Source organism: Thalia democratica, chromosome 3 (genome assembly GCF_965202585.1).
Source record: "Thalia democratica chromosome 3, ktThaDemo2.hap1.1, whole genome shotgun sequence".
Taxonomy (NCBI): Eukaryota; Metazoa; Chordata; class Thaliacea; order Salpida; family Salpidae; genus Thalia; species Thalia democratica.
The window spans coordinates 49,310,180-49,367,451 of record NC_139167.1 but is presented as its reverse complement, the minus strand read 5'-3'; the positions used below and the strand labels follow the sequence as shown (position 1 = coordinate 49,367,451).

General features: G+C 25.8%; 2 protein-coding genes across 3 annotated transcripts; one reads left to right on the top strand and one right to left on the bottom strand.

Moving 5' to 3' along the window:
* The first annotated feature begins 18,495 nt into the window (after positions 1-18,495).
* LOC145831368 (uncharacterized) lies at positions 18,496-31,280 on the top strand. Its single transcript, XM_082938609.1, has 12 exons — positions 18,496-18,759; positions 21,689-21,824; positions 21,998-22,171; positions 23,043-23,207; positions 23,686-24,780; positions 25,245-25,379; positions 26,283-26,419; positions 27,794-27,890; positions 28,473-28,569; positions 28,656-28,720; positions 29,166-29,283; positions 30,441-31,280. The coding sequence occupies exons 1-12, from the start codon at positions 18,535-18,537 to the stop codon at positions 30,571-30,573; spliced, it is 2,577 nt and encodes an 858-aa protein (XP_082794735.1). The 5' UTR covers positions 18,496-18,534; the 3' UTR covers positions 30,574-31,280.
* Positions 31,281-44,853: 13,573 nt separating this feature from the next.
* LOC145831228 (uncharacterized) lies at positions 44,854-52,654 on the bottom strand. Of its 2 annotated transcripts, XM_082938375.1 has the most exons (14): positions 52,610-52,654; positions 50,463-51,546; positions 49,579-49,626; positions 49,072-49,150; positions 48,838-48,932; positions 48,672-48,771; positions 47,923-48,206; positions 47,645-47,815; positions 47,373-47,501; positions 47,246-47,283; positions 47,079-47,181; positions 46,728-46,878; positions 45,900-46,606; positions 44,854-45,174 (listed from the first exon to the last, which is right to left on the bottom strand). In XM_082938375.1, the coding sequence occupies exons 2-14, from the start codon at positions 51,540-51,542 to the stop codon at positions 45,148-45,150; spliced, it is 3,012 nt and encodes a 1,003-aa protein (XP_082794501.1). In that variant the 5' UTR covers positions 51,543-51,546; positions 52,610-52,654; the 3' UTR covers positions 44,854-45,147. The 2 variants fall into 2 exon arrangements, with proteins under 2 accessions (XP_082794501.1, XP_082794502.1); XM_082938376.1 differs by lacking the exon at positions 52,610-52,654 and having other exon boundaries at positions 50,463-52,488.
* Positions 52,655-57,272: the final 4,618 nt, after the last annotated feature.

Sequence of the window (57,272 nt, the reverse complement as noted above, 5' to 3'; positions counted from 1 at the left end):
AAAAAAAATCTATTAACATATTAAACAACTACCCTACTTGAACAAGCAGTTTTTTATGCTCTTTAGTATTGATGATCTGTGACAAGGAAACTTTTTCATCTATAGTGAAACTGTGATATATACACAAAAATTTTCTTGCTTTTCTTTAGTTATGTGATATCTCTTATGCAGCCTTTTTTGACATTGTACCAGAGTACCCAGCCTGTTATGCATGAGGACATTTCGTGCTTGGTAATTAAATTGCTGTTCATCATTATGATAGACGTAATACATACGAACCTCAGCCTTAAACAGTTATTCAAGGTTGAATTAAATGATCAAGCTTCCCTAAAATTAAAACCTGCCCTTGATCTTGGTTGTGCTGCAACCAATTTGCTTGCAAACTTGAAGAAAAAAGACCTAATTGAGGAACAAAAGGTCTTAAATTTCAACAAAGAATTTAGAGTATTTGTTTTAAAAGCGGTTGAAAATCTCCGGAGCAGAATGGCTATTGGAAGTACATTCGTAAAAAAATATGTTATGCCTTAATCTGCATAGCCTTGAAAATTAGGAGTCGCAATTGTTGTTAATCGTTTTGCCAACATTGTGCACTCCTTAACAAAGTAAAAAATGTGCTCCAACTCTGAAAGTGTTATTAGCATTGAACAATTTAGAACTTTTGTTAATTGTCCAATGCATGCATTAAAGTTCAAGAGCTTCAAGCAAAAGGAAGATTGTTTGGACTAATTCTATTTTAAAACATTAAAATTTCCTACCAAATCTTCTCTTTGAAAGTTGTTGCAACCATTATTTGTGTTGCACAATGACCATGCTGAGGCCAACTAGGGTTTAGTATTAATAAAGCTCTACTTGAAAACAGTATAAAATGAGAAACTACTACACCCAGAAAAAGAGTTAAAGATTATATGTATGCATACAAACTAGAACTGTATCATTTTAAAAAATACAAGTATTTTGCTGATAGAGTTGTTTATTGCAAGTACATCAATCATACACAGATGGTTTAAGTGATGTAATGAAAGTTAGATGATTGATCAAAAAAACTGTTGTTTTAACCTGTATAAAAATAAGATTGAAAGATTTATATAGTTTGAAGGGTTTGTTTATGTATTTTAGAACAAGTTAAACTTAGAGTTTAAATTTAGAAAAGTCAGGAAAAAGTCAGAAAAAGTTAGGAATTTTTTCTCAGCTTGATCTGTGGCAACCATGAGTTGAGTAAGTTAAAGTTTTTCACACTGTTTTGAACTCAACATGATTATATGAAACAAAATTTTGAAAAATCTCCTTGACAAGACATTAAACTTTATCTGCGGCGTATGACCTATTAACCGACTCATCCATTTCACAATATATTTAACTAAGTACGTTGAAAATATTTTACACTTGCACGGAAAATTTCAAAACTAAAATATTTAATCACTTCAACAATATAATCCTCTGCTGTTACAGTTGGTTCTGATAACACATCGTGTTGGTCAGGAATTGCATCAAGCTCAGGATTACCTTTATGAGTTTGCCTACTAGTTCATGATGTCTTCTCGGCCGGTTGGACACGCGGAGCGTGCTTAGCAGCTAGCTTTGCAAGGCTACTGGCCGAGAGCGCCTTGGGCTTTTTACTGGTAGTACTCATAGCTTACTATAAATAGAATATCTTATTTGTGACCAACTAGAACGTATCTACGTTTAACTAGTTGTCTTGTGATATTCTTAATGAAACGTTTTATACAACTTTTAATATTAGCTATCGTAATTATTTAACTTAGTCTACGAAATTCTAATATTTACTTAATATATAATCTTAAAATAGACTAGAAAGTAAATTCTTAATTTAATCTTAGTGATTTTAACGTATACTTCACTATATAGTTTTAATATAGAACAAAATACGATACACTAATTAGATTAATATTACACTTACTTAATTTCCTTTTATTGTTAATACTAAAAGTACAGATTCAGCACTCTAAATTTATTTTACAATGTTTAACAACAAGCGATAAAAAATAACACTCACACGCATGCAAGTCAGAACTCAATGGTTTGTTTACAAGGCAACTTTTATTAAATGTATTAGCGTTTGTTTAGTCCTCAGCTATTCTTACTGAAGTCTGAGCCAAGCTAGGACTTGAGGCGTATAAAACGTCTAAAATTCCTCTTTGGTTGAACTACAATAGAAGTTTCTACTAGAAAAACGGTTGTTAACAAACAACGAGCTGGAAATCAATACAGGTCGAAATATACACTTGCTTCCGTTTTTCGGCGATTCTTACAGGAGTAAAATCACTGTAGAAGTTTAAAAAAACGGTTGTAGCGAACTACGTAAGCTGGAAAGTGTAATGAACAACGTTTGCTTTAGTTTTTCGGCGATTCTTACAGGAAAATAATTCGCTGTAGAAGTGTAAAGCTCGAAAAACGGCTGTAGCGATCAACGAAAGCTGGGAAGTGAAATGAATTACACTTGCTTTCGTTTGTCAGCGGTGTTTATTGAAGTCAGTGGACTACAAAATAAAGTGAATGCTGAGCAATAATCGCTAGAAAACAACGAAAGCTGAACGTATATATTCGCTAAATACAATTTAAGTGATATAAAATGTGATTCTAACAAAAAATAGTGAAAGCTGGTTCACTAAGAATCTAAAAAGTGCCTGCTAAAACAAAAGAGCGTTTGCTCTTTGTAGCGTATTACAACTATGCTTGCCAACAATGTAAGCTAGCCGAAACAAAAGCGATAACGAATGACCCTGCAAATGCAAAGCGCACTCGCTTTAAACAAATAGCTGCGACGCTTAACTACGACAGAAGTTTTAACATTCTACTCAAGAATATTTTAAAATTCTAAAAAAGACTCCCATTTTGAGCCGCGCTCGACTTATATAGTGTTAAACTACAGTAAAAAACTATTTTCTTTTTTTCAATTCTCTCGGAACAAGCAGGTAATGCTTACAACAACCACACTATCTTAATATTAAAAAGCAGGGAAAAACCTGTTGTTGCAGAAACGAACACAGCTGCTTGTTGGTTTATGATATCGGTACCTATCTTTAAATTAACTTTCTGACGATTCTAAAGTTATGTCGTGCTTTTACTTTTGACGAGTGTAAATTATACAAACTTGAAATAGAAAAAGTCAAAGACTCTAAAGCCCTAAATAAACGACTATACTGATTTTATATTATATAGTTTTAAAATCAGGATCCAGTTAATTTAAAACTTTCAATGTTTTAGTCTAAACTTGAAAATCACTTTTACGTATACTTTTTATATTTTTCTTTATCGTAAAGATGGGAATCCGTTCAAATCGATGTCCAAAATTGATAAGAAAATTTTTTTTCTTGTATTGCAATTTTGATTAATTGAATTTTATTTATAATATTTTTATTACCTTAAAGTCATAAATATAAACCTAAATACGAGTTTTTTTTTTCAAATAAATGTTACTTATTGAGGAGTGGTCTTTAAAAATTTTTTAAAGAATTTAAATCTACCGAACTTGATTAGTCTTGTAACCGTTAAGCTGTATGACCAAAAGGTTTTTCTATACTTCATATCTTTTAACCATATTGTTAAATACTATTTTTTTCAATTACGTTCAAAAACTATGTTGTCAAAAACACATGGAATCCAGGAAAAACCTGGATTTTGTGAAGCTTTTAAATAAACCTAGAATTTCAAATGAAAATCAATAAAAAACCTTAAATTTTAAACTAATTTTACATCGAAAGTAACAAAAAATCAATAAAACACAACACATATATTATAATAATAAGAAAATTTGTAAATTTAAATCTTATTTTGGCAAAAAACACATTTAAAGTAGCTTAACAGTATCTTTTAATTGTTGTTATACTATTTAAGACAGTTTTTATTTTTTACCTTAAGTTTAATTTTATTCTGAAAAAGATCCAAAAAACTAGTTTTTTTTAGTTTTAGAAAACCTATAAAAAAAATTCAAAAAACATTTGCAGGGCTGCCACAAGGTCAGGAAAGTCAGAAAAACCAAAAAATAAAAAGACAAAAGTTAGGAAAAAATGGAGGCTTTTGAAAAAAAGTCAGAAAATTTGACAAAGTTTAAATTTACAAAATTCCTTATTTTCCAAAGCCTTCAAACTAATAAATGGTGAAAATTTAATTAGAAAATTCTTTAAAGTCAGACTAAAATTGCATAATTTTACTAGAAATTTACAAAATTACTTAGTTTTCAATGCCTTCATCTGGTAAAATTAAATAAGATATCCTTTATAAGACTGCAAAATTTCTCTATTAACATATTGAACAACTACCCTACTTGAACGAGCAGTTTTTGTATGCTTTTTAGTATTGATGATCTGTGGCAAGGACACTTCCATAGTGAAACTGTGATTTATACACAAAAGTTTATCCTGCAGAATTTTAGAATTAAAATGTTTATTGTTAAAGTAAATCATTAATTTCTTTAGAATTAAAAACTAAATTATTATTTTATGTAAAAATTTAATGTGTATACTTTAACTCTTTATATTTTTCAAAGTTATTTAAACTTGTCAAATAAGTAAAAGCTTATTATGTTATTAACTTGTAATTAATCTACTGCATTTTGCTTGTTGTTTCATTTGTTTTGAACTCTGAATATGTAGAGCAAGACAAAGATGACCATATATGGAAGTGAACTCTTAAAGCATCACACTAGCCAATGAGAAACGATGTTTAGTCCGGCGTAAAAAGTCAAGCGTAAATAATTAGTCAGGCGTTATATGATTCAATTCAGCAAAATTACTATTGTCCTGTATAAAAATAATATTGAAAGCTTTATATAGTTTTAAGTGTCTGATTATCTATTTTAGAATAAGTTTAAATTATGAGTTTGATTTAGAAAAGTCAGGAGTATCTTAGTAAAAAGTCAGTAAATTTTTCTCAGCTTAATCTGTGGCAACATTGCATTTCGCAACCCTGTATATATTAACATAAGTTTATAAAAACAAAATTATTTTCTTTCCTTAGACAACCATTTCAGCGCTCTAAACGCTCCCTCAGCCAGGTATTTTATTCAATGAAAAATAAACTTGTAAGTACATCCATAAAAATTTATAAAACCATATATTACGTTATAATAGCATAATAATTACTAAACTTTTAACAACATTCAACAACAATATCAACACAGTTTTGAAACAGATAGTTTTCGGTAATGTAAACAATCACTTTGTAATTCGTTCCTTTTGTTTAAAGATTCCGGTTTTTTAACGCTAAAATTTCTTTTTTTTCCGCGTTGCATAACTTAGACCCATTTTTCAAACTATATTTTTTTCGTTCTTTTTAATATTTTCCAACAAAAAATTAAAGTTAATTTTTAGAACTTTAAGTTTCCATATTTACTACGACAAAGTGGTAGCAAAAAAAAAGTGATGATAAAATATATTAAATAGAATATGGGCTATTTAAGTGAATAAGTTTTAACTTAGTCCGCTTGGAAGGGCTCTTAAATACTTTATTACATATTTAAATAGCTGATGATTGTTGAAATAATCTACTTGAAACATCGGTTCTATTATTTTTAACTATTCATTTTAAAATAAAGTATAAATATACATAGCAATGTTTTTTTTAGTTATGCTAATAAAAATTAAGACATATATTGTCCTGGACATGACTTTAAACTGTATCCCGGTGTTTGACTCGACAACCGAAAGGTTTTTTCGTATACCAGGTCCTAGGACCAAATATTTGAGCGCTTTTTTTCGTTCATGTTATAGTTTAAAATAGATAGGCATGCAACAATTTATCGGAATACTTTTGTACAATATCAAATAATTTAAGTAATTTATAAACAACAACAAAAAATTAAGTTATAATAAATCATTTAAATACTTTGTAAACTAGTTATACATTTATCTTTTTAAGAAAAAAAAAGTATTTATGATACAAAAATATGTACGGATATAACTCTTTAGTAATAAAAAACTGATACACAAACTATTTTAAGAACAAACCAAACAAAAACTTTGATTTATTAAAGTAAGAAAATGTTAAATTAAAACTTAAAAGTAAAGAAAAAAAATCAATAAAAATAATTTAAGTACAAAAAAATAGAGAGCTAGTAAATTTATAATAGTAAGTCAAAGAGGAAAATTTATTAGAAACCATGGAACTACGTAAAAGTATTACCGACATAATTTAATTACAATCAAATATTAAAAATCCACAAGTTTATTTTTGGCATTTTACACAGATTTTAAAATTTTTAAACTTACACGAGATATTCTTGAGTTGCGGATGAAGAGCAAAAAAAGGTCTTAAAAGTTTTAAATAATAGTCTTGTTAGAGGGGGCAACTTTTGAATTTCTCCAAAGGGGACAACTTGAAAAAAAATTTTGGGAAACCCTATTCTAAAGCATCTTATAAAGTTCACTAAGACTGATATCTTTTTAGGCAAATTAAAGGGCTTTAAATTTAGAATACATATTTATTCGACATATCTCTACAAGTATTTTTATAGTACATGCTGTGTTAGTTGGAAATCTAAATCTAAGAAGAACTTTTTTTATAACTATTTGAAATAAAACTTAACAATTTATTACAAAAACATTCTCTTTTTTTTTATTACTTTGAACAACTTTTTCAAAACACAATACTTTACTCAAGCTAGCATACACCAGCATAAAAGTATTTAAAAACTTTAGTAAAAAAAGTAAATGCTCGAAAACACTTTATGTAGCTTCATTTATAAATATACAAATCTCGGCAGATTAGAGCATCTCCTAAGTAGGAGAGACATCAAGAAAAATTTTCTGAAAGATTTCTAAACCACTATGAACAAACAAAAACAGCGCAAAATTTGTTCACCTACTTAATTGCGCGCATTACCAAAACTTAAATGTTGTAGAAAACTAAGGATCTAAAACGATGTAAGGAGAGTAAATTTTACAACCAATAATCGATGATATTGAAAAAAAGAGGTCTAACATGAATTATCAAATTATTTCAAATGGTAAACAATATTACCATCTATTTACTAATTAGCATAATTTTCTTTTTTTAAATTTTTTACTCTTTTCTTTTGTATAAAAAACCTTAAACACGTTTTTTTAAGTTCTTACCATAGTATGTAATTTGAAATTCGTTGTATTGTACAGAAGCTATACGACAAAAAAGAACCATCCTCGTACTTTCTAACTGTAATTTACAATCTTAAAACTAAAGTTTAACCAGAATTGTAGACATATTTTTCTAGATTGAAAAAAATATATATTGTACACACTGAACTGCTTCAAAATACTCAAAGTTTTCGAACTATAGAAATAGACATGATATTACTTTTTTATATATCGCTTACTTTTCAACAAGATGAACTACCACAAACAATTATAGATTTTTTAGCAGCTATTTTTTATTCTTCAAAAACTATATCAACTAGTGTCGCTTGAAAAAGAATAAGTTTAAAGAAATTACGTACTTTTTAATAATTAAGTTTTAACAAACCTAAAAACTAAATTATATTTTATGCTTTTTGTTTATTACAACAATTTTTTTTCTTTTTTTTTGCTTTCGATAGCGTATTTATATGTTCTTACCAAGTGTCTCTCTTAGATTTAACAACCTCAGCATGTAATAAAATTATAATAAAAAAATGTTTTTATAAATTTTGTAGTGCTTTCTAACATTTAAGACTGTGTTATAGACAATTAAAGTGTTTCTTTGAAGCTATTTTTTTAAATACTATAGTTTATTGAACGATAAAAAAACGTTTAAAATGTTTAATCATAGATCATAGTGCACGAAGAACCTTTCGGTTATTAGATCATATGCGTTATAAGATAAAACTTGATTAGGAAAATAAAATGTTTAAGCTTATTTAAAAAAATTATCTATTTAATTTACTTGTTTGTAATTTATCAAAATAAATTTTTAATCTTCTTTGTTATTATATTACTTATACTAATAATTAAAGACAGCAAATTTTCAAGTTTTAGTGAATAAAGTTAAAAGCTTACTAACTTCTTATCAGAATAACTAGCATTGTACTCAATCTTTGTGAGAGAGTAGACAGACACCTTGTTAAATATTTATGGTTTTTTATGCACGTGTTGCAGTTTTTCTTTGATAAGTTTTAAAAATACCGTTTAATTTACAGTAAACCAACAGTTTAGCTAAATCAGACTCTACTGAATAAATAGCTTATCTTTTAGTTTCAAACACTTTTCTATTAAAGTACAAGTACAACTTTTGATAGTCTTTATTTTAGAAACTACTATATGAAAAAGTCAGCAACAATAAACTTTAATTCTTTTAACATGAGTGAAAGTGATACTGGTTATAAACTTTATTTAAAAAAAGTTTTTTTACTATAGTTATTGAAACGTTTTTATGTTAATCAGCTTAACCATAGTTTTCTACACTAAGAGCATTTCTAGGTTTTTTTTGAGTTATATACTTTTTCGCTTAAAGTTTTTTTTAGCTCAATAGCAAAATATATAGTTTAGGCTGCAGCTTGTATTAGTTGTTTGTATGCAACTCAACACCTTATTTTTACAATGTAGAAAAAAAAGTATATTTAAACTTTATTGAAAAAAAGTTATAAATTTTTACCTCTGCTTGCAAATATTACTTTTAAGTTAGTAATGAAAATAAAGCTGCAAAAACTTAACGAATTCAATATATTTCAAAGAGTAATAAAAGATTGGAAATAAGGATTACAGTTATAAAAATCTATGTGTTTAATTACCATGTAGTTTACAAACAAAAATAAATTTAATAACTGTTTACGGCGTAAAAACTTTATAAAAGTTTGAAACAAAGACAAATGTGGTATCCTGTTATAAAGAAACAGTTTAGCTTTTTAAATTGTTACAAGATACTATTTTCAGTGACATAATGAGCTTATTAAGGTCATACTTGTTAGATCAATTGAATTTATTAGTAAAATGTTTCTTCAAAAGCTACTACAAAGTTATTTATTTGTTTATTTTATCATTATTTTGCTCCCAAAAATGCTTTTATAAAACTTCAGTAAAGTTTTTGTTGATCCTATTTCAATCTATTTGCTCTACTTCATTTAAAATATGTTTAATTTAAGAGTGAATAAACCAACCGACTTTATTATATTTAAAATTATTTGTAATTTTTTAAATTATAGTTTTCAATTGTTACTTTTGATGGCTATTTTCTTTATCCAGTTTTCAGTAGCTAAATTTAGGCTGGTTGTATCGTGCGTAGTGTAATTAGCTTTAAGGGTTTTATGTCAAACAAGTCAACTAGGTACTAGTTTTTAGGTTATCATTTATTCTCTATTTTTAGAACTAGAACATAAAAAAATTATAACGGCTATTTTGTTAAGTATGTTGAAAAAACTTTTGTTTTTATTTTACACTGTTGATCAAAAACTTTATTTCTAATAAAGCTTAAGAGCTTTCTTAATTACTAGAAACTCATTAAAAAACACCGTACTTATATTTAAAAATCTCAACACCAATTTTAAAATTAAAGATTAAAAGTTTTTATTCATTTTTTTTGTTTTATTTAGTAAGCAGTATACATTAATTTCGAAAATATTAAGCTAATTAAAAATTTTTTTTTTTAGTATTTTAAAAATTAACTCACTTTTTAAATACCATCATAAATTTTCTTTTTTATAAGAACTTTGTCCATAAGTACAGTAAATAAATGTTCTAACTTAAAATGTTTTCTTTTAGTTTTATTTTCAGAAGAATGAGAAAAAGTTTGATAAAATATATACTATCTTCTTTTGTATATTTTTCCATGACCGTTCATACAAATTCTAAAAACTGTGATGTTAGTTTACGTATTTTGAGTTTCACTATTCACTAGTTTAAAATCAATAATAGTAAAATTGTACATAGTTGGTCTATTCCACCTATATTAATTTATTGATTTTTAGTAGATAAAGAAAAAATTTTGTGTAAATGGTTCAAAGATTACGTACAAACTAAAAAGAAAAAAAAACCTTAATTGATGAAAGCGTGTTTATTGAATATTTTCAAATTTTTTAGGCCAGGTTTATTTGTTGAACACCTTATAACATTTTTTTTGAGAGCACCTCATGCTTCTATTCATAGTTTACCAGGGTAAATTTATTCAGAACATTAAAATCGTTTAATATGTTTTATTTTAATTATTATTGCTCAACTTGCAAACAGTTATATCGTTACTTAACTTTCAAAACTTAATACGACTCTTGTTTGTAATTTTACGTAATAATCTGTGTATAACTTTAAATTTAAAACATTCTAGAAAAAAGTAACATTCTTTTTAGGGTTTTTGAACCATAAATTAGCTAAATATAATAAAACAATGAGGGTTAACTTAAACTTATTAATCGTTCATATGAAAAATATTTAAAAAGTTCTTAATAATAGAAAGCCGTATTTTTTGCATTGAAAATGTCTAATAAAGGACGAAAGCTTTGCAACTAAAGTGTTCTGGTTATTGTTTCATTAGTAGACAGCTATTTAAGGGCTATTAGTTTAGCTTTTTTGTATTTGAAAATTTAAGTATAGCTTTGTCTGAAACAATAGTTAATTGGAGTTGTTTTTTGACCCCGGATTACGGCTTACCTGTTTTCTTTATTTAAAAAGTTCTGACAAATTTATATAACAATTGTTTATGAAAACGTTCATGAAACAATATAAAAATTGTCTATTCTAATATTTCATTTTTTAATATTAAAATTATGTCTATCTTGTTTGGCTTACTATTTATTTAATTAAAATTTTTTGAAACAACAGTTGACCGAAGATACAATTTGTTGCAAACTGATTAAGTAAATTAAACTAAAAATATTGAGCAAAGAGTTTATGTACTTAGTACTAGTAAGATTTTTTTACATATTTTATACTTATAACTAATTAGTTTGTATAGAAGCTTTAGTACTATATTTCTTTTAATTTTAAACTTAATGTTTTTTCACACTCATGTTAAGTTACTCAACTACTATTTTAAAACAATTATGTTTTACCAATTTAAACAGACGTGGGAGCCATTTGATAGAAAAACATATTTTACTGGCTTTGTTGATTTCAAAGATCTTAATGCAAATAAAAAACGACCTTTTGGTTACAAAATTATGAAGTTCGAAAACAATAAAGGTATAAATTTTATTCAGATTTGGTTATCACAATCCAATATCATAAATAAGTTTATTGAACACAATCAAAAAATTGAAGCTCAAAGACATGGTCAAAGGACCTTGTGTATAGAAAGAACTTTCGGTAACCGAGCTACACACCACTTTTTACGATAACTATTTTGAGCTATAAAATAAAGAAGGAAGAAATATAACTTATGAGTTTTTTTTTTACTTTAACAGTAATGAAGATTCATAAAACATACAAAAATGGATGCTAAAAATAAATTATAGAACAAGTTTTGGCTTAAAACAAAAATCTTTATTACTACTAGTTTATTTTTACAAAATTAAGATATATTTATACAAATAGATTTAAATATAACAGTAAGATTTAAAGTTATGTCAAATAGAAGACTTGTCTATTACTTTTTTTTTAATAAAAAAAGACTAAAACTTACAAAAAAGCCGATTAGTTTGTATAAGATGAAACAACTTTCAAAATGCTAAATACTTAAGTTAATATATTTCTAGTAAAAAAACATTCTGTACTTGTCATTCAAGCTTATTGATTTTGTGCTAATTATTCTATCAATAATTTACTTAAAACAATGTTCTACTTCTCAACAACTTATGAATGTGTCTTATAGATGTATGTATAATGTATATAAATAGTTAAAGTTTTTTTTTTTTATTTTAGTTAGGCATGTAGTTAAACTTTATTAAATTTTATAAACTAAAAAAATATACAATAAAAACCGTATAATATCTTAAATATTTACAAGTGTTGAGTTATATAGTTTTCGTTTTTTACAGAAAACCCTTGTGTTGTTGTGAACCTATCAAAGTCTGACAATAGATATTTAGAACTAAAGTTCAAGATAATAGAAGGAAATTACTTATATGTAATTAATAATATAACTAATAATCCTAATGGTAAGTAATTGTTTTACAAACTTCAAATAAGTTTACTTAAGTAGTTTTAAAGCTTAACACTAAAAAAAATATAGAAACGTCTTATTAAATTTTACTTAACTATATAACTTTTAATATTAGAATGGATGTTTATTTTATATGCCAAAAAGACTTGTTATGTGCTTAAAACACTTTTGCCTAACTTTTTGTTTAAACTTTTTCAATAATTTAATATTTTTTAAGTTTTACTTTAAATATTTAGCTGCCAAACTTTTAAAAAGCTAAACTTGAACTTAAGTAAATATTCAGACAAGTAAAACTAACTCATTACTTTTTCTTGTTAAAGTAAACGTAAACACAAAATGAATACAGGTGTAAAATATGTTTAATTTAGGTAACTTTTTTGAACCATTTTACACTGAATGTACTTCACTTACAAAAAACTCAACCAAAGTAAAGTATACTTTTAGTTGTTATGAACCTTTGTGCACAAATGAAACGACTTGGTTTTGGTTTCGGTTAATTTTGTTTTAATTTTCTAGTTAACTTTTTTTCGTATTTATTTGTATGACTTTGTTTTAGAAACTGAGCATCATTTTATAAAAACATATTCTTCATACTGTAGTTTGATTCTTTACTGATAATTTATTTTGAATAATTGACTGATATATTTTACATTTTTATAATTTAAAATTTTCTGCTTACAGACATGATTATTGTTTGTAATCTCATATATACAAGATTTATAGAGTTTTTATTTATTTTTATAATTTTTATTGTAATAAGCAACATTTCTTGTAACAAAGTGTGTTGTTTTTGAATTAAACAAATGTTTAACAATTTAATTTATATTATGTATTATATACAACGTCTAAGCTTTTTAAACGCATCATACTTTACACAAATACATTATTTTAAACATAATTCCTCTTTAACAAGTTTATTGACCACAAAAAATTGAGGACCAAAAATATGGTCAATAGGACTCTGGTGTGTAAAAGGCCTTAGTTATTCGTTGAGCACAACGTTAAGTTAGTTAAAAAGTGAAACTTTAAAGACTTTTATTCTATATGTATTTTTGATCAATGCATAAACTTAGGCGAAATGATCTACTACAATAACTGAAAAATTAAAGTTTTCTAACTTTTCAAATTTTTCTTTTTTAAAAGATGATATTAAGCTGAGACCTAAAAAACACTTTTTATAAACTTAATTCCTAATTTATACTTTTATTATTCAAACTAGTTTAAAAACTTACTGTTAAACGTCTAGAAAGTATAGTCTGTATAAAATACTATACAACCAATAATCAATGGAAGTTTAAACTAAAAACGTGTACTTTTGATCTATTTTAATTTATATAATAAGTTTGAATATAATTTCAACAGTTTACTTAAGTATAAAGCAGGGTTTCCCAAATTTGGCCAAGTTGCCCCCTTGGGGGCCACAGGGGGCTATGAGGTCATAATTTGAAACTTACACTAGATTTTCTGGAGTTGATGATGAAGAGCAAAAAAAAGGTCTTGGGTATTTTAATGGTAGTTTTTTGAGATATCTTGTTAGAGGGGGCCATAACTTTTTCCTTAAAGGGGGCTTTTTGAAATAAAGTTTGGGAAGCCTTGGTATAAAGGTTTGTGCAAGTAAGCCAATTTAAAAGTTAAATAGCTAAATAAGTTTAAAAAGTAGCTATGAAATTATATAAAAAAATATTTTATTTTTTAATATAAATTAAAGAAACACTTAAATTGATAAAAGCAGTTTGGTGTTTCCGATAAGGTCTACTTTATCTAGAGATCGGCAAAGTAGGGACCGTGGGCCAAATTTGACCTTAAATGCAAAACTTTACGGCCGTGTAGTTTTCATCTTAAGGCATACTTTTTGTTTCAGACTTAGAAAATCGTGGGTAACTAGGCTTTCAAATTTAAATCGTGTGATTTAAATTTGATCGTTGTGACTAAATATTAGTGATATGTTGTTGCTAAAAAATAGTATTTTTCAAGTTGAATATAGTATACTTATATTCTATTTTATTGCGACCAACGGAAGCCTTTTTCAATACAGTGTAGCCCACAAATAACTTTTTCTAAGAAAATTTGTCGTTACTTATAAAATGCTTCCTACCCTTTAACGGTATACTTACAATTCCCACCCGCACAATTCTGACCCTTTTTTTACTATCACTGTTACCTTATCCTTGGCTGGTAAGGGGCTCTCAGATTTGGTCGGGTGGGGATTGTTCGGGTGGAATTGTGCGCAGGTGGGAATTGATTGCGGGTTGGAACTCTGCGTATCCCTTCTTTAACCTATCACAATCATATAGGTCACATAACACTATAATACTTTTATAGAACATGCTAATTTTGTTTAGTTAGGTCTGTTTTTTTCCTAAGTTTGTTAATAGATTACTTATATACAAATGTATTTTTAAGACAACTCACTTTTTCTTAACAACTTTTAAAAGTATAAAAACTTTAAATGTAACCAGTCAAATTAATGGTCTTATATAAACTATTCCATTGTTAACTGATACACTTTTTTGCATTAAAACATTATTTTATAGTCAATTAAGTTTTGTTTGCTTTCAAGTTTCAAAAAAAATTCTTAAACATTGTACTTTTCAATTGTTTGTGACAGGATTTATTTTTTTTTTTGAAACTGTAGAAAAAAAAAGACCGGTGTAAAATATAAATGAAATAAAATTAAGTTTTTTGGTTTATAATTCTGCTCATCACTTTAAAAATTAAGTAAAACTATTTAAATACTATAACAAATTTTCTAAAATATAGCTTATTATTTTCTATATTAAAAGCCTCAAGTTTTCAATTTTTCCTTAATTTTTCAACTAATTTTACTTCATTAATATTTTCTATACTAGGATCGAAGAATTCATTGATATTTCTCCAGACAAATGCACAACGAACACAGAAGAATTTCCAAGGGATTTTGCATACGTAAGTTTTTCATTTTATTTTCTAAATACTTTATTTTGTAACTATTATAAAACACAGTATTGGGAAACTCAAGAATATGTCGACCAAGTTGTTGTTGAAAGCAATCAAGCTGACGTAAAAAATAGTTGTTATAACAACAGGGGGTCTATTGCTAAAACATCAAAACTTAAGACTTTAAACTTTTTTACAAACTTATTTTTTTCTACTTTTCTTATACCACGTAACATTTCTTGATAAACTTTCCGCTTTTATAACTATGATTTAAAAGCTGAATTTATTTGTCAATTTAGTATGCAAGCTAACTTTGTCTATCATATTTAAATAATTTTTCGTAAAAACTACATAAAAATTATATACCTACATATAGTATTTTCTTATTAGCAAAATTATCTTGAAGAATGCAAAGTTAAAGTATTTGAAATTTTTTTGCATGCAAATAGCTGCTGATACTTTTTATAACTAAAATGGCATTTAATAAACGATAACTTATACATTGTTTTTTTTTTTAAATAACTTTAATCTCAGCGATATACTGTGCTAAAAACATACTTTAAGTAACTAATTGTCAACATTTTTCTAATTTTCAAAATTTGCTAGTTAATTAGAGTGCAGAACTTTTGTTGTTAGCTCAATTTAGTTTTAACTTAACTTTATATAGGTGCACAGTTTTAACTTTTTTCTTAGAAAAACTAAATATTTATTTCAGTGATATCTTTTGTAATCAATTTTTCGTATTCAAAAATAAACAGTTCTATTCTATTTTTTAGTTTCTTTAAAGCTTGTAAAACAAAATTAATTTTAGTTACTTAATCAATTAATTGCTTATTTACATTGATTTTAAACATTTAGACAACTTCACTACATTATATTGCTAATATTACGTTTAGGAATAAAAAAATGCAATTAATTGCTTTTCCAGGCATATTTAAACAGAAGATCTTTATCAATCAAGCAATACGTCAAAACTAACTTTTCTTACAATATAACCCTTTATGTTATATACAGTTTGTTTTCAATTAAGAATCAAATTTTTTATACGTGTATTTTGTGCTTATATTAAATTTAGTACAAAAGTTTTCATTTTGTGTTTAAGGTAATTTTTTAGTATAAAAATTCTAGTTTACTCTATCAGTATTAATTACTTTGTTTTTTAATTGCTTGAAATTAATATTTAACGATAACCTACCTTTTAACTTACTAACTTTTATCTTTAATGGTAAGTTTATATATAAAACAAAAATAAATTCTAATTTGTTTTTAAGTCAATCTTAACATACATAGCATTTATGAGTATTAGTTTACTTTGACTCACAATAACTACATTCATCGATTAAAAAGTTTTCATTGAAATAAAAGTTTTCAGATAGCAAACTTCGTCTAACATGATAACAAACTCATAACTCTATTTTAGCATTTTTTACAATTCAAGTTTTTCAAATTTAATTTTTATTTTTTAATATTTAATTTTTAATTAAATCTGTTAGTTATTCAAACCAAAATTATGAGAACGTCATCTATTTTTTTGTAAGGTTGCATTTTTTCGACCTACATATTTGAGCTTAACATACACGAGAACTTCTTTCCAACAACCATAAACAGGATAGTGATATATCTTCGGTAGCTGATTGTACTTTTAAAAATAAACCTATAGCTACTTAAAATTTGGAGAGAGCATAAAGCAACATGGTTGATTTTAAACTACAAAATGATTAAAAACAAAGTTTCAATAATATAAAATAAAGTTATAAAATACTATTTCTACTCTATCGGTAATTTGTATCAAAGTTATATTTTAAATTACGTTTGAATTATAAATTACAGTGTACTTCAACTAAAAGAGTCATTTTTAAAGCTAATTTTAAAAATACATAACATGTTTATTGAACGATAAAGATAAGCGCTCAAAAAGTTTGGTCTAAGGACCTGGTGTACAAAGAAACCTTTTGGTTATCGAGTCGTACAGAACATGCTTATAAAGTTTCTTACGAGCTATTAAACATAGTTTTTTTATCATTAAAATATTTAAATCTTTACTAATAAAACAATCAGTTAAACAAAATAAAAAATGATAGAAAATAAAAATGAACGAAAATTAACTGAATTTGTATTACATTTTTTGAACACAAAACATCTCTAACATTCTTTTTTACATAATTTTTTTTTTAGTAATGCAATACTAGTAAAACTTAAACTATAATGTAACAACGAAGTAATATTCTAAAATAAAACGTCAATTAACTAAAAACATTATAAATTTTTCAAAAACAAAGCCTTTTTTACTAAATCGAAACCATAAAACAGTTCTACATGTCCAAAATTTTTTTTTTTTTCTACACCAGACTTATTTAATCTAAAGACTTTCTTTTTAAACTAAAAGTTTTAAAGATGCAGATATATTTTTTATTTCTTTAGCAGCTATTCCAAACACTAAACATTACATTAAATTTTGTTACGTATTGAGTTTTTTAAAGATACCTAACTAGTCTTAGTAAACAAGGAAATAGATAAAATCAAACTTTAAAAAAATCTTAAGTTATTAATGTATGATTTCTTAAAGGTTTCTTACTACTACAAAGCTATTCACTTTAGTAATAGTTATAGATTAAATAACGGTAAATTACATATACTTTATTTAAGGGTTGTTTTATAGGAAAAGATGTATTTTTAAGATACATTAACATGTTTAAGAACTTTAACACTTTTGAGCCTATACTTAAAATAACTTTAGAAGGATTTAAATTTCCAAAAAAGCTTTTAAATCAACATAGCATTTTACCATGCTAAACATCTTGAATTTAAATAAGTTAAATAATATAGTTTTAAATATTTGTTAAGGTGCTAAAAACCAAATACATAACTTATACTCTTATTGAAGTATGTATAATATATGGTAAATAATTAAAATTAAAATTTTTACGTAAAACAATCGAAAATATCAAAAAAATAAATCTAAGAAATATAAATTATATGAAACTTTTTTTCTTGTTTTTTAATTCTTTTGTGCTCAACTATTAAGAGCTCTAAAATCAAAACAAGCTAAAAAACATCTTGTAGTAACAATGATTTTGCTTGGCTGCACTTTTAGCATCAAAAGTTAAGTCTTGTCTTTATTTTGTTGTTGTTGTACACTTTAATTAAGGGTTTGTTGTTAGAAGAATTTTACTTGATAAGCTTTAAATAGTTAGGAAAAACTATACATTTAACATAAACCTTTGTTTAAAATGTACTTATTAGTTTTGGTATACTTTCAAATCTTTTTTTTTTTTCACTAAATTTATTTCAGAATTAACTATAAACTTACTGAATACTAAACTTGAAAACAATAATGTATCACCTTATAATGCATATCATCAATTCATTATCATTTTGTTAAAACGCAAATTTTTGTTTTTAAGTAGTTTAAACTATGTTTTAAGTTTCTTTACTACAAAATAAAAGAAAATGTGTTTGTTTTTTGAACTCTGATTAAAAAAGTAAATTAAAATTTTCTATGGTATAACCATGAGCTTTTATACAATTAAAAATTGTAGTAGCCTACTAACCTGTAAAACAAAAATAAATAATTGCAGTTTTCTAAAAGACATTAAGAAGTTTATTTTTTAAACATCTAAAATGGTGGTCAGAACTTGTTTTCACCACATTTTGCAAGTTGCTATTTTGCTTTTGCTGTGTGATCATTTTGCGGTAGGAAGCTCTCCAATAGCAGATTACTACTACGATTCACCTCCAACTGGGCAAGAGCAGCCTCCAATACCCGAAAGTTCCCCAGTCTACCAAGTTGAGATGCTGAACGCAGAAACAATTTCCCAGCCACACCTTAGCAAGTTCCGAAAAAGAGTTAGTAGTTTGAGTAAACTTGATAAGTCACACTTCTGAATACGTTAGAGTAAAAGTGTTTTTACAAATTACATTTTCTTTTTGTAAGCGTAATTATCAAATTTAAGTAGATAATAGTACTGATTTCTTAAATATTTCTCTTTTTTTTTAATATATTTAAAGTTCCTAAAAAACTAAACTCTAAAAAGTATTACTTTATCCAGACCGTATTATCTTTCAAAATTACACGTTGTAAACTTTGTGTACTGTAAAACTTATATCTAATCGCTTAAGTAAATTCTTAGTTTTAAAAGTTTTATTTTACTCGCTTAGCTCTTCTGAATTTTGATAAATATATAAAATATTTCAAACAGTATAAATAAGACTCAATATTTAGAACAAAATATATTTCATGCTTCTTTCATCAGTTGTATACTAAGCAATAAAAATAAAGTTTTAAATCTAACTTATATAGTGGAAATGCAATCAACGTAATTAATAATAATAAAGCAAAGAGTAATTAACAATACATAAGTACTTCAAATTACAATGCAACTAAAAAATAATAAAACAGAGCAACAACTTATAAAACAATTTAAGAAAACAACGAAACAGTTTGGCATAAGAATAAAAGAACATATTCCAAAAAGCATTGATGAATTTTGTAAGAGTAAGGAGAAAATTAAATCTATTAGAGTAATAAATGCTTCAAAAAGATCTGCTATTTCTGAACACTTAGTAAATAACCTTGATTGTGCTAGTAATTATAATTTAAAAAGATTTAAAATTGTTAAAAATTGTTTTCACATTTCGGATGTAATTAAACTTGAGGCTATTTGTATTTTATTAAGAAAACCTAAATTGTGTAAACATAAAGATTTTGATTATACTGTTTCGTTGTTTTCTTAAATTGTTTTATAAGTTGTTGCTCTGTTTTATTATTTTTTAATTGCATTGTAATTAGAAGTACTGTAAGTATTTTAATGTCAATTAATGTTTAAGTATATAAAAATCTAATTTATTACAATATTTTTACTACCACGGTTTAATAAAAGAATTTGTTTCAAATAAGAGGTCCTGTGTAGAAATCTTTTTCTTATCTTATATTTTTGTTTTATTTTAAATTTTAAACTTAAAACAACTATTTTGCACCAGCTATATTTTGGGGTAGGAGTCAAATATGCTTGAAAGGACACTTTTGCTCAAAGGGTCATTTATGCACGAAGAAACATTTTTGTACGAAGACACATTTGTACGGCGTCAATTTGCACGACGGATCAGTTTTGCACAAAGGTCACTTTTGCACGAGTTGAAATCTTTTTTATTTAATTTTTTTTTCACTATCTCTTTTACTCTTAACCCTTAACCTCGGTCGGTAATTTTTTTTTTTCATGTTAGCAATTTTTTATTTTTGATTTAATATCTTTTTTTCTTATTACAGTAACCTCTTGCTTATTTACGCACATTGTGTCCACAGAAAAAAATGCGTAAAGATACGAGAGATCGTAAAGATACGAGAGGTACCATATATACTTTACTACAATGGCTGTTTTTTGATACTGCTTCTAGTTAAAAGCAGACTGGGGGCTTTCCCACTTTTAACAAATTGTTTAATTTATTTATAAATATGAAAAAATTAAAAAGTACTAAAAAAAAAAGATTTTAATTTATATAAAATAATAATACTTGTAGAGAAAATTTAATAATTTTAATAAAAAGTAGATTTTATCTTTATCCTTATTTATATGTGACTTATTTGATACTTAACATTTATATTCTATTCTACTTAGCAAATTTAATTTATAATTAAGCGTTTGTTTACAATTAAGAAATGGTGTGGTTTCTATATTAAAATTTTTTTCTATAGCCTTTTACAAAAATATGCATTTGGTGCTTGTATAGATTTCTTCTTTTGAACAAAAACATATTCAACGCTTGCTGTGCAAAGCAAAAATTTCAGAAGAGAACTTAAACTGAATAAAAAAAAACGTCAAAAGAAACTTAGTGATATGTTTACTAAAAAAAAAACAATTGAGATTTGTGTTAAATGTAAGCTCTATATTTATTAAGTATCACTGCTACTTTTTGCTAGGAGAAGTTTCATTACATTTTTTTAGATGTTTATTCATATATAGGGCATGAAAGCTGTATTATTTGTTTGTGTTTTAAACTCTCACTATTTCATAATACTTTCATTATTTAACACAGTTATATTTCTTTAAGAATTTTTACTTAATCTCTTATTGTTAACAAAACTTCTGATATACTGAGGTATAACTGAGGTTTATCAATTAGTCAAGGAACATAAGTTTACAAATTCTAAAGATATAGAGAGGTGATTAAGTATTTAAAAACATGTTTATATTAAAAATATACAATAAACGTAATTTGTGCAATATTAAAAAAATTAAATTTTTACTTTCTTAGTTTTTTAGAATTCTAAAGTTCGTAACTAAACGAAAGTGCGTAACGTCACGAGTGCGTAAATATGCGAGAGGTTACTGTTTTTACTTTTATTAGTTATTACTTGTTTTCTTTCTAATTTTTAGTATCACGGTTACCCCAAACCCTTACCCTCGCTTGGTAACTTATTTTTATTCTTTTTTTATTTTTTTCTTTTGTTTTATCTGAAAATAACATTTGTTAGCTGTTTTATCATTTTGATTTTTACAACCACTGTTACCCCTAAGCCTTACCCTAGGTTGGTAACTTATTTTTTCATCTTTTTTGTTTTTCTTTTCTTTTTATTCTATTTGTTTTGTAATACTTTGTGCAAAAATGACCCGTGCAAAAGTGTCTTCGTGCATATTTGACCCGTTCCCCTACTTTGTGCTTAATATTTACTAAACTTTATACGCTCGTAGTAAGTATATTAACTATTTGCGGTAAAACAAAATAGAAATGGTTGTAACATCCAGACGGTTTTCTAAACAAGCAGTTTTTTCTATAGATGACAGCGTGGGTAGAGGAACAAGTTTTGAAGACGATGACTCGGCAGGATCTCCTTCAAACTGATCTCCACATGGTGAAGAACAACGCCAACCATCAGGAGGAAGCATTCAGGAGCATAAAGTACAAAATAGAAGGTTTGTGAAATCGCTTTACAGATTGTGAATAGGTCAACCCATTTAACTATGATTATCTTTAGTTTGTAGCTTATGTTTAATTTTATTCTAGTTTGCTAAGTACCGTAGAACTTTGATAATAAACACTTTCAATTATGTCTTTTGGATAAATAACCCGTATTTTTAATTCAAAGAAATAAAAGAAGATTTTTCTGAAGTGGACTCAAAAAATGATGATATGAAGGATGAATTAGATAAATTTATAGAAACAACATCAAATGAAGCATTTAGGGTTGGATTAATAATAGATCAACAAGATCAGTTGAATAATCAACTTTTAAACAACGTAACAGAGCTTAAAAAAGATGGTAGTTTGTTTTATATAGGATAAAATATTTATTTATTTTTTTATAAGTTCAGCGGTCTTCGTTATAGTCAACTTTAAATTAGATAAGCGATTGATAACGTTTATAGCAGTTTACTTTTAGCAGTTTACTTTTATAGCAGTTTACTGTTTAAAAATACTTTATATACTGTGCAAAAGTTTTTTATTATTACTTTATTGTTCTTTATTGTGCAAATGATGGACTCGAGCATTTTATAGTTTGATGAACATTTTTTAATTCCACTATTTTTCAAATATCAAAACACTAAACATAATTATATACTAAACTTTAATCTGAGGTTTATTGTAAAGGTAGCTCTGAAAAGACTCATACTGCCAAAATATTTTTGAAATTAACCAAGTACATTTGAAACTAACACATCAAAAACTCTACCCAATAGTTACTGCTTTTTACAACACTTACTTTTTGTTACAATAAATACTTTTTTATAATCAATTTTCCATTATTGACGACTTACGCAATTTGCAGTTTATAAAAAGTTCGAAAAGTATATTAGTTTTCAAAAAAACTTGTAGACTTATGACAACTAAAATAAATAAAGATGCAGGCAAAAAGCTTAAATACCCTTAAAGAACAGCTTTAAAATGAGTATTCTTAAATAAAATGCTTACAGTTTACTTTTTTCAAATTAATTTTTTTTTTGTAGAATACCTATCGTAGGTTTTCTAAATATTGAAATTATTTAACTTGTTTATCTTCTTTATTTCGTATATCTACTAAGCCTACAAATAAATTACTTCTTATTGACTTAAAATAAGTTTCTATTAAAAGCTTATCAACTTGTTATTTAAGTCTTTAAAATATAAATTTAAAGTAAAACTAACGCTTTTAGGAGAAATCATTAAAGCAAAGCAAGAGGCTTTTCGTAAAAAATTTAAAGATACTAATGATAGTATTGCCGATCTGGAAGAAATGATTGATCAAAATGATAAAGCTAATGAAGAAGTTACTCGTTCACTAAAGTCAGAAATTGTTTTACTAAATGAGATTGTAGATGGTAAGCTTTTATTATAGTTAAAATTAAATTTCTTTTAAGTTATTTACTGTCATTTTAAAAGGTAGTTTTAACAAAAATCCAAAAATAGCACAATATGTTTAAACTACTTTCAATGACTTCCTTTTCAACACTGAAATTATCGCTTGTTAATCTTTTAATGTTAGAAAAGCTTATATAATTTTTAAACTAAACTAAAGAGCTTTATTATATTTCGATCTGACTTTGTTTGAAATTTTGACATTTTAAAAGTTAAAGAAAAGCTTAATGGTCATAGAACACTGGCTTATTTGTAATATAATATATCTATGCCAACTTTATATAATTCTTACGTTTTTCTTCATTTTTTGATAGTTTTCAAAGTTTCAAACAAAGTTAAATCAAAATACACCTTTTTTTGTTTTATTTCATTTACATGCTTAAATAAAAAACTTTGTACGTTTGTAATGTTTGTAAACTTCAAGCACTGTATCTTTTACAGATATAAAAACTAAGTTTGAAAAAGATTTAGCCTCCCAAGCTGAAACATCTTCACAGCTAGTTGAAGGAAACTTAGAATTTGTAGTGGGCCTTGAAAAAATTGCTCGTGAGATCTCCGAATTAAGACTTGAGAACGCAGTTTTACAAACTCAGATTGGAAAAGTTGAAACTCAAAGTGCGGCTATTTTAGAAGAAAATAAAAGTATTCGACAAACAAACTTAAAAATTCTGTCAGAAAACAAAGAAATAATTCAAAACTATCGACAGTCGATTAAAAGAATTAATGAAAGTAATAGTAATTTTGAACAAATCAAAGAACAAAATGATAAAATTACAGCAGAAAACAACAAAATTAAAAGTGATTACAGTCAAATAAAAGAAATAGTAGAACAGGCATTGGAAGAAAATAGTAATTTGAAAATTGAAAACGCTAAAATTTTGTCTTTCAATAAAGTTATTCAAAACGAAGTAGCAAAATCTAATGATGTTTTGAAAGATGCAACAGCTGACATTAAATCTCTAAATAATCATGTATTAGAGCTTGACAAAAGCAGCCAGCTTCTGATTTCAGAAAACTACAAAACTGACTCAGAAATAACAGAATTGAGTACAAAAATTTCAGATATAGATGATTTTGACTCAAAAATAGAGCCAAAGGTAGCTAATCTTGAAAAAAATTTGACGGCGTTACAAGATCAAAGTTCAAAAATACAGGAAGTCTATGTTGACGTAATAGACAAAGTCTCTGAAAACCGTCGACAATTTAACATTTCTCTGAACGAGCTTGTAAATAGCGTCAATGTGAAGAATGGTGAAATCGTGAAATCTGTTGAAGACTTTGAAGACGTGCTGATCCAGACAGTTGGTGAAAACTTACAGTTGAAAAATAACATCTCCAATATTGCAAAGAACTACACTTCGATCAAGTTAAACAACAAAGCTATTAATGAAGAATTAAAGTTTGTTCAAATAAAGTTATCGGAAAGCAAGGCAGAAAAAAATAAAATTGAGTCGAACTTAAGACAGCTTCAAACTAGTTTCACAGAAATTGCAAGGGAAAACGAAAAAATTAAAAATCAAGTTTTAGTTACCGCAAGTAAGTTTTTTTTTTGTTCTATTGCAACGTTTAAGACCAAAATCTTAACTTAAAAAAGAACGTTTTGTTTCATAAATTAGCCTTAATAAACAATGTTACATCAACTGATATAAAGGATCTACTATAAAGTAACATATTCTTAATTTATAAAAACTGAGCATTTAAAACTGTAGTTATTTAAATGTTAAATAAATAAGTTTTTGAAATTTTTTGACTTTATGTTTGTACATATTAATGATAAAAACCATAGCAGTTTTTGTTGCTGTATAAAAAGATTTTACACTGAATAAACAACAGACTATCAAAAAATTGTATATGCTAATCTAGAAAAACCGTTTATTTTTTGTAGCTTTTTTCTATAAATATTTTGTAGCTTTAACCATTTTTCATTTACTTGACTTTTAGTAAGAGTTTAAGAAACCTTTTAAACCTTATAGCACAAACACTGTTGTATTTTTTTTTAGAATCTCTTCATCCTACTACATGTGAAGAGGTTTTACTTGGAAACCCAGGAGCTGAAACGGGCTTGTATACCATTTTTAAAAATGAAAAAGACGAAACTGGCTTCCAAGTAAAATGCGAATTCTCGGCAAGATCTGGTAAGTTTTGGTTACTGTATTAGTTTAAGATGGATAAATATCTAGTTCAACAACAAATTGCAAAAAGCTTACTTATGAAAAACTAACTTCAGTTTTCTATGTTAAATTAATAACAGATTTCTACGGAGTTCTGAAAAATATAAGTATACTTCAAAGAATGAAAGATAAAGAGAAAAAAAATGTTTAATTTCTAAAATGTAAACATGTACAAGTTAAAATAAACGGTATATAAATTAATGGTAGTCGAATAAGTTATTTTTTTAGTAAGTATATCTTTTTTGGTATTTTTTAATTCATGTGTTTTAAGGAAATTACACATTTGTCTTCTGTTCTTAATCTTCCATTATTTGAATTATTTATACTTTTTTAGATTTCTGTAAATCGTTTTATTAGTTTAACGTAGACAAACGACGTTAGTTTTCATTAAATTAAATACTTTTCAATTATTTGTTGTATGTTCCAACGAACGTTTTCGTTCGGATCTTTATGAACAAACATTCAAAGTAGTTATACCATCGACTAGAATATTTTTTCCACTCCTATGACATAAATGTGTAAAACAAAAGTTTAATCTGTACTGTAGCACATTGAAACTCTGAGAGTTTTTAAATAACTTGATCCGGTCAGATCTCAATTTGAAAAAAAAGACCCGGATCTTAATTTTGTAGGTCCGGAAACCACTGGTTTAAACAAAAGATACTTTTCAACATGGCTGTATGAAAAGTTTCTTTTTCCGTATGTATAATAATAGATAAACTTTAATTTTTTAACAGTTTCATCAACTATAAATCAAGTTCATTATTCATAGTTTTAAATTTAAGATCTGCATATACATAAAGCAAATAAGCCCTTTCAAAGTTTTTATTTCAGTACATACGTTTTTTAAGTTTTCAATTTTAACAGTTAAGCAAGTGTTCTTTGGCAAAAGCTGCACAGAGCTCAATGCAATTTCACCAGAAAACGAAAACGGTGTGTACAAAACTTTTCCGAGCACAAATATTACATCATCACTGTCAGTATATTGTCAAGGACCTTGGACAGTAAGCTATTTTGAGCAACAGTAAATTATTTTAGGGTTAAATAGTTATAACTTTTGTCACTAAATATTATAAATATACAGTGAAACATTTGTTAAATAGAAATTGTATTAAGTTTTATTGTTGGCACGAAACAATATTGTGTATTTCAATGTTTCAGAATCATGGGTTCCATGGGTAGGCGAAGTCGATGTAGTAAATTATTCACACACTATTTTATATATATTTATTTATTCAATTTTAGCTTATAATGTTTTAAAAAATTGTACTTGCCATAAATTGTATGTAATCTAAAAACAATTCAAACCTCTTGTAACAAACTAAGTTTTAGACGATAGTTTTTGTGAAAAAAGATTTCTTTAAGCCTGATCAGTTTCTATAAAAAGCTTGGTACTTCTTACTTCAATGAGAAAATAATAAGTAATAGATTCTTAACTTTTACCATTTAAGTTATGAACTTTAATTTGTTATCTATATTTTACAACTATACAACTATAGAAGCTTACTGTTAATTTAGTCTAAATATTAATCGAAAGCAGATCTTTAGAAGTCTTTTTTTTATCTTAAATTAATACGTTGTTCTTTTAAAATTAAAACAATGACTAAAACGAAAACAATTTCTAATTTAAAAATATTAGTGAAAAAACAACTAAAAGTAAATTTGATGATTTACAACTCTACACATAGTGAGATAAAACTAAGGAAAATTACTATCATTTAATTAATTTAAACTTATGTGTTAAAAGTGTTATTAAACTTTCTTTTAATAAATTGACATTTGAAATAAAAATATTAACAATGTACTGATGTATCAAACGCATTTCTCAAATTGATTCTTTTTTTGGATAATAAAGATATATAGTTTTTTTCTTATTTTACCTTTCAAATTAAAAGTATTAAATTTTTAATTAGTTTAAATCTAAACAAAGTTTAATGAAAGTTTGAAAATATTTCTCAGATAGATTTAATGAGAAAGCATGTAATGAAATTTAAAGAGCGTATAACGTTAATTTATAGTGCTAATTATAAAAAGCAGACAAAACTATAAGTAAAAATTATAAAGTACTATGATACTAAAAAAATAACTATATTGATTTAAAGATTTATGATCAAAGTGATCAGTCTGAACTTACATAGACTTTTTTTTTATAAGCAATTATATAAAATACATTGTTTAAGTATGAAAAACAAAGATAAATATTCCTAAATACATCAGGAAGTTATACTTTAAACACAGTTTGTTTTGTTTTAGATGTACTTCTTCAAAAGTTTACCTCAGGAATACTAATTTTTTTAAATGTGTAAACACAACTCAAAAGTATAACAAGATTTTTCATATTATACAACATCAAGTACAAAGCATAAAACTTTATTTAGGTATTTCAAAAAAGGTTTGATGGTTCTCAAAACTTTAATCAAAATTTTACAACGTATGAAACCGGTTTTGGAAATTTAGATTCTGAACATTGGCTAGGTAAGTTTTTCAGCAAACAAATGTTGCAGCTTTTGTTTTAAAAGAAAAGTTTAACTGTGAATAAAAACATGTTTTGTGAAAAAATAGTATTAATGGGTATAATATTTTTGTTAGCAGAACTTTTTGTTACTTTAGTAGGTGTATGGAAGTATATAAATGCTGCATTTCCAATTTTTGCATACAAGAATCGAACTACCTTTTTAGTACAAAAGAATACTAAAATTAAAACTATGATGTTATTCAAGTATTTACCTTAAAGCTTTGTGCAATAAAAGTTATTTTCCTTAAATAAAGTTATAATACTCAATTTTTAATGAGATTTAGAGAAATTAAGATGCTAAGCATATCATAAACTTATTAAATATTATAGCGAAAACACGAACTAAGGACTAAACTAAAAGTTCTAAAATTTTATTTTGTTCAAAATTTTTAAAAAACCATTAAAAAAAATGTTTTAAGCATTTTTTAATCCTAACGGGTTAGTTAATTCAACTTAAAAACATCAACAAAATAAAATAAACAACTTTGTTGTACAGCATTATTTGCAGCTTTGTATTTCACATTTGAAAAACATATGTTTAGGTTTGATACCACTACATGAACTAACAAAAGTTGGAAACCACGTTTTACGTGTCGAAATGGAAGATTTTGATGGAAATGAGGCTTATGCGGAGTATCAGTTTGGTTTTTGTAGCTTTTGATCTAATTGCAATTGTAAAAATATCTTTAATTTTTATTTAACTACTCATAAACTGTGTTATGCAGAAACTTCACCATCGGAGAAGGGCCAGATTATGTGATTCGCATAGGAAAGTACAGTGGAACTGCAGGTCAGTAAGTTTAGTAAATGAAAATAAATCTTAGTATATGTGCATTAAGTTTTATTGTATTAGATAACGTAACTTTTTTGCTTTAACTCTATTTGAAACTTAACTTTAATATAACCGTAACAAATTTTACAATATTTTAAATAAAATAAAAGAATAATAATAGTTATTAAAAAAAATATTTTTCTTATAAAAGTATTGTAATGTTATTACACTTTATACTTTTTTTTATTTAAGTACTAAAAATTTTTGATCAAAGCATATCAATAGTTTGTTAAAACTTTATTCTGAGCTTTTAACCTAAATATATATCAAATATTTTCTTTAATTAAAATTCAAATTTTTTAGATTTTTAGGTTTTAATTTATAAATTTAAAACGTTGTAACTGAACATAATTTGCGCAATCTACAAAATTTTAAACAAATAAGTGACTTAAAAGTAATACAGGTAACTCACTGTCCGCGTTCACTAACAAACGGAAGTTCAGTACACCAGATAGGGACCAGGACAGATGGCGTAAGAAAAGTTGCGCTGTGGTCAGAACTGGTGCTTTTTGGTGGGACAGGTTATTTAGTTTTGATGAATAACGTAAATGGAAAAATTTCGAATTGTTTTTATTAATCACAGTTTTACTACAATTTGTGTATTTGAACATTAGATGTTTCAGTTTTATTTACTATAGTCTTTAGTATAAGTAAAAGTATAAAAAATTTAACAAGTTATAAGATTGTTATTAACAAAATTAAAATTTGTTGAATTTCAAAAACGTAAAAAAACTTTAACAGTCTTTGAAATTTACGAAACTTGCTTTAAAAAATAGATAAAAAGTGAGATACCTTTTTAATGTATTTACTTAATAAATTGTTTAACCTTAAGTCATTCTCATGACGGTATATTTAGTATGTATCAGAAAACAATAAACTTTATCTGATAATAGGCATAAAATTGTGTACCTTTTTTTTCAATGTTACTAATATAAAATCTTAAGAATTCTGTTATGAAATTAATGTAAATTTGTTTTATTTTTATCTATAACAGTTTTAGATAGTACCCTAGTTTGTATTGAAAATTAAACTGCAAAAATAAATTACTTTATTTTTGATATGTTACACTAACTTCAAAAATTAATCTAAAAAGTAGCCTTTTTAGGTCAGGTATATTTAAAAGTTTTACTTTTCAATAAACCATAAAAAAAAATTCTGGAGTAAAATAACATCTTAAAATATTTAATTAGTCGTTGATAAGTATTTATTACTTTTACAATTTTTTAACACATTTCACCATTACCACAATGAGCTGGCAAGCAATAATTTATATTTTGGTTGACTTAAAAATCGAACCAAGGGTTGTACTAAAAAACAGAAAAAAAAGAGGTTTTATTTCAACTGACACAACTTCTTAAACAATAAACACAGACTAAATTTTAGTTTCCGACTTTTTATCGAAAATGTTGCTTTTACTTAGCAAAACCTTAATTATTAATAAAAAACTTAAAGTAACAAAAAAATTACTATATAAATAACTATATTCAAAAACAAATTTGGAAACAAGAATGTTAAGAGTTATGTCATATAACACAGTGCATTTAATAACTCATTACAAAAAAGTTCCATATCCTTACAAAAAAAATTGTTGAATTGAGTTTTGTCATAATTTTGAAATCATTTATTTAAAAAGAAAACACTGTTGTTTAACTAAACTAGATCATTCTGTTTTTTTCAGATGTGGATTTGCGAATCCAAACTCTTGGACATACAATCCCGAAGAAGAGGGGTATCATATGTACTGGTACAAGTTTCACAGAGACTACACTCCTCTAAAAGCTATGACCTGGATGTTTAAAAGCTCTAAATGATTTCTAAATGTTTAAGCTATTCAGATGCCATTAAAACGTGTTTACTTGGAATACCTGGTATTCTTTAAAGTGTAATGCTTAAAACAAGCATCATATATAGTATTTTCTTAATTATATATTACAACTAACAGCTTTTTGAAAAGTAATTTGAAAAATATTTCCGTATGTATTTAGTTATGGTACTGTGTGCCTGAATTTTTATTAAGTTAGAATATTTTTCGCGTTGCTTATTGTTTAATAACCTTATCTTATAAAAACTTTTTTTTATTTAAATGTTGACCCCTTGCAATCGATCTTGCAACGTCCAATGAGAGAGTTTCTGCCGTCATTTGAAATTTACGCCATCAGGCCGTATTGTAATTGTTTACTGTTAAATGCTTTTTTTAGTATTTAGTCTGTTTTATTTAAATTATGTGCTTTCCTAATAGACTAAATTATACTTAATACTAAAACTGACTTATAGAGGACAATTTTGTACATAATAGAACAACTTTTAATTTATCCTTGCCTTACTTTTAAAATAAATAGACGTGATATTTTAAAAATGGTCTTTTGTAACTACATCTGAACTATTTATTTGTTTAGACGCTAAAGATTTTTTGTAAGTTTATACGTTACTGAAAGTTGTTTTAAAATTTACAGTATCGAGAAACTTGATAAAAGTGGATACTAGAAAAAAGTACTTGTTATTTTATATTCTACACTGAGTTACTCATTTTTTAATTTCGATTTTTATTTTTACCAAGTTAATCAAAATTAATGTTACGTTGTCTTATCTCTAAGTTTGAAAAATTATTTCCGAGAAAGTAGTTTGAGTTTTTATTTATCATTTATATTTTGTAGTGTTTAATCTACGTTAATGGTTGAAATTTTACAAATCATTGAAGTTTTTAAGTTGCTACTTTTGTTTATAAGTTTAATGTGTCGATCGTTAAACATAGTCCTTAGATCGTTTTCTTTTTTAATGGTCTACTTGGAATCAGCTTAGTTAAATTATTAGATAACTATGTAAAGTCTTATTGTAGAAACTAGTTACCTCAGGGTAGCCACTAATTTTTTTGAAATTTTTTTCAGGTTTCTGAAAGTACACGTACTTGGGTCTATTTTTAGTTTAAAATTAAGTTTAAGGTAAAAAACTGTGTTTAATAGTATAACAACATTGAAAGATAATGTAAAGCTACTTTAAATGTTTTTTTTTATTATTGAAAAAATTGGATAGTGAGATTTTTTTTAACTATATGATAGATTTTTAGTGTCACACCGAATTTTCACTACTAAACACATAAAAATCGGTTAAAACTCCAATTTTTTTAGTAATTTTTGTTCCAACTTTCAGGTATATTTTAAAATTTCTCCAATACTTGGTTGACAAATTCCTGGTTTAGTGACTACCCTGTTTTCTAGGGCAGTGGTCGTCAAGGTGTACACTGGTGCACAATAGTGTGCACGAAACTTTTTTGGGGTGCACGAAAGTTTTAGGGTACACGAAATTCATTTAGGGGCGCACGAAATTTTGAGAATACACAAAAAGTACATAGAGTTAGATTAAGTGTGTAGTTAATATTTAATAAAGTATTTAAAGAATACTGAACTGGGGATTTTGTAATAATTGTGGAGAGTGTTCAATTAATAAGTATGTAAGACAATAACTAAAATATCATTGTGAAAGTAAGATAAAACAAATAAAGAGGTCAATTAAAAAGATGATCAAATAAAAAATTTCAGCTTCAGTTGTTAAATGGTTTGCATGTAAATACAAACTGAGTTATGACTTTTAAGGAGAAATGCACTGATAAAAGTGTTTACGTAGCCCCACCACTACCGGCGCTTATTAAAATTAGATCTTTGGGTGCACCGATTTTAATTTTTGCAACTTGGTGTACACAGAATTTGATTAGCTTGACGACTACTGTTCTAGGGTATACTATCATTTCTAACCGGCGATCATTTCTAACCTGATCATTTCTAACCCTATCACTTCTAACCCATTCACTTCTAACCCGACTATTTCTAACTCAATCATTTCTAACTTGATCATTTCTAACCCAATCATTTCTAACCCGATCACTTCTAACCCGATCATATCTAACCCGATCATATCTAACCCGATTGTTTATAACCCGATCAGTAAAAAATTTTTGTTTTTTAGATATACTTTAATCAGCATTTATTTTGAAACCAAACTAAGGTTAACAAAATTGTTATTATATTTATAGTTTAATTTGTCTGAACAAAACTTAATGTTTATATAGGTTTAATAAGAACAAATTTTTAATAATCATTTCATTTTAACTTATTTATATTTCAATTAGTTTTCCTTATTATGATTTTTTTTTCATATCAACCTGGTTAAATCGCTTTTTTTTTTCTCAAATTAGATAAGATTTACTAGCTTGTTTTTTTTTTTTTTAAATTATGCTTTATTGAATTCTTAAAGTAAGCTGTTTTTACTTAAATAAAATTATATATTATTGTCATTGAGATAAGTAGAATGTTATTTTAACACATTTAACACAAGTAAATCTTAAAAAATTAAACTGTTTCAAAGATTTTTATTTTACAGTCTATAAGCTTTGTTGTAAGTCTAGCGCAAGCGTTGTATAGTTGTTGACTAATCTACTACCATTATGGGAGCCGAGCATTTCTATTCTAACTTGCCATCATTTCTAACCCGTTCACTTCTAACCCGATCATTTCTAACCCGATCACTTCTAATCAATCATTTCTAACCCGATCATTTCTAACCCGATCATTTCTAACCCGATCATTTCTAACCCGATCACTTCTAACCCGATCGTTTCTAACCCGATCGTTTCTAACCCGATCACTTCTAATCCGATCATTTCTAACCCGATCATTTCTAACCCGATCATATCTAACCCAATCATGTCTAACCCGATCACTTCTAACCCGATCATTTCTAACCTGATTATTTCTAAACCGATTTAACTCAATCATTTCTAACCTGATCGTTTCTAATCTGATCACTTCTAACACGATCACTTCTAAACCAATCACTTCTTACCTATTATACATGTTTATTTTATTCTAATTTTTTAATCCGGATTTCATGCAAAAACAAACTAATCTTAATAAAGTTATTAAAATATTTTTCTTAGTTTTTTAAAAGCATTATGATTTTAATGTGTTACGTAAAAAACCTTTTGTTTTTAATTTATATTTTAGAATTAACTTAACATAAGTTTAATTTATTTTTATTACCTCAGTTTTTGATATTTCATCTTACACATAATTTCAATTTTTTTTCATTATTTCATATTTTTTTGTTCTTTTAATCTACTTTAACTGAGGTTTTTCATTAATCATATACAATTCACTAAATCGTTTACTTTACAATTTTTTAACTATCGTTTGTAGGATTTTAAAGTAAGCAGTTATAACTATATTCAAGTTGGATCTATAGCAACTCACGCGACTATAATAACTTTAACATAAGCAAATTTTAAAAAGTAAACATTTACAATTTTAATATTCAGATACAAAAACCTTCATATTACGGTCTAAAAAGTACATTGTAAGTCTGTTGTAAATGTTGTATCATTGCTGACTAATGTATTAACGTTTTATAGTAGGTTAGTTTTAAGTTTCATTTTAATAACTTTTACAAATTGTGCAACTTGCATAGGCCTATTAAGATAATGGAATTCAAACAAATTCTAGGAGAAATTAAACACTTTTGTTATATTAAGTGAAAAAGCATGATTTTTAGGTATAACCTAGATATTAAAATATTTATGTCATATAACAAACCGCAAAAGTATGTTACGTCGATTGACCGTCTTGATTTTACGCCATTAATAAATTCCTACTTAGTCCTAGAGCAAAAAAGTCACTAACAATTAAACAGACATGTTTATTTGTATAACAACCCCGAAGTTAAACAAATCTTGACCAGGTAATCTTCTTTAAAACCTTCACTTAAATTTATATAATATACAAAATGTTTCAATTATGACTTAAGTTAGATATCTAGTTAACAAAAATTTCTTTAAAATTTACTTTAGTATGAGCAGTTGAAATAACGTAAGTAAAAACGAAATAAGTACTGAAAATAATAATAGTTAAACTAAGGATAACTAGGAGCAGAAGTTTATAAAAACTCCACCAAATTCTTTGTTTTTTTTAATCAACTATTTTTTCAGACGATTATTACACGCAACGTATTTACTTTTTATTCATTACAGTAAAGCCAGCTATTGAATCTATTCTCGGTATTTTTTTGCACCTCGAAATTTCTATAAATGTCATGAGTTTTTTTTTTAATTAGAAATTTAAATCTATATTAAAGTTTTATAAAACAAACAAGTTTTATTATTGTATTATTAGTTTTTAAGTTGTGTAAATTAATCAAATAACTTATACTTATATTTCATATTTAATTATCGCTAATTAATCTTATGTTTTGGTGTTTTTGGAAACCTGTGAAACAATAACTTTTAAAAGATATCAAGAAATTTTTTGAAGAAGTTTCTACTATTAATCGTGAGAAACTGTTTTTTCAATTTTAATTTTTGAAAACTTTTAAATTTTCTAGATAAATGTAGATTTATTTTGCTCTATATTCATCATATTTTGAAAGAAAAAAAAAGCAAAATAATAAGTTTTCGACACTTAAGTTTTATAGTTAAGTTTATTATAAAATATGTCTTATTTAATCTTTAAATATTATTTACCATTGGCTAAAAGAAAGAAAATTAAATTTAAGTTCGAGTAAATGACAGGTTCTAAATATTAAAAAACGTCTACCTCTACTTTTGAGTTATTAAACAGTATACACTTTCGTTTTAAAAATTTAGAATTTGTAATGATAATTTTAAATTAAACCACCATACTAATTACGATTACTAAATTTTATTAACTGTATTATTTCAAGTTTCATATACACTGATGTTGATATTCTTAAAAAGTTGTATTTCATATAAATGCGCCCTAAATTTGAATGCAACTTGCCAATCTGGTCTTCATACTTGAAAAATATATATTAACCATATAGAACCTCTTCAAAGAAAAAGTACGGAGTAGTCTTTAACGGCTGCAATACTCATTCTATTTCTTACATTGACGACTATCAAAACTTAATATTTACTCTTTAGAATTCAATAGATTGATACTTTACCTAATTCTTTTTAAAACTAATTAACTACAATTAGTTTGTAATCCGTTTTTGAACCTTATTAAAATAATTAATTACCTCAAAAGTAAATCCAAAAATTCATAATTATCTTTCAGTTTAAATGTGGAATTAGCTTTCAAACAAAGCTAATTTTTGCAAAATAAATTGAACAACTTTGATTTAAGTTAACTTGATTAAGATAAGATATTTTAAACTAGAAACTATCAGTAATTTATTAATTTTTTATACTTATAAACCATTGTTTTAATACGTAGAGTTTGAATAATTCTATAGTTTTATTTTATTATCAGCGCCTTTCCTCTATAAATACTAAACCGTTTTTTAATATTTTCGATAGATACTTATTTGACCTGTATTCTTAATGTGCTTTTGACTTTAAATTCTAAATTTAGTATTTAGTCAATGCACTTAAGTTTTTGTTTTTTTTACAATTGTCTGTACCTTAAATCCAATAATGTTTATTTTAATTGTATCTATTATGCTTTGGCAAAGCGACAATAATTGAAAAAAACAATGAAATACCAAACGGTTGCACAAATGTACAGAACCTAACTCTAAAAGTCAGGATGTGTATATCCGGTTTACGTTTGAAGGAAACTAAATTTTATTCATGAACTTTTGTAGTTTGTTTGAATTCTGACATTCTAATATGTTCTAAATGAATTTTATAAAGTAACCATGAACCTTATTTTAATATAGAAGTGCGTGATTCAGACTATTTTGCTGATTGCTGCACTCAATCATTGAAATAATTTACTAAATCGTCTCAATATGTGTTGCTGAAATTTTAAGAGAAAGTTTTTTGTTGAAAAGAAATCGGAAGTTAATTCTAAATTAAAAGATTGTGCAGCTATGTTTGGTTTTATTTGAACTCACTGATCTACGAAAGAATTAATGTTAAACTTGCTTATTATGGAGTTAAAACCAAATTTGTTAAAAACCTTCTCCTTCAAATAATAAATAAGTTAATAAGTATTATACTAAAGTGTTGATTTATTTTACTGTTAATCTATAAATATCAGATAAAACTGTAATTTTTGATTTTAAGGTATATAAATTTTCGTCTCTTTGTTAAGTGTCATTTAGTTTAAAGGGCCCAGATTTTGATGCCTGGGTCTAGCGTAGGATAACAAACATTTCAATAGCAATAAATATTAAAAATTAAATTATAATAATAGCTATATGAGCCAAAAGTTTTATTTTAAACAAAACAAACTAAATTTCTTTAAAAAAACTACTTTGTTGAGATTAATTTGTTTTTAAAACAAACCCTTATCTTGAAACAATAATAAACAAACATATTAATACACATCAGGTTAATAATTGTCGGGTTAGATCGGTTAGAAACGATCGGGTTAGAAGTGATCGGGTTAGAAATGATCGGGTTAGAAGTAATCGAGTTAGAAGAGATCGGGTTAAAAATGATCGGGTTAGAAATGATTGGGTTAGAAGTGATTGAGTTAGAAGTGATCGGGTTAGAAGTGATCGGGTTAGAAGTAATCGAGTTAGAAGTGATTGGGTTAGAAATGATTGGGTTAGAAGTGATCGAGTTAGAAGTGACCGGGTTAGAAATCATCGGGTTAGAAGTGATAGGGTTAGAAATGATCGGGTTAGAAATGATAGCGAGTTAGAAATGATAGTAAACCTACCATTATATAGTCTCTAAATTTCCCATTAAGTTTAAAAACTTGCACAAATTGTTCCACAACTTGCAAAGACCTGTTTAGATAATGTAATTAAAACAAACAATAAGTCTATTTAAATCTACTTAATCTTTTTAAAAATTTTTACATAGTTTATTGACAAAAGCAAAAAAAAAAATTTGCTCAAAATTTTTTTGGTTCAATGACCTGGATAGCAAAAAGACCTTTCGGTCATCGAGTTGCATACCTAAACTTAATCAAAATTATAATAAGCTAAAAATGCAAAAAAAAAATTAAAAAATTAAACTCTAAAACGAAAAGCTCTATAAAAAATGACACTATTAAACTTTACAAAATTAAATATTTTTCTAAAAAAAAAAATAAATGAATTTCCAAAAAAATTAAAGAATTTTTAAACACACATATATCTAACATTATATACACATTAAATATATATCTAACTTTACGTTAAAAGGTTAAGTTTTTTTTTCTGAAGTTTTAATTTAAAATTCATCCAGAACTTTGCAAATAAATTACCCTTTTATATGATTTAAAAATATATATTTATTTTTTAAGTTTTTTTTTATGTGTGTTTTATAATTTCGACTCTACTACCAACTTAATTTAACTTATCAAAAAATAAGTAACAAAAAAATAAGGCTATAACATTGAAAAAAATAAAAATAAAGTAAAGCTGCAATATTCAAAAAAAAGTTAAATAAAGCTGTATCCATAAAAAAAAATTGCTAAAGTAAATAAAATTTAAGTTGAAAAGTAAAGAAGTGATTTTTACAATAACTGAACTTTTATAAATGAAAATATGAAGATACGTATTACGTAAAAAAAAACAATAATAATTTTAACAACAATGATATTAACAACAACAAATTTCTGTCCGTTAAATCAATCAAAAAAAAAAAAGCTCAGTTCTCTTTTTTGAACTTTTGTCTAAGTCTTAACTGTAATAATAGAAAGAAAACAACATTTGCAAACATAAAAAAGAAGAATTTTTCTTTGCTTTGCTCAAAAAGAGATTTTTTCACATAAATTTGCTTGAAACAGTTATCTCAGCTTGCTTTTTTAATACTTTATTTTCTGCTAAAATATAAACATCTATAACTATTCTTTTTACATTTGCATGCAATAAAAGTAAAAAGATTATAATAATAAAATATATTAAAAAAAAAAGTTTGTAAGCAGAAAAAAAAAAGTTTGTTAGTATTCTGAACTGAATTCAAAAAAGTAATCTTAAAGAATAATCTTAAAAATAACTGGACAGAAAATGCTAAAATCCCGACTAAACCAATGTTAATGTAACCAAACAAATCTACTTCCCGACAAAAATAAAAAAAAATATATATACAAAAATTTGGATATTAAATGAGTTATTAAATAGTAATTTTAAACGACAATCTTATAAATAATTAAATAGAAAAAATATTTTAATTACGACTTGTAATAGTATTTAATTTGATAAATTTAGTTTTTAACAGTTATAATTATTTTAAAAAGAGTTTTTATGATCTTTGCTTGTAATTGTAATTATTTTTACTATAAGTATTTTTTTTATTTTTTATGTATTTAAAGTGATTTTTTCGTTGTTATTTTGTTTGTGCTAACGTTTTTAAATTTTTTAAATAAAGTAAATAAACAGTAGTATATATCATAATAAGCTTTAATTTAGTTGTACTTTAGACAATTAAAATGAATCAAATGATAATACTTTTCATTTGTTATGTTAACTTAACTGAAAATTTAAAAAAAAAAATGTCTAGACGAGATTAGATCATCCTCGTACTTGTTGTATTTATAAACAAGTTTGTTTAAGTGTCATTTTTGTTCTGGGTCTAGATCAGGGGTCGGCAGGCAGTTGGTGCTCGCGGGCCAAATTTAAAGTATCCTAAGTCTTCGCGGGCCGCAGTTTTAGTTTTAGTGACATTTGAATGACCTTTTGGTTTTAGTCACACTAGATAAAGTTTTACTTTTATTTTACTTTATTAATTTAAATTACTCTTAGCTACACATAGACTGCCTATTTAAACTATCAAAATTTATTAGAATAAAATTTACGTTGACTAATTTACTTAACAGTTAATAAACTTGTTACTAAATAATAAAGTTAAACAAGTTAATAAAACTTCTTAAGAACTTAATAAATTAAACTTTTAAAAACATTATTTTAGTTACAACCTAACTCTCTATAAAAACCGAGCTTGAAAAACATTTATTGGTCACTTTTATACATTTTTTACTTTATTAACCCTTTTTTCATATTTCTAAAAATATTTACTTTTTAGAACATTTTTTTCGTTTTAAAAAGTACACATTTAAAAAATCAGTAATAAGTTAACTAAATAAAATTAATATTTATTTCTATTGTAAAAAGCTAAAACAAATTCTTTAACTTAATTAATTGTCGAATACTTTGATAAAATACCTTATTAGTAATTAGTTAGTCTTTTACATGGTTGCAATTTTAAAGCAAAACTGTCTGAGTTATACCAAAACAGCCTAAATTTATTAAAAGTGTAAAGCTAAAAACTTGCTGTTAATCAACCTTAAATACCTAATTAAAATATCATCATTATGAAAAAATACACAATATGTAAAAAGACAAAAAAAACTACAATAAGTAAATTACACTACAGTCATAAAAATACTATTCTGATAATTCGAAGATTTTTTTGAAGTGTTTGAAATAAAAGTTCACACACACCTGAGTTTTTGGAAACTGTTTTAAACAGGTTTAAACTAGTCTGAGATTTTTAAATTTTTAAACTAGACTCGTTTGTTTGGCAACACTGTATTATAAAAACATTCACAAAGTAAAGAAATAACGAAGTTTATTAACAGTAAGTTAAATATATAGCAAAAACAAAATAATTCACCTTGAGTGGACAATAAGATTTCTTAAAAATTATTAACAAAATGTATAAAAGTTTAATAAGTCATTAATAAAGTAGAATAACATTTTTTTAAGCATTATAGCAATTCTTTATCTGCAATAAAAATATTGCATTTAAAAAAGTAATTGTGAAATTTAAGACGAGCTATAAGAGTTAAGACGTTAGTCAGGAGTTATTGCGAGAGACAAAAAAATCGCTTAAGTTAGTTCCAACAAAGCACATGATTATCTTAAGTAGCTACAGACTGATCAGAAAAAAATTTTAAGGCAAGTTATAAAGTAGCAAAATTTATTATTAAAAACAAGGTACCGTTTAGAATTTTTATATTTTTTAAGAACTTATGTTGGTGGTAGTATTTTTTTTTGTTAATTTCTTCAATGACAACAATAACCGTATTTAGGAAAAGCTGATTTTAATCAATCTGTTAATATGATAGCACTGATACAACAAATATTGTTCATCTGAGAGATTTTATTAGAGGTGACTTTACTTTTATTTTACTAACTTTGACATTTTAGAAGAATTTTTTGGTTTAGTTCCAATGCAAAGCACAGCAATAGGTAAAAACATTTTAAAAGCAAAGGTGCAATGAGCTAATATAAAGTTTTTGAAAGTACATTGTTTTCTTCTATTTTCTGTAAAAAATTAAAATAAAGGTCAAAAAACTTTCTTAAATAATATATCAATATTAAAAAGATACTGTTAAGCTACTTTAAATGTGTTTTTTAATAAAAAAGAGTTTATATGGTAAACTTTTTGTGTCAAATCAAAATTTCATTACTTTAAATGTAAAAATTTTTTAAAATCCAGATTTTTTCAAAAAGTCTCAAATTTAAGCTTTTTTAAGATTTTTAAAGCATAATTTTCAAATTTTAAGCTTTTCCGGTATTCAAATTTTTGATAACACTAATTATTAACACTTATATGTGTAAAATAAAATAAATAGTACTTCGAATTATTAAATAAATCAGATAAAATTGATTTTATAAAAATAGTTGTCCTCAACAACTTGTAAATAAAATAATTTATTTACACATTAAAAGTTTAAATAAAACAAAACCAGCAAGGCCCGAGAAATTTTTGGTCATTTTATTACTACCTTATGTCAATAAGAACTTAAGAATTATAGAAAGAAATATCAACCAGTTGATAAGTAAAACTTATCACTCAGCAAAACCGAGAGTTATTTTTTTATCCAAACCAATAATTAATCCTGGGGGCAAAGATCCGATATCAAAATAAATAAATAAAAAGTATGGTAGTTTATCAGTTTAACTGCTTCTGTGAAGAAAGTTATGTCGGAATGACTTCAAGTCAATTCGGCAAAAGAATAAAGGAGCATATTCCAAAGATTATTGATGAATTTTTTTAAACGAGTAATAAGGAAAGTAAATCTATCAGAGTAGTAAATGCTACTAAAAGACCTGATATTGCAGAACACCTAGTTAATAACCTTGATTATGCAAATAGTTATAGCTTGAAAATATTTAAAAATAATAAAAACGGTTTTAACATTTTTGGTTTAATTAAAATTGAGGCTATATATATTTTGTTAAGAAAACCTAAATTGTTTAAACATAAAGAGTTTGATTATACTGTTGCTTTGTTTTCATAAATTATTTTGTAAGTTTTACGTATGTTTTATCTATTTACTTTTAGTTGCATTTTAATTAGAAGTACTTATATATTGTTAATTACCCTTTGCTTTATTATTATAACTTTTACGTTGATTAAATTTTCACTATATAACCTAGATTTGAAATATTTATTTTTATTGCTTAGTAAACAACTTATTAAATAAGCATGAAACATATATTGTTTTGAAATTTGAATGTTCTATATATTTTTTGAATTAATTTGAATTATATCAGCTGCAAGACTTCAAATTTTAACATATATCATAATTCAAACCAACACTGTGAATTAAACAAAACATACATCACAAGTTTAATTTGCCACTCTTTAAACCAAAAAAGCCAGCCTGAGTGACCAAAAACTAGCCTGATATTTTCGTAAACAAAAAGCAGTTCAAGCTAAAAACTGAAAAAATTACTAAATTGGCCAAAGATATGAAGTCTTTAAATAGTCTTAGTCTGAGTGTGTGGCAATGTTAAGTTGTTTGTTTGCTTGAATTTGAACTATTTTGATTAACAATGTTTAATTTATGATTTATAAATTTACTATTCCTACTTGTCTATATTAAATAGGTAGTTCCAAAAAACCAGCAATTGTGTATATTAGTATGCAGCGCATAAAATTTAACTCAATTTTCTAAAAAATATTGCTTAAAAAATGAAAATGTGTACCTAACAAAAAAATATTTTAACTTGTGTCATATACATTGTTTTAAATGTGGCTGTATACAGTTAGATATTACACGTAGAAAAAAGAATGTTAGAAAATTTTGCAGGAACTAAACTTAATCTAACTTAGGTATTAAATAAAAAGTGGTTTAAAATAAGAGTATCTTTTTAAATTTGTGTGCATAGGAACCAATTTAAAGTTCAAAGAGAACTTCTAAAAACTTAAAATTTGTCAAAACCAAATAAACCTTATTTCTTATTATTATGTTATTTTTGATTTTTTTGTGCACAGTCAAATATAACATTTAGTGTTAAAACATCTATTTAAGAAGCTGAAATATAAAAAAAAAGAATATCTTAACTGTAAAAAATTACATTTTAGTTAATTATTGTGCATTACTTTTGTATAAATTGGAAAACAGTTGCATTTAGTTTATTTACCAAATTACCGAAAAAAAATTAACTTAAAATATATTTTTGCTCAGCGGGCCACATTTACATGCTCGCGGGCCACATTCCATTCAAAAACAAAACGTGCTCGCGGGCCACAGTTGGCCCACGGGCCGCAGTTTACCGACCCCTGTTCTAAACGAACGTTGTACAGTACACTACCGCTTAAGTACGCAAATTGAACCCGACCAAAAAGTGCGTACTTAGCACGGGTAGTGCGTACTTTTTGACGATATAGTATAATATGAAATTTAGTTGTTTGTTTTCTTTCTTACAACTAGCCACTAAAAAATTTAGCCAAATAAACAAGTCATTTATTTCAAATAGCATTTAAAACAATTCTAATTTGCAAATTTTTTTAATAGATTTTAAAATGATTTATTTTTTCTTTAAAATGCTTCTACATAATACATACATTTAATATAGAAAGTCAATGTCAGTCCATGATTTAAAAAAAAAATAAGCTACATTTTGTTTTGTTAGAGGGAAAGTACCAAACTACTTTGTGTTTACCAAACATTTTTAAAACATCAATGTATGTACATTTAAGTTAAATTATGACTTAACTATTTTATATATGTAGGTTTTTTTAACTTTGTCATCTATATTTATTTATTTTATAGCATTACAGCTCAAATATCATTATTCTTTTTACTTTTCTGCAACCACAACATAAGTATTTAGTTTGTTAACATTTAATAACAGGACTGTCACAATCTCAGGCCACTTGGCCTACTCAGGATTATTCACCCTAGTTTAAAAGTTGTGAAAGTATCAGGCTAACTCAGCAGGTTGGCCATTCTACCTGGAAACATAAAATAATCTGGAAAAACTTGATGATTGAAAATTTAGGCAAAAAAACTGGAATTTCTTGAAGTTCTAGTATAATATCCTTTACTTTGTCTTTCTGGATAAGTGCGTACTTAAGGCGTGATGCGTACCAAAAAAAGTGCGTACTTAAGCGTTAGTATACTGTAATTCAAAATATTAGTTCTTAGTAATATAAATGGCAGAACTAATTAAGATTTAAGCTGTTAAAAACTGAATAAAATAAACATGAGCAAATCTCCAAAAGGAAAACGTTATAATAGATCACCCTTCTAATAATATTATTTACATAAATTAATTTTTTTCTGAAGTTAAGTAAAACGGGATTAAGATTTCAATATACCATAAACTTCTTTTAGTGTTAAGTAATTTTTTAATGGCAGGGCTGCCAAATGTTTTTGGAAAATTTTCTCCAGATTTAAATTTCTTCCAGGTTTTTTAAATAAGAAATTTTGGGGTCTATTTTTAGTTTAAAATTAAGTTTAAGGTAAAAACTGTGTTAAATAGTATAACAGCATTGAAAAGATATTTTAAAGCTTCTTTAATTGTGTTGTTTAATAAAAAAGCTTTGATAATAACACAAAATTCAACTAAACAATAGGTTATTTGTGTAAATCGAATATTTTTTTTCACATGCATAAATTGTTCAAAATTCTTAGTTTTTTGGTGATTTTTGTTCAAAATTCCAGGTTTTTTGGCAACCCTGAATGGTTGGTTTAGTTAGTAACTTGTTTAATAAATATATTTGAGGATGTAATTCATGACTAATTATCTCCTTAAGTATCAAGTTGAATAAATACATAAAATCTAATTAGAAGATATAGCTTATGAATTCTCTTGACGTTCTGTGAGTTATTATATAATTATTTATATGTTAACCATCTCCACCAAGTATATAGTAAAAATGTTGAATGATTCCTTATGTTAATATATTCTTTTATTTTATAACAACACTGTTTTAAAATTTAATACATACCACAACAACAGACTTTTTCTGAAATAATATTTATTTTTAAGTTTAATTAAACAACAAAGATAATATAACACAATTCAAGTTTTTGATAATTTAATTAAAGCAATTAAAAAAAGTTATAACTAGTTAAGAGTAACTTAATTTCAACTATTACATTCTAAGCAGTTCACTAATGTTTTCAAATAAAAACTTGTCTGTAATTAATACTTGGCATAGTAATGAAGTACAAACTATGCAACTTTCAAATTGACTAAAATAAAACCAGAATGTTGTATTTACAATGACATGTATTAATCTTACAAATTCCATTTTGTTTTCATTCTTCTGCTTTTCCTTCTTCCACCTAAATTGTTTTATGAAGTTAAGCCTTAACTTAAAAACTCCTTATCAATTGTTTTTATCTTTAGCAAAATTACTTTCTACATTTTAGCATTGCCTATAGAAAATTTTACAGCTTTATATTAACTTTGAAGAAAATAGTTTAACAAATTTGACTTCTTAACGCATAATTGCTGTTAAACATATTGTTTAGAAATGCTACAACCAAAATCATTTTACGAAGTTGATATTAAAATTAACCATTTTTAAATAGTAGTTGGCAAAGTGGAGCCCGTTAAGCAAAAATGTCTGGCTCATAACAGCTTGAATACATTTCGTTAAAAAAATACTTTTTGAATCATAAATAACATCAAAAATGTTTTTATTTTATTTAAAGACACCATAGCTTTTCGTCAACTGATCATTTGATTATAATTTTGATTATAAAAAGTTATTTAGTTTTTATATTATAGCTTCTTTTTAGCTAAAAAGCCTTGTCGAAAGTCAACTTTTTTCTTAACAAAGCTACACTTAGCCTGCAGTTTGCCTACCCATGGACTATACATTAACTATACCCTGTCAATTTCATTAAGAAAAAAACTTGACATTTTAATCAGTGTTAAACTTAGATATTGTATACAAATTGCTTAATTTATCAAGAAAATATTACTTAAGTTTAGCTAAAGGAACTATAAGCTTTTTTTTAAGTTATAAAAAACATTTTTTTTTAATCAATTTGTACTTACTAACCTCTTGAGATTTATTTTCGGTGTCAGAAAATTCGTCTTCACTTTGTTCTTTTTGATTTACTTCATTATTTTTGCCATTATCTTGAACAGCTTCTACATTTGCAACTGGTTCGACTTCATCTCCAGGCTTCATTTCAATCTCTATTCGTTCAGCTTCTTCATTCTTGTCTTCAGAACCATTTAGATTTTCACTTTCGTCGCATTTATTCTCTGCTTCTTCGAATTCGTCATTTTCGCAGTTTTCAGTTTCATTTCCTTCTTCAGTATTTGCTTTGAGTGCTGTATCTGCGTCCATTTCCGACAGCTTTTCAGGGTTATCAGCAATTGAATTATTTTCTATGCTATCAGCTACAGCATCTTTTGAATCAAGCTGCTTACTGATAGATTCGTTTGCATCGTTTGACAAATTCGCTAGATCTTCTTCAGCTTTTTCTTCTTCTTCAAGTTCTTCTTCAGCTCCTTCGGAGGCATCAGCATCTCCGTTTTCATTTTTTTCTGTTTTTTCGTCCATCATGACAAAGTCTTCATCATGAACCAACAAATCGTCAGTCATGTCGTAGAGGTCTTCAGCTGGAGCGGTGGCAACCAACGCAGAGTCCTCTTTTGCCTCGACATCTTCTTCTTTTTCTTCTTTGACTGTTTCCACCTCGTTTTCATTAGCTTCTTCAACATTAGTCTCCACAGCAGGCTCCTCTTCTTTAGTTTTGTCTGTAGGTCACATTCGACTTTTTTTTCAATTTACATTAATGTAGATAGTTATTACTTATAGAAATACTTAAATTAACAAAAAGGATAACTTAGTTATAAAAAAAATTTTTTTTTTAAGTACCTTTCTCATCAACTGTCTGTTCACTATTTTTCAATACATTTCTGAGATCTTTGGGATCGAGTTTTTTGGAAGAATTTGACCCTTTCACCTTATCATTGGTTTTAGGTGATTTTTTCTTACCCAGTCTATCTTTGATACTAAGAGACTTTCCCTGATTAATTTGAATTTATAATTAAGCTCAAATTTTGTTTATCATTTTTTTTATTGATATACGACATATTTTATCTAGAGATGTAATCTAGTTTCAACTATATAATATTATTATTGTATAACCTTTTTCAAAATGTTCATTAATAATAAAAACTATTTTTTAAATTAGTCAATCTTAAGTATTATGTTACTTTTACTAACTTCATTATCTTTTTTATGTGAAGGAGATTCACTTTCATTAGTTTTACGAGACTTTACACTTTTTTGGTTTTTAGAGGAGCTGCTACGGCTTCGTGAACGTTTTCTGAACAAATAACAAATTCAAACCTTATTTAAAAACATATTTTAAGCTAAGTATAAAAACTTACAGTCGAGATCCAGAAATTCGTCTACCAACGTCTGAACCCTGAAATTTTATTTATTTATCCATATTAGTGTATTCTGATTTCATTTTTTACTTTTACACAAAACATGTAGACTAAAATAAAAACTTACATCTTTTCTCCATTCTTTGTAATTGCTTTTGTCTACTAATATTTTGACACCTGAAATGAATGGGGGATTTTTCAAGTATGCTTCTAACATGTTAGCTGCGTGTTCTGGATTTTCAAGCTCAACGAATGCCTTTATAACAGTTATTAAGTTATTTACTAAAAGTTAAGTTTATTTTTAAGTCTTAAAAACCATAACTAAAATATTATAATTTTTAAGTACCTTTGGTTATTATAAAGATACAATAGAAAAAATATAGCTAAACTACTACTTACATGTGTCATTGGTCCATTAAACTTTGGCCTTATAATAACTACACGTGTTACTTTTCCAAACTTTTCCGAAATTTTAGTTAAATCATCTTCATTTATACTTTTTCTTGAGTTAACTAGTGGTTTGTACCGTAAGAACAACACTCTACCTTTGCTTTCTCGCATAACTTTTACCTACCATCATAATATTTTTTTCAATTTAATTGCGTTATTTTACGAGATCATATAAAAGTATCGTTAAGAAAATTTAAGTATCACAAAAGTATAGTTGTTCAACATACATCATGATTCAGCTTTTCAGTGAGAGACTTGTTGTTGGAACCCCTGCTGGATTTGTGATCGTAATCGTCACAAACCATGATGTTTGAGCTAGCTCTGTTATTGTAACTGCGACGCTGACCGCGACTACTTCTGCGCGGTGGTGAGTTGTCACGTCTGTTCTTAAAACTCCTGAATTCTTGTTGGCGCGATGATCTGCTGTCGTAGCGGTCAACAGCACGCCTTTCATCGATTCGCCCGCTGCTTTCCCTGTAACCACCGCGGTTACTGTTTCTTGATTGCATCCCTAAAGTTAAATCAGGTTATGATTTGTGCATTCGCAATACAAGTTATCGAAAAAAAGTTATGTATATCTTTATACTTACGATGTAAGTATTATAAATCAGACAGTGTATTGCACAATGTTAACTAATTTTCTAGTCACGGATTGTTTAATGATCAAATACAAAAGTACATGCGGTTGATTTGGTAATAAGTTTTAATCTAACAACAAAATTAAATTTAAAAATGTTCCAGTTCATAGAAACAGTTTAATTAGTTGAAACAAAAAATTGGTGGTATTAATCTAGTTTTTATTTCCTTTAGCATGTACTTTTTGAAGCTTTAAGATGTAGTTAGGTTAAGTTTAAATAGTTTTATACTTGAATAGTTTCAAGACCATATCAGAAAAGGAGTACAACAGGAAAAGTTAATATTCTAAATCTAACTAAAAAACAAAAGTGAACTAGTTTTAATTTAATTATAAATTTACTTAGAGATTCTGCTTCAGCAAGCATCTTGGTTGTTTTAATAGTCTCTTCTTGTAAAGCTTTCAAAGCTTGGATTTGAGCCAGAACTTTTGTGGTGTCACTCTGCAAAAACACATTAATAATATTCAGTTCTTAAAAAAATAGTATTTTATATCTTTAAAAAGTTACATTTATAATTCCACTCGGAGATTTGTTTATACCAGCAACTTGAGCAAGAAATGCAGCTGTTTCATTGTTAGAATTTCTTTGGGAAGGCGGAGCTCCTAAAAATTGCAAGATAATTTATTAATTAATTGGCGGAAAGAATATAATACTTAGTTTACATTTAAAATGTAATTAAATTGTTAACAATTACCATAGCATATTTCAAGTGTATTGTAAATTAACTAGTTTAAGAGTTACCTAAAATACTATTATCATTTAGTCTTCTAGTGTGATCCCTCCTCCTTGGTAGATCAATGTCATCATTGCGTTGATTTCTCTAAAGAATTATTTTTTATTACTTGAAACTTAAAATAAAAGTTTATTAATAAAAAATATACTTATGATAACTTATGTAATTAGTTTGCCAGCCAATGGTAATTTAATTTTAAATAATTTAATTTTCAGAACAACCTGTAAAAGTTTTTAAGATTTGCTAAGATATATGTCATATAAACATCTTAACTTTATATATAAAACTATCTTTTTTATGCTACTTTGTTTAAAAAAATTATATTATATATTGTTTTAATTCGAAGTTAATCAATGTCATCATTGATAAACAGTTTTTGAAACTTTTTTATAAAATAATAAAAAAGTTTTAAAAGCTTGTTGTATTTCATTGAAGTTCGATTTTAGCTAAATAAATATATGGCTTAAAATTCAAACATTTTTTTAATAATATTTAGTTTAGCATCAACAATTTACCACAACATTTCTTTCTACTCTTCTTGTAGAACCTTGTTGGTCTCTCCTCTATATAAAATTAATACTATATAAAAAGAGCTTAAGCTAGGAATAAGTATTAAAATTTAACTTTATAAAAAAATAATTCTATAAAGCTTTCTATGTATTTATAGCGATATTTTAAAGCTTAGAAATATATTTTGTTATGTTATATTTATTAACATTTTTATATACTTATAAGTTTATTCTCGAATTTACAAAATTTTGCAAGCCTTTAAAACTTGTGGTTAGCCATATACTCAGTGTCAGGGTTAATTTTTAGAGACATATTACAAAAACTTCAAAAACTAACATTTTACAAGTCTAAGAGGTTTAGTGCAGACTAGTTAAAAATAGGTTGGTTTAATTTTTCATATTACCTTAACTTAAAGCAAGATAGGCATAAAATCTCCATTTTCTTCATTTTATATATTTAAGAACCTTACAATTTAGCATAATTTTTAATATCCATCAAGACATAAGTAATAATAGATGATTTCACGTGTAAAAACTCAAAAATTATAAGACGTATTAGGTTTAAAAGATAATTAATTAATCATTATAATTGACAGTAAGACTTGTTAAATTCTTTTTATGTAATAGAATCATCTTCAAGACAAACTTGATATATGTAACAAGCCTCTTTCACTCAAGATCATGTATACTTTAAAACTTATTTTAGAGTAAATGTTGTTGCTATTTTTAAGAATATTGACACTTACATTAACTTTTAAGAGCTTTCATACTTTATAGTGAAAATAATATACAACAATTAAAACTTCCTTTGAACATTAAATAATAGATACTGATAAAACAGACTTAATTAAGATATGTGAAGTAAAGCAAGGTAAAATAATTATGATTACCTGACTTCTTCTCATGTTATCATCAGCATTAAACCTTGTTTGGTTGGAACGGTTATTGTTAGTTAGATTAAGATCCGAATTTCTGTAACTAGAGCGACCTCTAGAGTAATTATTATCAAATTCATCATAGTTATTATCAAAAGTGTTGCCATGTTGAGAAGATGCCATATTACTCCCCAAGGACTTGAAGTTAGACCTTCTCATTCCGCTTGACACAGAATGTTGAGAAAGCCTAGATTCATCATTAGAGTTAGAATACACACTGTTACCTAAATCATTTTTGAAATTGCTGGATCTAGGCAAAGCATTATCTGATCTAGATCTAGAGTTAAATTCTGGATAGTTAGATTTTCCTGAACTTCTTGATGTGTATCCATCATTTTGTTCATAATTCATACTACCACTTTGAAATTTTCTTTTTTGTAGACTATTGTATGTACTTTCAAGTTCCTTGTCAGACATACTAAGCATTTTCCTAACATCTTGTTGACCCAAACCATAAGTACTCATTAGATCTTCCTCATCTTTAGAAGTCTGTGAAGTGTAGTTATTACCATGGTCCTTATGTCTTGACACATCAGATTTAGTTTCGTTAAAATATGGATCATTGAACTTGCTCCTATTAGAATTATAATTGCCCCTGTTACCAGACATGCCAGATTTCTCATAGTTTCCATTGTACCCACCACTGCTAAAACTAGAATAAGCTTGTTGGCTTGTAGCAGTGCTATTAATGCCCAAAAAACTTTGCTGGCTGCTGCCACTATAACCTAGCTGATTATGTGAACCATAGCCAATTGAAGAACCATTACCAGACATATTTCCAGAATAGCTTTGTTGACCTTTTGAACTTGAGTACTGTTGGTTGTTTGCATTACTGTTTCTATTCGAATAATTACTTTTGTAAAAACTATTGTTATTAGATGGTCCAGACCCTAAAAGACTACCTTTGCCTTGATTGGTAAAGCTTGAACCTGACATACTACCACGAGGTCCTGCATTATTAGAACTCCTTGAATTGCCATAGTTATTTATTCTACCGCCTCTCATTGAAGATGGGTTGTACTGATGATCATTCATTATACTAAAAAAGATTACCTTTGATAAAGATTAACACCAAAACATTGTGTGCACACTACTATCAGAAACTATTTATCAAACTTTTATTAAGTAAAATAGGGCAAACGTCACATATATGTTAATCTTTTAAACAATCTTTTTAAGTTAAGTAAATAAAATTCTATATTATTTGAGGTTTTTTTTATGTTTATAAAATCACTAGAAATGGTTTCCTTGACCTTTGCAATATATAGTAAAATTTCAGTCTAGAAAATAACAAAAAGTACTTGGTTTTTAATTAATTTATTTCAAATATTTTTTTATCAAAAGCAATAACCTTTTTTTTTACTTTTTTTTTTAGAACTTGACCTAAACATACAATGTGCATCATATAATTCAGTTTAAATGGCAGTGTAAAAAAATAAAACAATATAACCATAAAATTTTAAAATTCAGGTAAAATAATAGAAGAATTTTAAAGCATTGATCACACACACACTTGAAGATTTCCTACTAAACAATGCTTAAAAGACATTAAACAGATTTTACCTTGTGATATATAAGAAATATATTGAGGTCAAGGTAATGCAATGTTTACAACAGAAGATGATTTATTTTAATATACGAATAAAAAACCCTTGTAAACAAAAAAACAATTCTCTATCACCTTGTCATTATACTTATCCTAAAAGATTTGTAAGTAAATAGAACTTCTTGCAGTTTAAACTACATATATATCCAATACATGTTATCTTTTTTGTATATTTTAACCCGCATTTAAGGAAAATAAATTTATTTAGAACTTTCATTCTTATAAAAGATATGCAGTCTTATCAATCATTTATAATTTTCTATCACATATTTGATTGTACCCAGGCATGAAAATTTTTGAAGAATAAATACAACACTAAAATAAAATTTAGCTCAAAAAAACTTTTTAAATTTATCAAACGTTGTCAAATGTACAACTTAACTAAGATTAAACACATCTTGTGTTGAAATAAAGTTTTGTATAGTAAAAAAATAAATAAAAAACTTTTATTTAATAACTAATAAAAATTACCTATTATACATTTTGAAGCACTTACCTGTATTATATGATCACTTCAGATTATTTATATGAAATAAATTCTGTTGAAAAATTAATTACAATTTTCAAAGTTGTTATAACTATTTCTTCATATTTACAAAAACCAATAAGATTTTACTAAGCTTTTTTTTATAAAAAATAACAATGTCAGGGTTGCCACTCTTTAAGTCAAAAAATATTCCCTGAGTTACCAGAAACTTCCCTGAGTAACCTTAAACTTCCCTGAGTTTCACTGAGTTTTTTTCAAATCTTTAAAAATGTAATAATTTATTAAAAAATTACAATGTCAATTGTAAGAATATTGAAGAACTAGCCGCAAGGCTAAAAAATTTCAAGATAAGCACTTAAAAATAAATAGACTTAATTTTTTTGAACAAAATATTGAAACTGGAGTAACTAAATCTCATTGTAAATCTAGAAAAAAAAATTCCTTGAGTTTTTTTTTAAATCTTAAAATTTCCCTGAAATTTTTAGAAAAAAGCAAAACTCTCCTGATTTTCCCTGAGATTTTCTATAACTTGGAAATTCCCTGATTTTCCCTGAATTCTTTAAGTTCCCTGAGTGTGTGGCAACCCTGCAATGTGCATAACTCTTGTTATTATTTTAGCAAGTATACCTCTATAAAATATGATAAAATTGTGAAAAAAGGTGGTTTACCCCCCTCCCTATGCCCTTAAGTACTTATATATTTTTTAATTGTGATACTTATTGGAATAAAATGAAAACTTCTTTCAAAAATTAAGAATAAGTATAGTTTGAATTCTTTATGATTAAGATTTTAACTTTTGTTATTTATACTCCTAACAAAAGTTACATAATTTTAATAAAATATTTTCTATTACCCATAGTTGTTTACAATTTCATTAGCTTAAGTTAGATTATTCAACTTTAATTAATTTCAAATTCTGTGATTTTCATAAAAAAAGGGCTGTTTTTCAGATTTAATATTAGACATCAGAGCAACAAACCATTTATTTTTTAAATTTTTATAATAGTTGTACAATTTTAATAATAATAATAACTTAAATAAATGCAAGCTTCAACTTTAATATATTGGTCAGAAACAAATAAATTTTAGAATTGCTAGTTTTTAAGTGAAGACCACAAGTTCTCCCACTCTTTGATACAAATAAATTGATTGCTACTACAAATTACTTGAATTTAATGTACATAATTAAAAAATATACAAGTTATGCTTTAATTCAAAGTTTAGAAAAAACTTAAATTTATACTAGCATTAAGTTTTCTTGATATTTGATATTGTAATAATTAGATATCCTATAAAACCTAATACAAGACATTCAATTCTAAATTTTAAAAAAGTTGAAACTTATACTTTTCTGACAACATTGAAACTTTGTATTTATAGAATTGTATTTGTAAAAGTTTTTTTTTTTGTTTTTTTGTTATACAATTTTTATTTTTAAATTTTTTTAAATTCTGTTCTGACAGAATTTTTTAAATACTGCAAGGAACATTTCCTGAAAATTTGAGGTAGTTATCTCAAAAAACGTAGGAGATAGATTTTTAGTTATTTCTAGTTAATAGCCGTTTTAGTTTGCACCTCCCATAAGGAACCTATTGTTGCCTCCAACTTTGACCGGCTATATTTCAAAAATTATTTTGAATTTTTCAAATCTGTAAAAAGCATCTTGTAGCTTAGTAAAAACTATATAAAATAAGATCAAAAACCAAAAAAGGGTGTTTAACCCCCCTCCCCCCCCCCCCCTATGCCCTTAACTAACTTAACTTTTTAGTAAAAAATTTTTGATGATGACAAAAGAAATTATTTATATGATAGATGTGTAAAATCAAAACTTTACTACTGAACATGTGAATTTTTTTTTAATTTCAGGTTTTTTTAGTGATTTTTGTTCAAAATTCCAGGTTTTCTAGGTTTTTTTCAAAACTTCTCAAATTCCAGGTTTTTTTTTGCCTGAATTGTCAAATTCCAGTTTTTTCAAAGTTTTTCCAGGTAAAGTGGTAACCCTGATTAAATCAAATTCCTTTACCTTAGCACCTTTTTTTATTGTGGTTTAACTGCAATGCACAGTCAAAAAATTTTACTTGAAAATAATTGGGGAAATAACTACAAGAAAGTACTACAAAAATATAATTATTGAAAAATGTTTAGTGTTAAGTTGGTATTTTTTTATAATAAAATAATAACTCTAAAATGATAATTGGTTTATAAATTGTAGATGCCTAACTTTAAATGGAATAGTATGTTTTTTCTCTTAAAGTTTTGCACCTTCCAAATTAATCAGGGTGGCCAAATGTTTTTTAGAAATTTCTTCCAGGTTTTCAAAAGTTTTGAATTTTGGGTCTATTTTTAGTTTAAACAGAAGTTGTAGGTAAAAATGTTGAAAATAGTATAACACCATTAAAAAGTTTTGTGAAGCTACTTAAAATGTGTTTAAAAAAGAAATTGAGGGAAACATTAAATATATATTTAGGTGATAGATTTGTGTCAAACAAAAATTTCACTACTTAGCAGTAAAAATTTTTAGGTTTTTAGTTTTTTAGTAATTTTTGTTCAAAATTCTAGGCTTTCTCTGCCTAAATTGTCAAGTTCCAGGTTTTATCAGGATACCAGGCTTTTTTGCAGCCCTTACTAATTCTATTCCTTCATACAAAATTTAAATATTGATTTCTATAATACAAAATAATATAATAATATAATATTTTAAATTTTGACAAGCTGTAAAAAACTTTGGTAGCTAGAATAAAAATCAAGTACAAAAAATAAAAACATTAAGGACTACTGTTATCTAATCTAAAACAAACTAAAAATAAACTTTAATATGTGCAATATAAATTTGTTTTAAATAATATTGAATAATCAAATTCATTGGAAATTATGAGAAGTAGTGCGCTAGCACCATCAAAGATAAATTTCTACATTCATCAAAGAAAAAATAGATTACAATCCACTAAAAATTTTGTTTCAGAATTTTATTAAACTGATAATTTCAATGACCCTCCAACAATTGAAAATTTCAAGAAAATAAGACTGATTTGAGACTACTTAACTAAAAAATGATCTCCTAACTTTTTGTTAACCAGAAACAAGTTTTGTAAGGTTGCAGCCATAAATGGTACTCAAGAACCAAAATGTTCAAAGTTTAACGTTATATAAAACATAAATGCTAAAAGAGACTTAAATTCCGGCAATTTATGGTAATTAGCAGCATATACTAAAACAAAAGTCGCTAAACAGACAGTCAGATTGTTTTGTGTAGAATTTTTTTTTAATTTTAAACATTCCTTTTTAAAGAGGAAGCTATCAAATAGTTTTTTTTAGTAGTATTTCCCAAAGTTTTAATTTATAAACTTTATTTGTTACTTATTTAATGATCTTTTTTAACTTACCATTTAAAGTTTTTGTATAAACCCTTTTTTATTACACTCATTACATGCTTGAATAAAACTTGTAAAATATATATAACAATTGAATAAATACTAAAATGCATTTTGTCCTTATAGTCTCTAGCTAGACTTTTCGTAGTTTTATATTCAATACGTTATTTTTTGTTTAGAAATTAACGGTGAGCGTGCAACCATTTTTAAAGGAAAAATGGGTGTTACTTTTCACAGTGAAGTTTTCATTAACGCTTTTGTGTTCTATTAGTAAATTAATTCAATACATTCTTTTTAAAGTCCAAATTTGCCTATATGAGATATAAACTATTAAAGAATAAAATTTATTTTAAAAAGTGTAAACATTTCTAAAAAAACAAATACCTTTTTTTTTAATTTTAGATAATTAAACTTCTTCTAAACGACTTAATTTATTATCTTACTTTATTTTCTTAAATTAGATTAAACATACTTATAAAAAAATAAACTATATTAATGTGTAATTTAATTTATGAGCAAAAATGTTCAAATATTAGCATTAAATTACTCGCATGTGGTTAAAACTTTTTCTTCTTTTTTTTAATTTAACAACAATAAATAAAGGTTTTTTAAACTATATAACAAAACTCTAAGTTGTAAGTGAAACGATTGTAAAAATTTAAATTTCAAAATAGTGCTATTGAGCAGGGTTATAATATAAAAAAAATGGTTTCAAAATATGAAAAAAAAAACGTTTTTTTGTTGTTTTAATAAAAAAAATATTAGGAAAATAGGAAAACAATTGTACAGCGATTTTCTCATAGATTTCTGGCAACTAGGCATATGAGGTTAACAACAGAGTTCTTAACAAAAACTTTTATAGTTAACACTTTACTTAAAATATGCTTTGTAGTATAGGACTTTTTATAGAAATATTATCATTATAATTTTTTTTTTTTTTTTTAATATAAAACTAATTTTTTAAACAACATTAGTTATTCTTGTCTTAAAATTTGATAGTATACGTATTTTGAAAACCTTAATCTTTTTAATAAATGTAATACTTAATGATAAAAGTTTTTAAAGTTTAAATAGTTTTTACATTTTTTGAATTTTTTAAAATGTTAAACATAAGTTTTTTTCAACTTTAAGTATTTTTTTTATAATAGTTTATTTATATTTTTTCAAAAATTAAATAATTTTTTTAGCCGTTTTTATATAACTTTTTAAATATGTTTAAATTTATTAACTTGTAAGTTTTAATGTTATCTCAAGATTATGTTTTATTTATTAAGTACCAAAATAAATAACTATAGTTAGTT

Bases quoted from the DNA above. Each gene is read 5' to 3' on its own strand.
- LOC145831368 (XM_082938609.1), top strand. From the start codon at position 18,535: ATGGTGGTCAGAACTTGTTTTCACCACATTTTGCAAGTTGCTATTTTG. The intron at 22,172-23,042 runs GTAGTTTGTTTT...TAACGCTTTTAG, and splicing joins AACAGAGCTTAAAAAAGATG to GAGAAATCATTAAAGCAAAG. The intron at 26,420-27,793 runs GTAAGCTATTTT...AACTTTATTTAG, and splicing joins ATTGTCAAGGACCTTGGACA to GTATTTCAAAAAAGGTTTGA.
- LOC145831228 (XM_082938375.1), bottom strand. From the start codon at position 51,542: ATGAATGATCATCAGTACAACCCATCTTCAATGAGAGGCGGTAGAATA. The intron at 46,879-47,078 runs GTTAGTAAAAGT...CAAATTAATCAG, and splicing joins CACATAAAAAAGATAATGAA to GGAAAGTCTCTTAGTATCAA. The intron at 46,607-46,727 runs GTACTTAAAAAA...TGTGACCTACAG, and splicing joins ACAGACAGTTGATGAGAAAG to ACAAAACTAAAGAAGAGGAG.